This window comes from Melanerpes formicivorus, unplaced genomic scaffold (assembly GCF_026170545.1).
Source record: "Melanerpes formicivorus ecotype bairdi unplaced genomic scaffold, bMelFor1.0.p_v2 SCAF_370, whole genome shotgun sequence".
Taxonomy (NCBI): domain Eukaryota; kingdom Metazoa; phylum Chordata; class Aves; order Piciformes; family Picidae; genus Melanerpes; species Melanerpes formicivorus.
In genome coordinates this window covers 15,373-84,390 of record NW_027142722.1, presented here as the reverse complement: position 1 = coordinate 84,390, position 69,018 = coordinate 15,373, and the positions used below count along the sequence as shown (strand labels likewise).

General features: G+C 53.7%; 2 protein-coding genes across 8 annotated transcripts in view; one reads left to right on the top strand and one right to left on the bottom strand.

The window, feature by feature from the left end:
- Positions 1–6,512, top strand: part of RNF146 (ring finger protein 146) — a 20,695-nt gene extending 14,183 nt beyond the window's left edge. For 3 of the 5 annotated variants that reach the window (XM_068170392.1, XM_068170396.1, XM_068170395.1), the window contains exons 3-4: positions 1,763–1,828; positions 4,726–6,512. In XM_068170392.1, coding sequence (XP_068026493.1) covers positions 4,727–5,755 — 1,029 coding nt within the window. In that variant the 5' untranslated portion in view covers positions 1,763–1,828; position 4,726 and the 3' untranslated portion in view covers positions 5,756–6,512. The remainder of the gene's footprint in view (positions 1–1,762; positions 1,829–4,725) is intronic. The other 2 variants (XM_068170394.1, XM_068170393.1) reach the window with 2 other exon arrangements.
- Positions 6,513–9,848: 3,336 nt separating this feature from the next.
- Positions 9,849–52,144, bottom strand: ECHDC1 (ethylmalonyl-CoA decarboxylase 1). 3 transcript variants are annotated; one of them, XM_068170387.1, is made up of 6 exons: positions 52,063–52,144; positions 40,120–40,341; positions 32,899–33,041; positions 27,573–27,625; positions 22,865–22,945; positions 9,849–10,594 (listed from the first exon to the last, which is right to left on the bottom strand). In XM_068170387.1, exons 2-6 carry the CDS (start codon positions 40,337–40,339, stop codon positions 10,189–10,191), a joined length of 903 nt encoding a protein of 300 aa, XP_068026488.1. In that variant the 5' UTR covers positions 40,340–40,341; positions 52,063–52,144; the 3' UTR covers positions 9,849–10,188. The 3 variants fall into 3 exon arrangements, with proteins under 3 accessions (XP_068026488.1, XP_068026489.1, XP_068026491.1); XM_068170388.1 differs by lacking the exon at positions 52,063–52,144 and adding an exon at positions 41,812–41,876; XM_068170390.1 differs by lacking the exon at positions 52,063–52,144 and adding an exon at positions 41,783–41,787.
- Between the last annotated feature and the right edge of the window lie 16,874 nt (positions 52,145–69,018).

The following is a 69,018-nucleotide window of genomic DNA, read 5'->3' as shown; positions in this document are numbered from 1 at the left end:
GACTGACCTCTGGGGGCAAGGCTGAAGCAGTCAGCAGTGGTGGGAGTGTCTCAGTGATAGAATAGAATAGACCAGACCAGGTTGGAAGATAACATATTGAAGAGGGTTAAAACCTGCTGGACAACTTCTTTTGTCTTGGAGAGGTGGGGATGGGAGAGAAACCGCTCTGTGGACATCAGGGTCAGGTGAGGAGGGCGGGGGGAGGTTATGTTGCAGAGATTTCCTCCCCAGGAATGAGCAGGCTAAGGTCTTGCAGCCCATGGTGGTTAATGGTGGGGCACCTGCAGCCTGTGGAGGACCCAGGGCAGGTGGATGTGCCTAGAGAAGGCCCTGACGCCAAGGGAAGCCCAGGCTGGAGCAGGTTGTCACAGGGTAGACTACACCCTGGGGAAGGGACCCACACTTGGGTAGGGGAAGAGTGTGAGCAGTCCTCCCCCTGAGGAGGAAGGAGCAGAGCCAAGTGATGAACTTGACTGAAACCCCCATCCACATCTGCCTGTGCCTCTGGTGAGCAGGAAGGAGGGAACTGGAGAGCAGAGCTGAGCCCATGAAGGAGGGAGGGGTGAGAGGAAGGTGGGTGTAAGGTCTAGCTGTACCTCTCATTATTGTACTCTCTTCAATTGGGTAAGTTATTGTTGCTTTAAATTCAACTGAGCTTTGTTCTCTAAGTCAGGTCTGGCTTCTGCCCATGACCAAAAGGACCAAGAGGTCCTTTGGCTTCAGCTCTTCCATCCTTTTGCTGTGTATTTTCCTTCCCATTGCCAGCTGGGTTGGTCTGAACTGGGGCAGGAAAAAAGTATTCCCTTCCTGCCAGCAGGAGCAGGGAAGTCCTTGTGCCCTGTGCTCAGCACTGGTTAGGCCACACCTTGAGTCCTGTGTCCAGTTATGGGCTCCTCAGATTAAGAAAGATGTTGAGATGCTGGAAGGTGTCCAGAGAGGGGCAACAAAGCCTACCTGACCCTACCTTTTTCTCCCCTCTCTGTATGACAGTCAAGTGTACTATAGAATGGTCTGGGTTGGAAAAGACCTCCAGAGGTCATCTAATCCAAGCCCCTCTGCAGTCAGCAGGGGCATCCTCAACTAGATCAGGTTGCCCAGAGCCCTGTGGAGCCTCACCTTGAATATAGCTAAGGGCAAGGAGGCTGGGGAGGGGTCTGGAGCACAGCCCTGTGAGGAGAGGCTGAGGGAGCTGGGGTTGCTTAGCCTGGAGAAGAGGAGGCTCAGGGGAGACCTGAAGACTACCTGAAGGGAAGTTGTAGCCAGGAGGGGGTTGGTCTCTTCTCCCAGGCACCCAGCACCAGAACAAGAGGACACAGTCTCAAGCTGTGCCAAGGGGAGGTTTATGCTGGATGTTAGGAAGAAATTCTTCCCAGCAAGAGAGATTGGCCATTGGGATGTGCTGCCCAGGGAGGTGGTGGAGTCACCATCACTGGAGGTGTTTAGGAAGAGACTGGATGAGGCCCTTGGTGCCATGGTTTAGTTGATGAGATGATGCTGGGTGATAGGTTGGACTTGATGATCTGTGAGGTCTTTTCCAGCCTGGTCAGTTCTGTTCCCTTCTCTTTGAGCTGTAGAGCTTTCAAAAGAATCATGTGATAAAAAATGGATTAGAAAGGACCTTGGCCTTTGGAGAGGAAGTTGCAGCGGTGGAAGGGAACAGACAGCACCCAGAAATACATTTTGAAGTAAACAGCACTTGCTACATGATTGTGAAGAGAAATACAGACACTGAAGCACTAAATCTTTTTGGTTTTCATCCCAGCACGCCTTGATGTGATGTGTGAAGCAGCAGAGGCGTTGGCAGTAACACCAGGCATGTTCTCCTGAGGTAACACTTTCTGCTAGCAACGGGGGTGACACCACAGCAGGCTCCCCAGCCAGGCTGTGCTCCCTCCCTCCTTGTAGGCTTCATGGAACCACAGCATTGGGTTAGCTGGAATAGCTCTCTAAGGCCATCCAGTCCAACCAGGAACCCAACACCACCATGGTCACTAAACCATGTCCCCAAGTGCCATGGCCACAGGTTTCTTGAGGGCCTCCCAGGGCTGGTGCCCCCCAGGGCCTCCCGGGGCTGGGGACCCCACCACCTCCCTGGGCAACCTGTTCCAGTCCCTGACCACTCCTGCAGCAAAGGTGTTCAAGAGGGGATTGGATGTGGCCCTTGGTGCCATGGTTTAGTCATGAGGTCTGTGGTGACAGGTTGGACTCGATGATCTTTGAGGCCTCTCCCAACCTTGGTGATTCTGTGAAAGATGTTTTTCCTCATCTCCAACCTAACCCTCCCCTGGGCACCATTTCAGGCCATGGCCTCTTGTTCTATCACCTGATCCTAGGGCCAAGAGACCAACCCTTGCCTCACTCCAGCCTCCTTCCAAGGAGCTGTAGAGAGCAAAACAACTGAGCTGGACAAAGGCAGGGCTGATCTGATGGAGTATTGGTGGTAGTGCCCTGGAGCAGGTGGCTGGGCTTCCTGACATCTCAAGGTCCCTGTGATGGTTTTGCAGGGGCTGTTCCTAGCTGCTTGTACAACAAAGCCTAGCTCCACTGCAAGGCTGTTCTGCTGACTGGCAGCATCAGAGCTCCTTGGGGATAGAAATGGAGAAGAAGGCACTTTTTTAGGCCCCATCCCTCCAGGCTGGTTCTTCACCTCATTTGAGAGCTGCTCTTAGGCTTTGCTTGCTAACAAGTAAGAACAGAAAAGGAACACTAGCATGGAGCAGAGATGTGAGAGATTGCCATGGCACAAATGCAGTGGAGAAGGCATTTGCATATTTAGGGGAGGGTTTTGCAGCAGCTGACATCCTGCACAGTGCCCACGTGACACAGTTTTGTCTTTCTGCTTTCTTACCATGGGTTACAAACCCCCTTCCTGACAGAACCGAAGTACAGCCAGGGAAGACAGAGGCAATGAGTGCTGAAACCGTGGTTTGTGTGTCTTCTGTGGCACTCCTGCTGCTGAGCTGCAGGGGTTCCTCCTGAGGTGCACTCAGCACTAGCAGGGAGCTCTCTTGGTGTGTAGGAAAACAGGCAGCCAGGCTATCTTGTGCAAAAGCCACCTCAGCTTTCAGACCTGATGCTTCCTGCAGCATTGTGGCTGTTCCTGGGCTCAGCTGGAGGGATGGGGTGCCAGGGGGAGTGGGGACTGAAAAATGGATAGAATAGAATTAACCAGGTTGGAAAAGACCTTTGAGATCATCCAAGTCCAACCTATCACCCAGCACCATCTAATCAACTCAACCATGGCACCAAGGGCCTCATCCAGGCTCTTCTTAAACACTTCCAGGGATGGGGACTCCACCACCTCCCTGGGCAGCACATCCCAATGGCCAGTCTCTCTTGCTGGGAAGAACTTTCTCCTCACCTCCAGCCTAAACCTCCCCTGGCACAGCTTGAGACTGTGTCCTCTTGTTCTGCTGCTGGGTGCCTGGGAGAAGAGACCAACCCCCACCTGTCTGCAACCTCCCTTCAGGGAGTTGGAGAGAGCAAGAAGGTCTCCCCTGAGCCTCCTCTTCTCCAGGCTAAGCAACCCCAGCTCCCTCAGCCTCTCCTCACAGGGCTGTGCTCCAGACCCCTCCCCAGCCTCCTTGCCCTTCTCTGGACACCTTCAAGTCTCTCAATGTCCTTCTTGAACTGAGGAGCCCAGAACTGGACACAGGACTCAAGGTGTGGCCTAAGCAGTGCTGAGCACAGGGCACAATGACTTCCCTGCTCCTGCTGGCCACACTATTCCTGATGCAGACCAGGATGCCCTTGGCCTTCTTGGCCCCCTGGGCACACTGCTGGCTCATGCTCAGCTGCTGTCAACCACTACCCCCAGGTCCCTTCAGCCAGGTGCTGCTACCAGGCATCATTTCTGCTGTGGAAACCTAGTCTGAGGCCCTGTTCAGGCAGTCCCTTCAGCAGATGACCACCAGTGGTGTGAAGAGAGACTGTTCTCAGTTTAGTGTTTGCAGCTAGCTCAGCTCTTGAGGAGCCAAACTGTAGCTGCTTGAAATTTCCTGAGGAGGCTCCAGAGGGACTGGCTGGCTGAGGGTTCATTAATCAGCACTGCTTCAGGGAAGGAACAGAGGAGATGCCAACATTTGTTTTCTGACTTGGCCTGATGATGTGCTGAAAATTCAGCTGATAAAGATTGGTGATTAGCAAAAGCAATTCTCCCCTCAGTTGATTTACTTGATCCATCCCTGTGGGGACAGGCTGGGAGGGTGGGGGCTGTTCAGCCTGAAGAAGGCTCCAGGGAGGTCTTAGAGCAGCCTTCCAGTACCTGAAGGAGGACACAGGAGAGCTGGGGAGGGACTTCTGACAGGGGCTTGTAGTGACAGGATGAGGGGCAATGGCTTTGAGCTGGGAGTGGGGAGATTGAGAAACAGCTTTGAGCTGGGAGAGGGGAGATTGAGAGTGGAGATGAGGAAGACATTCTTTCCAGTGAGGGTGGGGAGACACTGGCACAGGCTGGGGATGTTCAGTGCCAGGCTGGATGAGGCCCTGAGCAACCTGGGCTGGTGGGAAGTATCCCTGCCCATGGCAGAGGGGCTGGAACTAGATGCCTTCAAGGTCCCTTCCAAGCCATTCTCTGGTTGTGTGAATCTCAGAGGACATTGTTCAGGTTAGGACTGCAGTGGTGACTTTAAGGAAAGCAGCTGCTCTGGACGCTGAGGTCAGAGGCGCTGCTAGGCGGCAGCTGAGCTTGCACAACACACTGATGTCAGTCTGTTCCCCCTGCAGGATGGCCGGCTGTGGAGAAATCGATCACTCCATCAACATGCTGCCCGCCAACAGGAAGGCCAACGAGCCGTGTGCCGGCGCGGCGCCGGCGCTGGCCGTGCCCGAGTGCGCCATCTGCCTGCAGACCTGCGTGCACCCCGTCAGCCTGCCCTGCCGCCACGTCTTCTGCTACCTGTGCGTGAAGGGAGCCTCCTGGCTGGGCAAGCGCTGCGCCCTCTGCAGGCAGGAGATCCCGGAGGACTTTCTGGACAAGCCGACCCTGCTGTCCCCGGAGGAGCTCAAGGCGGCCAGCAGAGGCAACGGAGAATACGCTTGGTACTACGAAGGGCGGAACGGCTGGTGGCAGTACGACGAGCGCACCAGCAGGGAGCTGGAGGACGCCTTCTCCAAGGGCAAGAAGAGCACCGAGATGCTGATCGCCGGCTTCCTCTACGTGGCGGACCTGGAGAACATGGTGCAGTACCGCAGGAACGAGCACGGCCGCCGGCGGAAGATCAAAAGGGACATCATAGACATACCAAAGAAGGGGGTGGCCGGGCTGAGGCTGGACTGCGACACCGTCAACCTGGCCCGAGAGAGCTCTGCCGACGGCGCCGACAGCACGGCCGCGCCGGGCGCCGCGGCTCTGCAGCCCCTGGCGGCCGTTCCCGCCCGGCCTCTGCCCTCGCTGGACGGGCAGCTGCTGAGCCCTGCCAGCCCCTCGCCGGACGCCAGCGACTCCCTGGAGAACTCTTTTGCCCACTTGCAACTCAATGGAGACAGCATGGCTGAAAGGAGTCACAGGGGAGAGGGAGAAGAAGACCACGAGTCCTCCTCTTCCGGCAGGGTGCCGGCCCCCGACACCTCGGTGGAGGAGACCGAGTCGGACGCCAGCAGTGACAGCGAGGACGCCTCTGCCCCGCTGCGGCAGCGCCTGCCCTCGGGCCAGCAGAGACACTCCAGCGCCAGCCAGCCGGTGGCGGCGGGGGGCGGGGTGGGCAGCACCAGGTCTAGGAGGCCGGATGGACAGTGCACAGTCACTGAGGTGTAAAGCCAGAGCCCTCCCAGCCCCCGGCCTCGCCCTGTAACTCCTCTGCCCGCGCCGGCAGCGCGCTCGAACCCAGCGCCGGGTCTGGTGGGAGGGGTGGGGTGAAGGGGAGAAGCAGATTTGGCTCTCTCTTCAACTTTAAAGTCTCTTAACATGTCTCAGCTGGAAGACTCTCTAACTGTAGGGAACTGGGTTGTGCTGTGAGTGGTTTGACAGCTGCTTAGCAATGCTCAGTTTCCTTGGCAATGTCTCGTGTTTCTTTTGTAGCATTTCCCTCCCCCCCCCCCCCCCCATCCCCAATCCCCCCCCAGGATACTCAGCCCCCTTTTGGCCAATGTATATCTACTGTACCACTTGGAATTGTCTCCATTACCTGACTGTTGCATTAAGTGTCTTAACTGCTTTCTGCATGGATTGGTGTCTGAAAAGAAGACTGAAGCAGCGTGGGAGAAGGCAGGAGGCTGGGTGTGAGCGGGATGCTTGACTGACATGTGAGGAAAACCCCCCCAATAGATGTAGAGTTTGGAGTTTAAAGCCAATGTGTTTCTACTAGACAAAGAGCAATCATTCTCCTTCCCTCAGTGGACATGAGGAAGAAATGCCGTTGAACTTGTGGTGCAGGTTCTTCCCTAGACACTCTTCGTGGCATCCTGGCTGGCTTTTGCCATCTAGTCCCCTGTAGGTTTGGGTTTGGAGCTCCCCCTGGGTCTGTCTCGGTTTTGTTACGGAGTTTATAATTTAATAAAACTACATTTTATCAGGAACTGCCTCAGCTCTGCCTCCGCCCTGCCTCCGCCCTGCCTCCGCCCTGCCTCCGCCCTGCCTCCGCCCTGCCTCCGCCCTGCCTCCGCCCTGCCTCCGCCCTGCCTCCGCCCTGCCTGCCCCTCGCGCCGCAGGGGCTGGAAGGAAAGCGCAGCGGGAGCTGGCAGGGCAGGAGAGGGCATTGTGCCTCCCCTCTGCTCTGCTCTGCAGAGGCCCCCCCGCCCTCCAAGCCCGTCCCCAGCAGAAGGAGGTCACAGAGCTGTTGGAGCAAGGCCAGAGGAGACCCACGAAGATGAGCCAAGGGTTGGAGCACCTCTGCTGTGAGGACAGTCCAACCTTAGTGATACTGTGACAGGCTGAGGGAGCTGGGGGTGTTCAGCCAGGGGAGATGACTCTGGGGGGACCTTAGAGCTGCCTTCCAACACCTGGAGGGATCACAGAATCACCAAGGTTGGAAGAGACCTCAAAGATCATCAAGTCCAACCTGTGACCACAGGCCTCATGACTAAACCATGGCACCAAGTGCCACATCCAATCCCCTCTTGAACACCTCCAGGGATGGGGACTCCACCACCTCCCTGGGCAGCACATTCCAATGGCTAACAACTCTCTCGGGGAAGAACTTTCTCCTCACCTCCAGCCTAAACCTCCCCTGGTGCAGCTTGAGACTGTGTCCTCTTGTCCTGGATCCTGCAGGAAGGCTGCAAAGGGACTTTTCATGAGGGTGTCTAGAGACAGGACAAGGAGGAATGGTTTGAAGCTGAGGGAGAGCAGGCTTAGACTGGAGCTGAGGAAGAAGTTCAGTATGAGGGGGGTGAGACTCTGCACTAGGTTGTCCCAGGAGGTTGTGGCTGCCTCCTCCCTGGAGGTGTTCAAGCTCAGGCTGGATGAGGCCTTGAGCAACTAAGTCTAGTTGAGAGGTGCTCCTGCCCACAGCAGGAGGGTTGGAGTAGGTGATCTACTAGGTGGTGGAGTCACCATCACTGGAGGCGTTCAGGAGGAGACTGGTTGGGGTGCCTGGTGCCATGGTTTAGTTGATCAGATGGTGTTGGATGGTAGGTTGGACTTGATGATCTTGAAGGTCTCTTCCAACCTGGTTTATTCTCTCTCTGAGGGCCCTTCCCACCTAAGCCATTCTCTTAAAACAGCTTCCTGTGCTTACCAAAAGAGAGGACTGGTCTCAGGGGTAGTTCTGGAAGTTGTTCCCCTGACTGCCTTGTCTCTCAAACACAGCACTGCTGGAGTGTGTCTTCGTGCTGCCAAATCATCAGGAGTAGGCTGAACACTCATCTTTAGGTAGCACTCACCAGGCCTTGCTCTCATCTGATCAACTCACCTCCCTCTTCCTTCTGGGCAGAAGAATCCTGCAGCCTGATTTCTGCAGCAGAAATGTTGCAAGAAGAGAGTGTAAATGATGTGTAAGCTCTCTTCAATAGCTGCATCAGTGGTCTGAGTGAAAGTAAGTCTGCAGGTGACAGCAAGCTGGGAGGGAGGATTGATCTGCTGGGGGGTAGGGAGGCTCTGCAGAGGGACCTGGCACTTGGGTCACAACAACCCCATGGAGGCTCCAGGCTTGGGGCACAGTGGCTGGAAATTGCCCTGCAGAAAAGGACCTGGATCAGCAGTGGTGTGGCCAGCAGGAGCAGGGCAGGATCTTGCCCCTCCACTCAGCACTGGTGAGGCCACACCTTGAGTCCTGGGTGCAGGTTTGGGCATTGAGCTGATGGGGCAGGTCCAGAGAAGGGCAACCAAGCTGGGGAAGGGTCTGGAGAACAGGGCTGGGGAGGAGCAGCTGAGGGAGCTGGGGTTGGTTTAGTCTGGGAGACTGGGGGGGGATACTATTACAGCTCCCTGAAAGGAGGCTGGGGTTTGTCTCTTCTCCCTTGTAACAAGTGATAAGAAAGGGCCTCCAGCTGCCCCAGGAGAGGTTTAAGCTGGGCATTAGAAGAAAAGTCTTCCTTGAAAGGGTTCTCCAAGACTGGACCAGACTCTCCAGGGAGGTGGTGGAATCCCATCTCTGGAGGTGTTCCAGAGAGGCAGAGGTGTGGTGCTGAGGGCCATGGTTTAGCACCAGCCTTGGGAGAAGTAGAGAATGGTTGCACTGAGTGATCTTACAGGTCTTTCCAACCAGCTCTCTGATGCCATATTGCTGTTGATCTGTTCCTCACAGCACAGCTAGTGGCAGCACACAGGAGCTGGCTCCGTGCCTGCATTAGCAGCTTAGCACACAGTGACTCCAGTCCAAGTCTGCCTTGGTGCTCCCAACCCCTTCAGTCAGAACACCTCCATGTGCCCACATTTTGCTTCATGGGAGGGGAGCTACTGCTGAAGCCAGCCAGGAGCAAACCACAACTTCTCATTCTAGACTTAATTCAGGACCTTCAGCCCAAACCAGTCTACAAACCATTCCATCAGTGACTATCCATCCTTGGGGGGGTTCTTGCCCAAAGTGGAGAAGCAGATCTCTCTTCAGGCACCCCCCTCCCCAGGGTGCTGCTTGTGGCCCCTGGCTGGCTGCAGCTGTGAAGCACTGGAAGCAGTGAGGCTGGTGAGAGCTCAGGAAGCAGTCAGCAAGTTGTGAACACAAACACACTCTTGAGATGAAGCTAGGAGCAAGCAGTAAGTGGCAATTCCCTTCTCTGCTTTAAGCCATTACCTGCAGCAGGAGATGTGACCTAAGCCACACTGCATGAGGTGGTTTGCTCTCTGCAGTGAGTGAGTTGCAATTTGCACAGCACAGGCAGAGAGAGGCCCCGGGGGCAGAAGGAAATCACACTGCTACAAAACCTGCAGCATGGCTTCGTTTCCACAACTGATAACCAAAGACACACTGCCAGAGCACACCTAGCCTGCAGGGCAGGGAAGTGCATTTCTCTCAGCAGCAAAGCTCACCAGGGCAACCTGGAGAGGAAAAGGCTCTGGGGAGACATCAGAGTAGCTTTCCAGTAGCTGAAGGGGGCTATAGGAGAGCTGGAGAGAGACCTTTCTATGAGGGTTTGTTGTGACAGGCCAAGGGGCAATGGCTTTGAGCTGGCAGAGGGGATTGAGACTGGAGATATAAGAAATCCTTGACAGTGAGGCTGGGGAGACAGTGGAAGAGTTTGCCCAGAGAGGTTGTGGATGTCCCCTCCCAGGAGGTGTTCAAGGCCAGGCTGGATGAGGACTTGAGCAGCCTGGGCTGAGGGGAAGTCCTGCCCATGGCAGGGGGTTGGACCTGGATGATGTTCAGGGTCCTTCCACCACAAACCCCTCTGTGATTAGGACTGTTAGAGATACTGTGCTGTATGCAAGGGTTTGTAATGAGCCCCAAACTGCTTCAGTGACTGCATGACTCTGAGTCTTTAAACAATTCATTGCTCTTCAAGTTAGAAAACCAAACATTAACTGCAGACAACATCACCTTCAGCCTTGTTGCAGAAGAGTTCTGCTCTCAGCACCTTCCCAGGCTGCTTTCACGGCTGTCCCCTCAGCGGGTGGTGAGGACAGGGAGGAAGCTGGTGGTGAGGACAGGGAGGAAGCTGCTGGGGCTGCCCCTGTGGCTGCAGCAGGGCAGGGCAGGGACCTTGCTGCCGATGGGAATTAACAAGCCCCGAAGTGATTCCCTTCAAGGCCTGGGTTAGCGAAAGCTTTGTCTGCCAAAGGCTGGAGGCAAGCACATGTCCTGGCCTCCACCGTCATTTGTGCTTTGGTCTTCTAAGCAGCGCCTCCAGATTGGCAGGGCCGCCCCACAGCGTCCCGAAAACCTCCTTCTCTGTCCTGAGGGCAGCCTGCAGGGGCAGCTCTCCGCCTGCCGTCACCACCCTTTTGGCCGCCCGAACGACGCTGGCCGGCCCCGCTGTGTACTGCCTCAGCCAGGCTTGGGCTTCCTCTAAGGCTTGGGTTCCTTCTGACGAGGCCAGGGTCTGCTCTGAGAGCCCCAGGCGCAGGGCCGTCGGGGGGTCCACCGTGGTGGCTCCGCTGAGGAGGCGCAGGGCAGCCCCCGGGCCGACGATGCGCACCAGCCGGGCGCCCCCGCCCCAGCCCGGCGCCAGCCCCATCAGCCTGTGCACGAAGCGAATCTCGCTCCCCGGGCTCATCAACCTGCGTGCCAAAAACAAACAGGCAGAGGTCAAGCTGTGCACCCATGGCTGCTGCCAGCTCACCCCCACACGCTCCCCGGGGCTGGGGAGGAGGAGGAGGAGGAGCAGCAGCTGAGGGAGGTCAGGCTGGAGAAGAGGAGGCTGAGAGGAGACCTCATTGCTCTCTGCAGCTCCCTAAAGGAGGCTGCAGTGAGGCTGATCCCTAGGATCAGGTGATGATAGAATGAGAGGAAATGGCCTGAAATTGTGCCAGGGGAGGGTTAGGTTGGAGAGGAGGAAAAATGTCTTTGCTGCAGGAGTGGTCAGGGATTGGCAAAGGCTGCCCAGGGAGGTGGTGGAGTCCCCAGCCCTAGAGGTGTTCAAGAAAGCTGTGGCCATGGCACTTGGGGTCATGGTTTAGTGGCCATGGTGGTGGTGGGTTGCACTGGATGATCTTACAGGGCTTTTCCAACCAAAATGATTCTGATTGTTTGAGTCTCTATTTTCTCTTTCTCTCTGCCTCCAGAGACTGATCCAAGCTGACAGCCAGAGCTTAACTGTTCCCTCACTGCTTTAGCTGCAGCTTTGGAACCTTCTGGAACTGAGAGAGGTAGCCTGGCAGAAGGAAAGGTGTTTGGTGCCCACCCTGATAGCTGCAGCTGGTTCTGAAGGGCACTACAGATGGAGGGCAGGTGGCACTCATTCACAGTCATGCCTGAAGCCACTGTATGGCAGATCATCTGCTGAGAAGGCCAAGGGCATCCTGGCCTGTATCAGGAAGAGTGTGGCCAGCAGGAGCAGGGAAGTCATTCTGCCCTGTGCTCAGCACTGCTTAGGCCACACCTTGAGTCCTGTGTCCAGTTCTGGGCTCCTCAGGTTAGGAAGGATGTTGAGATGCTGGAAGGTGTCCAGAGAGGGGCAACAAAGCCTACCTGACCCCACCTTTTTCTCCCCTCTCTGTATGACAGTCAAGTGTATTATAGAATGGTCTGGGTTGGAAAGGACCTCCAGAGGTCATCTAATCCAAGCCCCTCTGCAGTCAGCAGGGGCATCCTCAACTAGATCAGGTTGCCCAGAGCCCTGTGGAGCCTCACCTTGAATATAGCTAAGGGCAAGGAGGCTGGGGAGGGGCTTTCAGCACAAGCCCTATGAGGGGAGGGAGCTGGGGTTGCTTAGCCTGGAGAAGGGGAGGCTCAGGGGAGACCTCATTGCTCTCTCCAACTCCCTGAAGGGAGGTTGTAGCCAGGTGGGGGTTGGTCTCTTCTCCCAGGCAACCAGCACCAGAACAAGAGGACACAGTCTCAAGCTGTGCCAGGGGAGGTTTAGGCTGGAGGTGAGGAGAAAGTTCTTCCCAGACAGAGGAATTGGTCACTGGAATGTGCTGCCCAGGGAGTTGGTGGAGTCCCCATCCCTGGAGGTGTTCAAGAGGGGATTGGATGTGGCACTTGGAGCCATGGTTTAGTAGTCATGAGGTGTTGGGTGGCAGGTTGGACTTGATGATCCTTGAGGTCTTTTCCAACCTCATTGATTCTATGATTCTCTGATTGTGGTGGTCTTACCATTGACCTGGAGAGGGGAGGTTCTGCCTGCAGCTTGCTGCTTGGTTAGAGCAGAGTTGGGCTGCTTTCTGTTCCATGCTCCAGAAGGTCTCCATAGGAGCTGGATTTGTAACTGCTCACTACAGCAAGGGATGTCAGGCTGGACATTCACTCCTGGCTCACAACAGAGCTGCCTCCTGTTGATGCTCAGGGTGCAACAGAACTGCTCCTCTGCAGAAGGCAGAGTTCATATTGCTCCTTGCAAAGACTTCACATCTCTGCAGCTTTTCTGGAGCCTCTCACCTCCCCTGCTGGAGAGCTCACCCTGGGGCTGACAAAGCCATCTCCCTGGAGCAGCTCTGCCCCAGCAGACTCTGCTATCTCCACACAGTGCTCACCCTGACACACATCAGAGCAGGGGGAAAGCCTCTAGGCACAGAAACATGCAGGAGAGGTCATAAAATCATGGAATGGTTTGGAAGGGACCTTAAAGATCATCTGGTTCCAACCTCCCACCATGGGCAGGGACACCTCCCACCAGCCCAGGCTGCTCAAGGCCTCATCCAGCCAGGGAGGGAACATCCCCAGGCTCCCTGGGCAGCCTGCTCCAGTGTCAGCTGCAGAGGAACAGAACAGTCCTTGCTTGCTCTTCAGAGGATGCTGTGCAGCCTGGGTGCTTACTGCAGTTCAGAAGACAAGGGATGGAAATGACACTTGGGAAGCAGATCAGCTTCTGCCTCAAGCACTAATTGGCTTTCTGAAGGTCAATCTTGGAACACCAAGAGCTGCACACAAGCCTGCTCCCTAGCCATGAAAACACAGAGGTGAACAGCTTCCAAAAGGGGCAAGGAAAGGACAGCCCTCCAAAAGCCACCAACCAAACAACAATGCAGCTGCTTGCAGGGCCTCCCAGCTCCCAGCTCTGCTGCTCTTCACTGTCAGCCTGCTTGGTTGCTTTGTTCTCAAGCAGGGCACCATCAGCATTCATGCCATGCTGCAAAACACCAGGGCTGAAGAGCTTAGGCTTTATCCCAGCCCCAACACAAAGCACAAAGGCAACAGCTGACACACCAGATTGCATGAAAGCCTTTCTGCAGAGACAGTGCAGGGAGGTGGGCTGACAAAAGCAAGACAGAGGAGTGGTGCAGGGGAGGAAAGGCTTGTGGCTAACATTAGCCAGTGCCTGCCAAACCCAGCAGATCCCAGGGAGCTCAGGTCTCCTTTCCAAAGGAAATCACAGAGTCACAGAACGTTAGGGGTTGGAAGGGACCCCTGGAGATCAAATCCACCCCCACTGCCACAGCAGCACCACCCAGGGCAGCTCACACAGGAACACATCCAGGCTGGTTGTGCAAGTCTGCAGAGCAGGAGACTCCACAGCCTCTCTGGGCAGCCTGCTCCAGGGCTCAGCACCCTCACTGTAAAGTCTTTCCTCAGGTTGAGGTGGAACTTTCTGGCTTCCAGCTTATCCCCCTTGTTCCCTGCCCTGTTACTGGGCACCACTAAAAGGAAGCTGTGCCCTTCCTCTTGACACCCACCCCTCAGATATTTATGGCCATGGATCAGATCCCCTCTCAGCCTTCCCTTCTCCAGGCCAAGCAGCCCCAGGGCTCTCTCTCAGCCTCTCCTCATCACACAGATGTTCCAGTCCTCAGCATCCTCATGGCCTCTGTTAGACTCTCTCCAGTAATTCTCTGTCCCTCTTGACCTGGGGAGCCCAGAACTGGACACACCAGAACTGGTCTCACCAGGGCAGAGCAGAGGGGGAAGAGAACCTCCCTTGACCTGCTGGCCACACTCTTAATGCACCCCAGGATGCCACTGGCCCTCTGGGCCCCAAGGGCCTAGGTGAACTCATTGTCCACCAGCACTTGCAGGTGGCTAAGTCTACTCTTTTCCATGCTAAACAGCCCCAGGGCTCTCTGCCTGTCTTTGTAAGGTAGGTTCCCCAGCTCCCTCAGCATCTTTGTGGTTCCCCTTCAGGAGCTCCCTGTCCCTCTTGCCCTGGGGAGCCCAGAACTGGACACAATACTGCAGGTGAGGTCTCACCAGGGCAGAGTGGAGGGGGAGAGAACCTTGCTTGACCTGCTGGCCACGCTCTTCTTAATGCACCCCAGGATGCCAGTGGGCTTCTTGGCCACCAGGGCTGATTGCTCTCTCATGGTCAGCTTACTGCCCACCAGCACTCCCAGGTCCTTCTCTGTGGAGCTGCTTTGCAGAGGACAGCCACTAACCTGTGCTGGTGGGTCCAGAGGAGGCCACAAAGATGATCAGAGGGCTGAAGGACCTCCCACATGGGGACAAGAAGGGAGAGTTGGGGCTGTTCAGCCTGGAGAAGAGAAGGCTGCAGGGAGACCTTAGAGCAGCCGGCTGAGTTTACACAGCAATGTGCTGACAGCCAGTGTCCCCTGGGAAAGCAGCAGTGAAAACATTGCCAAGGGCTTCACTCCAGCTGTGCTCAGCCATGTGGAGCTCCAAACCCACAAGTGGTCACACAGAGAGGAGGTCTCACAAGAGAGGTCAGTAAGACAGTGCTGGGTTTGTTGAATCTGAGACTGTCCCAAGCTCCACACAAAACACTGAGACAAGTAGGAGCAGGGCACAAAGCTGGGGAGGGGTCTGGAGGAGAGGGCTGGGGAGGAGCAGCTGAGGGACTTGGGGTTGTTTAGTGTGGAGAAGAGGAGGCTGAGGGGAGACCTCACTGCCCACTGCAACTCCCTGAAAGGAGGCTGGAGCCAGGTGGGAGTTGGTCTCTTCTTCCTAGCAGCAACTGCCAAGATGTGAGGAAATGGCCTCGAGTTGCACCAGGGGAGGCTGAGCTTGGATGTTAGGGAAATTTTCCTACCCAAAAGCATTTCAAAAGCTTCCAGCACCATCCCTGCCCTAGGTGATCCTGCTTTGGCAGGGGGTTGCACTTGATGATCTCTGGAGCTGCCTTCCAAGCCTGCTGTGATTCTGTGCTTGTGCTTCTGGAAGCCAGGATGTCACAAAAAGGTTGCCCAACACCCTGACCGTGCTGCCAGTGCCCTGGATTTTGTCCCCAGCCCTGCCTGACTCCAGGTGTCACATGAGGACACAGCTCCTGCCTTCCAGCCTTCTCCTCAGAGCTGGCACAGTGTGGAGGGAGGCAGCACCTGCTCCTCGGCTGTGGGTGCAGTGCGAGGGCAGCCAGGACTGCAGGACATGACTCTGACCTCACAGGATGACAGAGCCCTGAGTGCCCTGCATACAACAGAGGGTGGTGTTTGTCCAGCCCCAGCACATTTCCTCAGTGCCTTTGCCTTGACAGGATGCTGAGCATCAGCCACACCCCAGAGTCCAGGAGATGATGAGGATGCAAGGAACAGGTTCTGCACCATGAGGGTGGTGGAACACTGGCACAGGCTGCTCAGGGAGGTGGTTGAGGCCCCATCCCTGGAGATATTCAAGGTGAGGCTCAACAAGACTCTGAGCAACCTGATCTAAGTGGGGATGTCCCTGCTGAGTGCAGGGGGGGTTGGACTGGGTGATCTCTGGAGGTCCCTCCCAACCCAGACCGTTCTAGGATTACTCTGTGAACCTCATGAACCTCACCTCCCTGACATCCTCACAAAGGCAAGGCATTGGCCACTGGAGTCAGGATCAATAAGGTTGGAAGAGACCTCAGAGATCATCAAGTCCAACCTGTCACCCAACACCTCATGACAACTAAACCATGGCACCAAGTGCCACATCCAATCCCCTCTTGAACACCTCCAGGGATGGGGACTCCACCACCTCCCTGGGCAGCACATTCCAATGGCTAACAACTCTCTCTGGGAAGAACTTTCTCCTCACCTCCAGCCTAAACCTCCCTTGGCACAGCTTGAGACTGTGTCCTCTTGTTCTGGTGCTGCTTGTCTGGGAGGAGAGACCAACCCCCACCTGGCTACAACCTCCCTTCAGGGAGTTGGAGAGAGCAAGAAGGTCTCCCCTGAGCCTCCTCTTCTCCAGGCTAAGCAACCCCAGCTCCCTCAGCCTCTCCTCACAGGGCTGTGCTCCAGACCCCTCCCCAGCTTTGTTGCCCTTCTCTGGACACCTTCAAGTCTCTCAATGTCCTTCTTAAACTGAGGGGCCCAGAACTGGACACAGGACTCAAAGTGTGGCCTAACCAGTGCTGAGCACAGGGCACAAGGACCTCCCTGTGGCTGCTGGCCACACTCTTCCTGATGCAGGCCAGGATGCCCTTGGCCTTCTTGGCCACCTGGGCACACTGCTGGCTCATGTTCAGCCAGCTCTCAACCAGTACCCCCCAGGTCCCTTTCTGCCTGGCTGCTCTCAGCCACTCTGACCCCAGCCTGGGAATGTGCTGCCCCTGGAGATGTTCCACAAAGGCTTGGATGTGGCACTTGGAGCCATGGTTTAGTTGTCAGGAGGTGTTAGTTTGGACTTGATGATCTCTGAGCTCTTTTCCAACCTGCTTGATTCTGTGATTCTATAAGTCAAGAGACTTAAGCACAGGCTGCAGTTCCTGCCTGTGGAGACTTAACCTGGAAACCTACATACTGGCAGTTAATTACATGCCAAGGCTGTGACCTAATAATGGCAGCTCAGGAGCCTCAACCCTCCTAGGAAAGAAAAGGCAGGAACACTTTCATCAGTGTTCAGGGGCAGAGGGTACAGGGGTTTATTTGTAATTAAAGAGACCTCCTTCCAGGCTTGTTCACTGTTCCCACACACAACAGCAGGGCTGGGACAGAATCTCACCTGAAAGCAACTGCATGAGCCAGGCCCTTGGGCTGTTGCTGCTGTGTTTTGCAATAAGAATCACAGAACTGTCAGGGCTGGAAGGGACCTCAAGGATCAGCCAGTTCCAAGCCCCCTGCCATGGGCAGGGACACCTCACACTACAGCAGGTTGCTCACAGCCACCTCCAGCCTGGCTGCAAACACCTCCAGGCAGGAGGCTTCCACCACCTCCCTGGGCAACCTGTGCCAGGCTCTCACCACCCTCATGGGGAACAACTTCTTCCTCACAGCCAATCTCAATCTACCCATTTCTAGTTCTGCTCCATCCCCCCCAGTCCTATCACTCCCTGACACCCTCAAAAGTCCCTCCCCAGCTTTCTTGGAGCCCCCTTCCGATCTCGGAAGGCCACAATGAGGTCTCCTTGGAGCCTTCTCTTCTCCAGCCTGCACAACCCCAACTCCCTCAGTCTGTCCTCACAGCAGAGCAGCTCCAGCCCTCTGCTCATCCTCGTGGCCCTTCTCTGGACACCTTCCAGCACCTCCAGATCCTTCCTGGCACAGAGGCTCCAGCACTGGCCCCAGAGCTCCAGCTGTGGTCTCAGCAGAGTGGAGCAGAGGGGCAGAATCCCCTCCCTTGCCCTGCTGGCTGTGCTTCTCTTGCTGCAGCCCAGGCTCTGCTTGGCTCTCTGGGCTGCAAGTGCTCACTGCTGGCTCCTGTTGAGCTTCTCCTCCCTCAGCACCCCCAAGGCCTTCTCTTCAGGGCTGCTCTCTAGCCAGTCCCTGCCCAGCCACCTACTCATGTTTTGGACACCTCCAGGAACAGCAACTCCACTCTGGGCAGCCTGTTCCTGTGCCACTTACTGTTCAATTAATTGGGTTAATTGGATAGGTTTTGGAGGCTCAAAAAGCCCCAATTAAAGTTGTAACCAATAACTCCTTGCTAATTATACTCAGAGCTTCTTGAACTGCAGCAATGCAGTGAGTATCAGCCAGCCACAGCTGCTCCATGCTTGCCCACACAGCTTGCTAGCACTTCATCCCTCCTGCTCCCCCTCTCATATCTGCTCTCTCATGGAGAGCTTCTCAGGTTTCTGTCCCAAAGAATAAAGTCATCAGGCACTGCAGCAGTTGCTGCTTCAGAGCTGGGGCAGCAAGAAGTGAGGCTTCCAAAGTGAAACTTCTGCAAGCCTGCTTAAGCTAAGAATTGGTCCTGCTCTGGGGGGTTGGTCTGGTGCCAGCCTGGGATCAGACAGACAGCCCAGCACAAATCTGCTCTCTCTGCAAACCCTTTGGTCACTGATCCTCACCTGACACCTGCCTGAATGGCAACCACTGAGGGCTATAAAAATGAAGGCAAAGTGATAGAGGCACAGAATGGTTTGGGGCAACCTGTTCCTGTGTCTCACCATCCTCACAGTAAAGAGTTTCTCCTCATATCTATCTTACCCTACCCTCTCCCTTGCTAAGGGCTATAAAAGTGAAGGCAAAGTGATAGAGGCACAGAATGGTTTGGGGCAACCTGTTCCTGTGTCTCACCATCCTCACAGTAAAGAGTTTCTCCTCATATCTATCTTACCCTACCCTCTCTGTTGCTAATAGAGGCACAGAATGGTTAGAAGAGACCTCAAAGACTAGCCCATGGGCTGGGACACCTCCCACTACACCAAGCCACTCAAAGCCCCTTCCAGCCTGACCTTGAATGCTTCCAGGGAAGGGGCACTCAAAACCTCCCTGGGCAACCTGTTCCTGTGTCTCACCACCCTCAGAGTAAAGAGTTTCTCCTTCTATCTATCTTACCCTACCCTCTCTGTTGCTAAGGGATATAAAAGTGAAGGCAAAGTGATAGACTCATGGAATGGTTTGGGTCAAGAGAGACCTCAAAGACTAGCCCATGGGCTGGGACACCTGCCTCTACACCAAGCCACTCAAAGCCCCAGCCAGCCTGACCTTGAATGCTTCCAGGGAAGGAGCACCCAAAACCTCCCTGGGCAACTTGTTCCTGTGTCTCACCACCCTCACAGGAAAGAGTTTCTCCTTCTATCTATCTTACCCTACCCTCTCCCTTGCTAAAGGATATAAAAGTGAAGGCAAAGTGATAGAGGCACAGAATGGTTTGGGTCAGAAGAGACCTCAAAGACTAGCCCATGGGCTGGGCCACCTGCCTCTACACCAAGCCACTCAAAGCCCCAGCCAGCCTGACCTTGAATGCTTCCAGGGAAGGGGCACCCAAAACCTCCCTGGGCAACCTGTTCCTGTGTCTCACCACCCTCACTGGAAAGAGTTTCTCCTTCTATCTATCTTACCCTACCCTCTCCCTTGCTAAGGGCTATAAAAGTGAAGGCAAAGTGATAGAGACACAGAATGGTTTGGGGCAACCTGTTCCTGTGTCTCACCACCCTCACAGGAAAGAGTTTCTCCTCATATCTATCTTACCCTACCCTCTCCCTTGCTAAGGGATATAAAAGTGAAGGCAAAGTGATAGACTCATGGAATGGTTTGGGTCAAGAGAGACCTCAAAGACTAGCCCATGGGCTGGGCCACCTGCCTCTACACCAAGCCACTCAAAGCCCCAACCAGCCTGACCTTGAATGCTTCCAGGGAAGGAGCACTCAAAACCTCCCTGAGCAACCTGTTGTTGTGTCTCACCACCCTCACACCCTCCTTCCTCTGGCTGAGAGGGGACCTGATCAATGCCTATCAATACCTGAGGGGTGGGGGGCAAGTGGAGGGGGCCAAGCTCTTTTTGGTGGGGCCCAGCAGTAAGACAAGAAACACCAGGTACAAACTTGAACACAGAAGGTTTCACCTCGACATGAGGAGAAACTTCTTTCCAGTGAGGGTGACAGAGGCCTGGAGCAGGCTGCCCAGGGGGGTTGTGGAATCTCCTTCTCTGGACACATCCAAACCCCAGCTGGATGCATTCCTGTGCAGACTGCCCTGGGTGATCCTGCTCTGGGAGGGAGGCTGGACCTGATGATCTCTGGAGGTCTCTTCCAGCCTCTAATGTGCTGTGATGCTTGAGGTTTGAAGCAAATCCATGATACCCAAAATTAAACCCACCAACCCCCCTGCTGAGCCTCCCAGGCACAGAGTGTTCCAGGCACAGGCTGAAACTTGGTGTCACACAGGAGCAGGCTTGATGCCAGCCTGAGAAAGCTCCCCCCCCACACCCCCCCTTCTCTCCCAGCTCTTTGCAGATGACACAGGACTTTATTTAGAGCCACTGAATCATTTTGTACCACTCTCAGTGCATCCACTCCCCATCCCCCAACAAGAGCAGCCAAGTGTCAGGCTTCACAGAAAGCAGCCTAGCAAAGCAGCTCAGCTCTTCCCAGCACACACTGCCTCCTCCAAGGCACTCTTTAATTGGATTTATTTAGAATAAACCAAACCAGGTTGGAAGAGACCTTCAGGATCATCGTGTCCAACCCATCAACCAATCCAACACCACCTAAACAACTAACCCATGGCACCAAGCACCCCATCAAGTCTCCTCCTGAACACCTCCCACCAGCCCAGGTTGCTCAAGGCCTCATCCAACCTACTCTTGAACACCTTCAGGGAGGGCCCAGCCACAGCCTCCCTGGGCAACCTGTGCCAGTGTCTCACCACCCTCACTGGAAAGAACTTCTTCATTTCCAGTCCCAATCTCCCCTTTTCCAGCTCAAAGCCATTGTCTCCCATCCTGTCACTGCAGGCCCTTGTCAAAAGTCACAGAATCAGAGAATCAGTAAGGTTGGAAAAGACCTCAGAGATCATCAAGTCCAACCTGGCACCCAACAACCTCCTGACAACTAAACCATGGCACCAAGTGCCACATCCAATCCCTTTTTTGACCCCCTCCAGGGATGGAGACTCCACCACCTCCTTGGGCAGCACATTCCAGTGGCCAATTCCTCTTTCTGGGAAGAACTTTCTCCTCACCTCCAGCCTAGACCTCCCCTGGCACAGCCTGAGACTTCTTCCTCTTGTTCTGGTGCTGCTTGCTTGGGAGAAGAGACCAACCCCCACCTGGCTACAACCTCCCTTCAGGGAGTTGGAGAGAGCACTAAGCTCTCCCCTGAGCCTCCTCTTCTCCAGGCTAAGCAACCCCAGCTCCCTCAGCCTTTTGAACACCTCCAGGGATGGGGACTCCACCACCTCCTTGGGCAGCACATTCCAATGGCAAATCTCTCTCTCTATGAAGAACTTCTTCCTAACATCCAGCCTGAACCTCCCCTGGCACAGCTTGAGACTGTGTCCTCTTGTTCTGCTGCTGGGTGCCTGGGAGAAGAGCCCAACCCCCACCTGGCTACAACTTCCCTTCAGGGAGTTGGAGAGAGCACTAAGCTCTCCCCTGAGCCTCCTCTTCTCCAGGCTAAACACCCCCAGCTCCCTCAGCCTTTTGAACCCCTCCAGGGATGGGGACTCCACCACCTCCCTGGGCAGCACATTCCAGTGGCCAATTCCTCTTGCTGGGAGGAACTTTTCCCCTCAAACCCAGCCAACCTAGTGACTCAGGACAGAATCTGTTCCACTCTGAGGATCTGCTCCTGGTTCTCAAAGGCAAAACCAAACCCCCCCATCCAGACTGTGTCCCCCAGCATTATCAAATTGAGGAGCAATAGCAGCCCAGAGTGTGTTTCCCTCTCTTGTTGGTGTTATTAATTAAGTCCCATTTGGAGCTCCTGAATGGCTGTAATTGAGCTGCACTGGATGGGTGTGTTAGCAAGTAATGGAAGATGGATCAACAGCTGCAGTTATGATGAAAAGGATGGCAGCACATCAGAGGGATTGCAGCTGCTCTCAGTCCATGCAAATGAGAGTTGCTCCACAAGGACTGTAATTACACAGCATGTCACACAGCAGAGCTGGAGTGGAAGGAGAGAGCATGGGTTTCCAGCCAGCCAAAAGCCTGCCAGCTTTGTGCTCTTCACAGTCCCTGAACTCCTGGTCAGGGATAGGAGACATGGAAGGACAGGGACCTGTTGGAGTGGCAGCAGAGGAGGGCCACCAAACTGATCAAGGGGCTGGAACACCTCTGCTCTGAGGTCAGGCTGAGGGAGCTGGGGGTGTTCAGCCTGGAGAAGAGAAGGCTCTGGGGAGAGCTTAAAGCAACCTTCCAGTACCTGAAGGGGAGGGGGGGGGAATGGAATGGAATGGAATGGAATGGAATGGAATGGAATGGAATGGAATGGAATGGAATGGAATGGAATGGAATGGAATAGAATAGAATAGAATAGAATAGAATAGAATAGAATAGAATAGAATAGAATAGAATAGAATAGAATAGAATAGAATAGAACAGAACAGAACAGAACAGAACAGAACAGAACAAGACCAGACCAGACCAGGCTGGAAGAGAACTTCAAGATCATCAAGTCCAACCTATCACCCAGCACCATCTGATCAACTAAACCATGGCACCAAGGGCCTCATCCAGTCTCTTCCTAAACACCTCCAGTGATGGGGACTCCACCACCTCCCTGGGCAGCACATTCCAGTGGCCAATCTCTCTCTCTGGGAAGAACTTTCTCCTCACCTCCAGCCTAAACCTCCCCTGGCACAGCTTGAGACTGTGTCCTCTTGTTCTGGTGCTGGCTGCCTGGGAGAAGAGACCAACCCCCACCTGGCTGCAACCTCCCTTCAGAGAGTTGTAGAGAAGAGCTTACAAGGGCCTGTAGTGACAGGATGAGAGGTAATGGCTGGATCTGGAAGAGGAGAGATGGAAACTGGAGATGAGGAAGAAATTCTTTCCAGTGAGGGTGGTGAGACACTGGCACAGATTGCCCAGGGAGGCTGTGGATGTCCCCTCCCTGAAGGTGTCCAGGGGCAGGCTAGAGGAGGCCTTGAGCAACCTGGGCTGGTGGGAGGTGTCCCTGCCCATAGTGGGGTGTGGAACTGGATGATCTTTAAGGCCCCTTCCAAGCCAAACCATTTGATGAATCCATGAGTTGAGAGCCATGACTCCTGGCAGAAATAGCACCTCAAAAGCTTCCCACATCTCTCAGGTGCAATCATTAGAAGTCACTGACCCAGCATAGCAGCTCCTCAAAGTGCTGATCTTACCTGAAATCACAGGCTGTAGCAAGTTCTGCTCCTCCTCCAAAAGCTTTTCCTTGGACTAGGGCAACACTGATCAAAGGCAATCTAGACAAGAGAGTTTGGGGAGAAAAATGCATGCTTTTAGTGCTCTTTTTTTCCTCTCCCCATAGGAATGAGAAAAGAATTCAATCAAAGCATCTCCAACAGTAAAACTTGAGAAAAAGGCTCTGTTCCACTTCATGAGAATAGAATAGAATAGAATAGAATAGAATAGAATAGAATAGAATAGAATAGAATAGAATAGAATAGAACAGAACAGAACAGAATCAACCAGGTTGGAAGAGACCTTTGAGATCATCAAGTCCAACCTATCACCCAGCACCATCTGATCAACTAAACCATGGCACCAAGGGCCTCATCCAGGCTCTTCCTAAACACCTCCAGGGATGGGGACTCCACCACCTCCCTGGGCAGCACATTCCAATGGCCAATCACTCTCTCTGTGTAGAACTTCCTCCTCACCTCCAGCCTAAACCTCTCCTGGCACAGCTTGAGACTGTGTCCTCTTGTTCTGGTGCTGCTTGCCTGGGAGAAGAGACCAACCCCCACCTGGCTACAACCTCCCTTCAGGGAGTTGGAGAGAGCAAGAAGCTCTCCCCTGAGCCTCTTCCTCTCCAGGCTAAGCAACCCCAGCTCCCTCCCCTCATAGAGCTTGTACTGAAAGCCCCTCCCCAGCTTTGTTGCCCTTCTCTGGACACCTTCAAGTCTCTCAATGTCCTTCATATATTGAGGAGCCCAGAACTGGACACAGGACTCAAGGTGTGGCCTAACCAGTGCTGAGCACAGGGCAGAATGACCTCCCTGCTCCTGCTGGCCACACTCTTCCTGATGCAGGCCAGGATGCCATTGGCCCTCCTGGCTGCCTGGGCACACTGCAGGCTCATGTTCAGACAGCTCACAACCAGCACCCCCAGGTCCCTCTCTGCCTGGCTGCTCTCAGCCACTCTGACCCCAGCCTGTAGCACTGCATGGGGTTGTTGTGGCCAATGTGCAGCACCTGGCACTTGGATGTGTTCAATCTCCTGCCCTTGGACTCTGCCCATCTGTCCAGCCTGTCCAGGTCCCTCTGCAGAGCCTCTCTACCCTCCAGCAGATCAACTCCTGCCCCCAGCTTGCTGTCATCTGCAAATTTACTGCTGATGGACTCAATGCCCTCATCCAGATCATCAATAAAGATGTTAAAGAGCACAGGGCCCAGCACTGATCCCTGGGGCACACCACTGGTGCCTGGCTGCCAGCTTGGTGAGGAAGGAGCACTAAAGCAATTCCCCTTCTCATGTAACTGAGTCCCCAAATGAAACAGCAAGAACAGATATTAAATGGAAGCACAGCAAAGAAGGAGTACAGAATCACAGCATGTTAAGGGCTGGAAGGGACCTCCAAAGCTCATCCAGTCCAACCCCACAGCCAGAACAGGAGCACCTAGAGCAGGTCACACAGGGACACATCCAGGTGGGTTTTGAATATCCCCAGAGTGGGAGACTTCACAACCCCCCTGGGCAGCCTGCTCCAGGGCTCTGTCACCCTCACAGGGAAAAAATCCTTCCTCCTGTTTCCATGGAACTTCCTCTGCCTCAACTTCCACCACTGCCCCTCGTGCTGGCATTGGCCATGGCACTCTGGGACATGGTTTGATGGCCATGGTGGGGTTGGGTTGATGGTTGGATTTGATGAGCTCAGAGATCTTCTCCAACTGAAACAATTCTGTGATCAATTTGACTATGCAGAGATCAACTTATACAAATGGATCCTAAAGCTGAGCCTGAGGGCTCCTTGCAGAACTCCCAGGCAACCAGCACCAGAACAAGAGGACACAGTCTCAAGCTGTGCCAGGGGAGGTTTAGGCTGGATGGTAGGAAGAAGTTCTTCATGGAGAGAGAGATTGGCCATTGGAATGTGCTGCCCAGGGAGGTGGTGGAGTCACCATCACTGGAGGTGTTTAGGAAGAGACTGGATGGGGTGCTTGGTGCCATGGTTTAGTTGATTAGATGGTGCTGGGTGATAGGTTGGACTTGATGACCTCAAAGGTCTTTTCCAACCTGGTTAATTCTGCATTCTGTAACCATCACTGGAAGAGTTTAAGAAGAGCCTGGATGAGGCCCTTGGTGCCATGGTTTAGTTGATTAGAAGGTGCTGGTGATAGGTTGGACTTGATGATCTCAAAGGTCTTTTTGCAACCTGGTTTATTCTGTTTTCTGTAACTATTCTGTAGCCACCACTGGAAGTATCATAGTATCATTCAGGGTTGGAAGGGACCACAAGGATCATCTAGTTCCAAGCCCCCTGCCATGGGCAGGGACACCCCACACTACATCAGCCTGGCCAGAGCCTCATCCAGCCTGGGCTTAAACACCTCCAGGGACAGGGCCCCAACCACCTCCCTGGACAACCCATTCCAGGGCTTCACCACTCTCATGGGGAAGAACTTCCTCCTCCCCTCCAGCCTCAATCTCCCCACCTCCAGCTTCATTCCATTCCCCCTAGTCCTATCACTTCCTGAGATCCTGAGCAGCCCCTCCCCAGCCTTCCTGTAGCCCCCTTCAGATACTGGAAGGCCACAATGAGGTCACCTGGGAGCCTTCTCTTCTGCAGAGTGAACAGCCCCAACTCCTTCAGTCTGTCCTCATAGGAGAGGTGCTCCAGCCCTCTGATCAGCCTTGTGGCCCTATAAGAAGAGCCTGGATGAGGCCCTTGGTGCCATGGTTTAGTTGATTAGATGGTGCTGGGTGATAGGTTGGACTTGATGATCTCAAAGGTCTTTCCCAACCTGCTCAATTCTGTATTCTGTACTGCTCCTAGCAGTAGGTCTCCAACCTCCTGGGCAGCTTCACAGAACAAAGCTAACTCCCTAAGACTTTGTCTCAAAGATGATTTGGGGGAAAAAAAAGGAATCAAATGACAAGAGAATATTTATCTTCAAAGAGCTGTGAGCAGCAAAGAAGGATCCTATCACACAGGGATTTAAACAAATGGGATTACTTAAGGGAAGCTAAATCTAAAGGGAAGGGGGGACAAAAAGCTGTTTTTCAGCAGTACCAGATGGCAGAACTGAATGAAGTCCTCTTAACAAGTGGGAAGATGAAATAAATATATGAAATAACTGTTACCTGTGTGGGCTGCAGAAGCTGCTCCTGCTCGCTTCTCAAGAGCTACCAATTCCCACTGAGTCACAGAAGTTGGCCATGGAAATGCTCAGGGGCTTGGAGCACCTCTGCTAGGAGGCCAGGCTGAGGGAGCTGGGGTTGGCTCAGCCTGCAGAAGAGAAGGCTCTGGGGAGAACTAATAGCAGCCTGCCAGTACCTGAAGGGGGCTACAAGAGGGATGGAGAGAGACTGTTTGCAAAGGCCTGCAGGGACAGGCTGGGGACAGAGTGGCTGGAGGGCAGCCAGGCAGAAAGAGACCTGGGGGGTACTAGCTGACAGCAGCTGAACATGAGCCTGCAGTGTGCCCAGGGGGCCAAGAAGGCCAAGGGCATCCTGGCCTGCATCAGGAACAGTGTGGCCAGCAGGAGCAGGGAAGTCATTGTGCCCTGTGCTCAGCACTGCTTAGGCCACACCTTGAGTCCTGTGTCCAGTTCTGGGCTCCTCAGTTTAGGAAGGACATTGAGAGACTTGAAGGTGTCCAGAGAAGGGCAAGGAGGCTGGGGAGGGGTCTGGAGCACAGCCCTGTGAGGAGAGGCTGAGGGAGCTGGGGTTGCTTAGCCTAGAGAAGAGGAGGCTCAAGGGAGACCTCATTGCCCACTACAACTCCCTGAAGTTGGTCTCTTCTCCCAGGCACCCAGCACCAGAACAAGAGGACACAGTCTCAAGTTGTGCCAAGGGAGGTTTAGGCTGGAGGTGAGGAGAAAGTTCTTCCCAGCAAGAGAGATTGGCCCCTGGAATATGCTGCCCAAGGAGGTGGTGGAGTCCCCATCCCTGGAGGTGTTCAAGAGGGGACTGGATGTGGCACTTGGTGCCATGGTCTAGTGACATGGTCGAGTGCCATGACTCGCTCGGTGAAGAACTTTCTCCTCACCTCCAGCCTAAACTTCCCCTGGCACAGCTTGAGACTGTGTCCTCTTGTTCTGGTGCTGGTTGCCTGGGAGAAGAGACCAACCCCTTCCTGGCTACAACCTCCCTTCAGGTAGTTGTAGAGGGCAATGAGGTCACCCCTGAGCCTCCTCTGTACACCCCAAGGAGGAGGCTTCCACAACCACTCTGGGCAACCTGTTGCAGAGTCCCAGCACCCTGCTACTGCAGAACTTCTTCCTCAGCCCCAGTCTAACCCTGCTCTCCCTCAGCTTCCAACCAGTCCCCCTGGTCCTGTCTCTAGACACCCTCATGAAAAGTCCCTCTGCAGCCTTCCTGTAGGATCCCTTTCAGGTGTTGAAAGGCAGCTCTAAGGTCCCCCCAGAGCCTTCTCTTCTCCAGGCTGCACAACCCCAGCTCCCTCAGCCTGTCCTCCTAGCAGCCCTTGCATCACCTTTATGGCCCTTAATCTACCAGTTGCACAATGCCAAGCTCTAATTTAAGTCCATGAATACTCAGCTAACACATGTTGAGCACAAGGGCCAGGATGAAACATGCCTCCTTCAAAGTGTGCCTTTCACTCCAAAGAGGCTGTTGCAGAGTGAGCCAAAGCAGGTTGCAATCCTAATCACTGCTTCAAAAAGAAAGGCAAATAGAATTGTTACCTCATCAGCCTGGTTAAGGTGTTCTGCATAAACATGCACATATTCATCCCATCCTGCAGCAAAGAGGAAATGAAAACCTTAAGTCAGCCTCAAGGGAAGCAATTAAAGGCACAGGTGAAGCAGACAGAAGGATTCATGGCATGGACTCTAGCTGGGGTTTGACTCTCTCCCTCAGCCTCCTCTCCTCCAGACTAACCACCCCCAGCTCCCTCAGCTGCTCCTCACCAGCCCTGCTCTCCAGACCCTTCCATCAGCTTTGTTGCCCTTCCCTGGATCCTCTTCAGCCCCTCAATGTCCTTCCCAAAACTGAGCCCAGTGCTCTAGGTGCAGCCTCACCAGTGCCAAGCACAATGGGACAAGCACTGTCAGGCCACCATCAAGCCATGTCCTTCAGCACCACATCTCCACAGGGTTTTAAACCTCCCCTATGGGGACAGGCTGAGAGAGTTGGGGCTGTTCAGCCTGGAGAAGAGAAGGCTGCAGGGAGACCTTAGAGCAGCCTTCCAGTACCTGAAGGGGCTCCAGGAGAGCTGGGAAAGGGACTGTCTACAAGGGCTTGTAGCACAAGGACAAGAGACAATGCTTTGAAGCTAGAGCAGGGGAGATTTGGATTGGACAATAGGAAGAAGTTCTTGACTAGGAGGGTGGTGGAAGACTGGAACAGGTGGTGGAGGCCTCATCCCTGGAGACATTCAAGGTCAGGCTTGATGGGGCTCTGAACAATTTGCTCTACAGTGCTACAGCCTGGGCTCAGAGCGACTGGAGAGCAGCCAGGCAGAGGGGGACCTGGGGGTGCTGGTTGAGAGTAGGCTGAACATGAGCCAGCAGTGTGCCCAGGAGGCCGAGAAGGCCAATGGCATCCTGGCCTGCATCAGCAACAGTGTGGCCAGCAGGAGCAGGGAGGTCATTGTGCCCCTGTACACTTGAGGCACTGGTTAGGCCACACCTTGAGTCCTGTGTCCAGTTCTGGGCTCCTCAGTTTAAGAAGGACATTGAGAGACTTGAAGGTGTCCAGAGAAGGGCAAGGAGGCTGGGGAGGGGTCTGGAGCACAGCCCTGTGAGGAGAGGCTGAGGGAGCTGGGGTTGCTTAGCCTGGAGAAGAGGAGGCTCAGGGGAGACCTTCTTGCTCTCTCCAACTCCCTGAAGGGAGGTTGTAGCCAGGTGGGGGTTGGTCTCTTCTCCCAGGCAATCAGCACCAGAACAAGAGGACACAGTCTCAAGCTGTGCCAGGGGAGGGTTAGGCTGGAGGTGAGGAAGAAATTGTACACAGAGAGAGTGATTGCCCATTGGAATGTGCTGCCCAGGGAGGTGGTGGAGTCACCACCACTGGAGGTGTTCAGGAGGAGACTTAATAGAGTGCTTGGTGCCATGGGTTAGTTGATTAGGTGGTGCTGGGTGATAGGTTGGACTTGATGATCTTGAAGGTCTATTCTATTCTATTCTAAAGGTTTATTCTACTCTATTCTAAAACATCAGCACATGTGATTTACTAAGAGGCTGTTACTGATCAGCCACCTCCTATAACCCATGAAGACCAGCAGCAGTATTCCCACTCCAAACTGAAGACAGTCAAACCCTCCATGCTGTCTGTCTTAATGCTAAGCCCAAAGGCCACACAAACATCCAAGGTATCACTTCACAGACATGGACAGAATGGTTTGGGTTGGAAGGGACCCTAAAGATCATCCAGTTCCAAGCCTCTGCCATGGGCAGGGACACCTCCCACCAGCCCTGGTTGCTCAAGGCCTCCTCCAACCTAGCCCTGAACACCTCCACGGAGGAGACATCCACAGCCTCCCTGGGCAACCTGTTCCAAGATCTCCCCACCCTCACTGAAAAGAATTCCTTCCTCATCTCCACTCTCAATCTCCCCTCCCAGCTCAAAGCCATTGCCTCTCATCCTGTCACTCCCAGCCCTTGTCCAAAGTCCCTCCCCAGCTCTCCTGGAGCCCCTTCAGGTCCTGGAAGACTGCTCTAAGGTCTCCCTGGAGCCTTCTTTTCTCCAGCTTGAACCAGCTCAGCTCCCACACTGCAACCATCAGGATGAAGCTGCAAAATAGCTGTTCAGGGACAGTCATTTTTCACCTCACCACAGCAGAGTTCCTGCAGTCAAAGTCATTGCCTCACTTCACACCAAAATGGTAATTAAAGATTAATGCCAGCACAGCCCAGCTTGATAACTGCAGTTAGAGCTGAGCATAGCAGAAGTGTTCTCCACTTTCTGAGGGGGCAGAGAGATTACTGTGGCTCACATGATAAAAATGCCTGCACAGAGAACAGCCTGGACTAAAAGATGCACAGGCACTTGAGCCCTGCCTAACACACCCTCCAAACCTCCCTGATAAGGAGAAGCAGGCTGCCAGTGAGAGGCTTTTATCTGAATCAGAAAGGTGTTCTCCAGAGGCTGGTGGAATAATCAAATTTTCAGCTCCAGCACTGCCCTTAGAGGGGAAAGAAATCTCCCAAGCAGGAAGCCAGCTCACATACACCATGCACTGGAGAGGGAAGGAAAGGATTCAGGGTTTGCAGCCAGGCTAGGAGAGGTAGGGAAGAAGAAAGTCACCTTCATAAAGGAGAAAGCTGTAGCACTGCCTCTTTTTGCTGCAAGAGCACAGAGTCCACTTCCAATCCAGACAGAACATTTCCAGACCATCCCCAATTGCTTGGAGGTCCTCCCCATGCAGCTTACTGATTAATGCCTGTCTGATCTGGTGAGCTGGCTGGAATGGAATGGAGTGGAATGGAATGGAATGGAATGGAATGGAATGGAATGGAATGGAATGGAATGGAATGGAATGGAATGGAATGGAATGGAATGGAATGGAATGGAATGGAATGGAATGGAATTAACCAGGTTGGAAAAGGCTTTTGAGATCATCAAGTCCAACCGATCACCCAGCACCATCTAATCAACTAAACCATGGCACCAAGCACCCCAGCCAGTCTCTTCCTAAACACCTCCAGTGACAGGGACTCCACCACCTCCCTGGGCAGCACATTCCAATGGCAAATCTCTCTCTCTGTGAAGAATTTTATCCTCACCTCCAGCCTAACCCTCCCCTGGCACAGCTTGAGACTGTGTCCTCTTGTTCTGGTGCTGCTTGCCTGGGAGAAGAGACCAACCCCCACCTGGCTACAACCTCCCTTCAGGGAGTTGGAGAGAGCAAGAAGGTCTCCCCTGAGCCTCCTCTTCTCCAGGCTAAGCAACCCCAGCTCCCTCAGCCTCTCCTCACAGGGCTGTGCTCCAGACCCCTCCCCAGCTTTGTTGCCCTGTTTGGGTGGTCAAATCCTGAAACATGGAGTTGCCACACACATAAAAAAAAGAAGCACCAGGCTGTAGTTACTACAGATGTAACCCAAGGTGTAAGAGCAGCACAAAAAGACCACCCTCAACTGCAGCTAACAATGTCCTGTTTCACAGATTGCTAGGAAGCACACACAGAACTGCACCCACAGACAGACACAGCTGCCAGGAGGGCTCTGCAGAGGGACCTTGCCAAGCTGGACAGATGGGCAGAGGCCAACAGGATGGCATTCAACAAGTCCAAGTGCCAGGTGCTGCACTTTGGCCACAGCAACCCTAGGCAGAGCTACAGGCTGGGGTCAGAGTGGCTGACAGCTGCCAAACAGAGAGGGACCTGGGGGTACTGGTTGAGAGTAGGCTGAACATGAGCCTGCAGTGTGCCCAGGTGGCCAAGAAAGCCAAGGGCATCCTGGCCTGCATCAGGAACAGTGTGGCCAGCAGGAGCAGGGAAGTCCTTGTGCCCTGTGCTCAGCACTGCTTAGGCCACACCTTGAGTCCTGTGCCCAGTTCTGGGCTCCTCAGTTTAAGAAGGACATTGAGAGACTTGAAGGTGTCCAGAGAAGGGCAAGGAGGCTGGGGAGGGGTCTGGAGCACAGCCCTGTGAGGAGAGGCTGAGGGAGCTGGGGTTGCTTAGCCTGGAGAAGAGGAGGCTCAGGGGAGACCTTCTTGCTCTCTCCAACTCCCTGAAGGGAGGTTGTAGCCAGGTGGGGGTTGGGCTCTTCTCCCAGGCAGCCAGCAGCAGAACAAGAGGACACAGTCTCAAGCTGTGCCAGGGGAGGTTTAGGCTGGGTGTTAGTAATCTTTCTCTAACAGCAGCCAGGCTGCTTACAGTTGGGTTTGACTTCAGAATGCATGAGAATTGACTTCTTGACTCACAGAATGGTTTGGGTTGAGGAGACCTCCAAAGCTCATCCAGTCCAACCCCTTCTCTGCAGTCAGCAGGGACATCCTCCACCAGATCAGGTTGCTCAGATCCCTGTCCAGCCTCACCTTGAGTATCTCCAGGGATGGAGCCTCAACCACCTCCCTGGGCAATCTGTTCCAGTCTTCCACCACCCTCATGCTGCAGAACTTGTTCCTAACATCCAAGCTAAATCTGCTCTGCTCTAGTTTGAAGCCAGTGCCTCTCATCCTGTCACTGTAAGCCTTTACAAACAGTCTCTCTCCACCCTTCCTGTAGCCTCCTTCAGGTACTGGAATGCTGCTCCAAGGTCTCCCTGGAGCCTTTTCCTCTCCAGGCTGAACACCCCCAGCTCCCTCAGCCTGGCTTTGTAGCAGAGCTGCTCCAACCCCCTGAGCATTCTCCTGCCCCTCCTCTGGACCCTCTCCATCAGGTCCATGTCCTTCCTACACTGAGGGCTCCAGACCTGCACACAGCACTCCAGTCATCCTGTCCCTGCAGGCTTCTGCAAACACTCCCTCTGCAGCCTTCTTGGAGCCCCCTTCAGGTGCTGGCAGGCTGCTATTAGCCTTTTGCAATCTGTTTGTCTGAGTTGTTATTTCTGCCCCAACCGATTACAGTCTCCCCAGAGCCTTCTCTTCCCCTCAGATCTGCTTCTAAAGGTCAAAGTAGTGAAGCAGAGTTTATGTGGTGTGTAAATCCACCAGCCCCTGCTCTGAGAGACTGAACTGGCATTTGTAAAAGCCAAGGCTGAAGAGCCTAAGCAATGTAGGAGTTCAGAGTTAGGAGCCAGTTCCCACAACACTTCAGCCATGCCTCCAAGTGGCTGCCTGCAGGGGTTTCATTCCCCCATTCCCAGCTCCACTCTGTGACTTGCATGTGCAATTGTAACAGAAGCAAACTGCACCCTCTCTGGCTGAAGGATCACAGGCTCACCAAAGGTTGGAAGAGACCTCAAAGATCATCACCACAGACCTCATGACTAAACCATGGCTCCAAGTGCCACCTCCCATCCCCTCTTGAACCCCTCCAGGGATGGGGACTCCACCACCTCCCTGGGCAGCCCATTCCACTGGCTAACAAGATCTCAGGGAGCTCATTTCTCTCCCCAAACTACTTGCCTGGGGGTTGGATATTGCTTTGACAGCATTCAGATCAGAGCCTGAGCAAAAGGTGTTTCCTGCACCATGGATGATAAGGCCTTTGCCATCCTTCCAGCTCTCCAGCTCAGTTACCTTCTCCTGGAGCTCCAGCATCATAGTGCCTGTCACAAGAGAGGAGAAGCAATGTTTTTCCACAGGAAATCATCATCACTGTCATATTTTTCACCACCAGAAGTAAGTTATCACTGGTCAGTGGTCAGCCTGCTGGAAAGCAGCTCCCCAGAGCAGGACCCTGGAGTCCTGGTGGGCAGTGAGCTCCCCATGGGACAGCACTGTGCTCCTGTGGCCAAAGAGGCAAGTGATATCCTGCAGTGCATCAAGAGCAGTGTGTCCAGCAGGGCTAGGGAGGTTCTGCTCCCCTCTGCTGAGACCACACCTGGAATATTATACCCAGTTTGGGGCTCCCCAGTTCAGGAGAGACAGAGACCTGCTGAAGAGAGTGCAATGGAGGCTACAAGGATGATGAAAGGACTGGAGCATCCCTCCTGTGAAGGAAGGCCTGTGGATGGAGTCTGCCTGGACCTCAGCAAGGCCTTTGACACCGTCCCCCACAGCAAACTGCTGGCCAAGCTGTCAGCCCCTGGCTTGGATGGGAGCACTCTGTGCTGGGTTAGGAACTGGCTGGAGGCTGAGCCCAGAGAGTGGTGGTGAATGGTGCCACAGCCAGCTGGCAGCCAGGCACCAGTGGTGTGCCCCAGGGATCAGTGCTGGGCCCTGTGCTCTGTAACATCTTTATTGATGATCTGGATGAGGGCATTGAGTCCATCAGCAGTAAATGTGCAGATGACAGCAAGCTGGGGGCAGGAGTTGATCTGCTGGAGGGTGGAGAGGCTCTGCAGAGGGACCTGGACAGGCTGGACAGATGGGCAGAGCCCAAGGGCAGGAGATTTAACACCCCCAGCTCCCTCAGCCTGTCCTCATAGCAGAGCTGCTCCAGCCCTTAGATCATCTTTGTGGACTCACTCCAACAGTTGTGGGTCCTTCTTATGCTGAGGACACAAGTTTGCCCTCTTCACACACTCACTCTACTTGGGCTAATAAGCTCTTTCAATCTTAAGTACAGCCTGAGACTACCTACTTCAAAACCCAACTGTAGGAAATAACATGATCACCATTATAACCTAATCCCTGCAGGCTGGCTTCCTTCTCTGCTGTATGAAGCTCAGCTGCAGGCCAGCAAGAGCTGAAACTGGCTCCACCAGGCTTAAACTGCCACCATCAGCATTTTGCTTCCAAAGAGACCATGGCCAACAGGTGGCTAGCAGATTCCAGTCAAGAAAAGGGGGGGAAAAAGGCCCTAACAGCCTCCACACTGCCCCTCAGCAATGTGCCAGGCACCACTGGTGTCCCCCAGGGATCAGTGCTGGGCCCCATCCTCTTTAATGCCTTCACTGATGATCTGGATGAGGGGACTGAGTCAGTCATCAGCAAATTTGAAGATGACACCAAGCTGGGGGCAGGAGTTGATCTGTTAGAGGGTAGAGAGCCTCTGCAGAGGGACCTTGCCAGGCTGGACAGATGGGCAGAGGCCAACAGGATGGTATTCAACAAGTCCAAGTGCCAGGTGCTGCACTTTGGCCACAACAACCCCAGGCAGAGCTACAGGCTGGGGTCAGAGTGGCTGAGAGCAGGCAGGCAGAAAGGGACCTGGGGGTGCTGGTTGATAGTAGGCTGAACATGAGCCAGCAGTGTGCCCAGGGGGCCAAGAAGGCCAAGGGCATCCTGGCCTGCATCAGGAACAGTGTGGCCAGCAGGAGCAGGGAGGTCATTCTGCCCTGTGCTCAGCACTGGTTAGGCCACACCTTGAGTCCTGTGCCCAGTTCTGGGCTCCTCAGTTTAAGAAGGACATTGAGAGACTTGAAGGTGTCCAGAGAAGGGCAAGGAGGCTGGGGAGGGGTCTGGAGCACAGCCCTGTGAGGAGAGGCTGAGGGAGCTGGGGTTGCTTAGCCTGGAGAAGAGAAGGCTCAGGGGAGACCTCATTGCTGTCTACAACTCCCTGAAGGGAGGTTGTAGCCAGGTGGGGGTTGGTCTCTTCTCCCAGGCAGCCAGCACCAGAACAAGAGGACACAGTCTCAAGCTGTGCCAGGGGAGGTTTAGGCTGGAGGTGAGGAGAAAGTTCTTGCCAGAAAGAGGAATTGGCCACTGGAATGTGCTGCCCAGGGAGGTGGTGGAGTCCCCATCCCTGGAGGTGTTCAAGAGAGGATTGGATGTGGCACTTGGAGCCATGGTTTAGTTAGTCATGAGGTGTTGGGTGCCAGGTTGGACTTGATGATCTCTGAGGTCTCTTCCAACCTTATTGATTCTATGATTCTATTCTGCTTTTGGTTCCCTGAGTTTGCTCAAGCTCAGAATAAACATCATTCCTTTGAGATAAAGACAAAAGCTGCTGTGCAAAGCAAATGCCTGGCAAATAGGCTTTCTCTCAACACTGTAATGATGTTTTGCAGCTCTCTAAAGGAAGAGAACATGTATATATAGATTCCCATCTGCCACCAGCCAGAAGCTGTGAGGCACAGGAGCAACACAATTTCATTTTGAGGGGGCTCTCCACAGCTTTGGGCTGATAAAACAAAAGCAACCAGGTTCTCCTGGGGCAGTTGAGGGACTGGGCATCTCCATCCCTCTCAGTGTTTCTCCTGAGGGGTAAGAATTGACCCACAACACAAGGAAAAGGATCACAGAGAGAGAGTTGTTGGCCTTTGGAATGTGCTGCCCAGGGAGGTGGTGGAGCCCTCATCCATGGAGGAGTCCCCATCCCTGGAGGTGTTCAAGAGGGGACTGGATGTGGCACTTGGTGCCATGGCTTAGTTAGTCATGAGGTGCTGGGTGCCAGGTTGGACTTGATGATCTCTGAGGTCTTTTCCAACCTTATTGATTCTCTGATTCTATGTGCCTGTTAGTCCCTCAGCAGCTGCAGTTTACAGCATGAAGAGTTCCCTGAATTCCTGGGCCACCCCCTCCTCTGCAGCAACCATGGGGTCACCATGGGTTTGTTTCCACTCTCCCTACTCTCAGACTTTCACTCCTCTTAAGAAGGGAGATTCAGACTGGAGATTAGGGAGAAATTCTTTCCAGTGAGGGTTGGGGAGACACTGGAACAGGTGGCCCAGGGAGGTTGTGGATGTCTCCTCCCTGAGGGTATCATAGTATCAGTCAGGGTTGGAAGTGACCACAAGGATCATCCAGTTCCAAGCCCCCTGCCATGGGCAGGGACACCCCACACTAGATCAGCCTGGCCAGAGCCTCATCCAGCCTGGGCTTAAACACCTCCAGGGACAGGGCCTCAACCACCTCCCTGGACAACCCATTCCAGGGCTTCACCACTCTCATGGGGAAGAACTTCCTCCTCCCCTCCAGCCTCAATCTCCCCACCTCCAGCTTCATTCCATTCCCCCTAGTCCTATCACTCCCTGAGATCCTGAGCAGTCCCTCCCCAGCCTTCCTGTAGCCCCCTTCAGATCCTGGAAGGCCACAATGAGGTCACCTCAGAGCCTTCTCTTCTCCAGACTGAACAGCCCCAACTCCTTCAGTCTGTCCTCACAGCAGAGCAGCTCCAGCCTCCTGGCCCTTCTCTGGACACCTTCCAGCACCTCCACATCCCTCTTGCAATAGGGGCTCCAGAACTGGAGACAGGACTCCAGGTGGGGTCTCAGCAGAGCTGAGGAGAGGGGGAGAATCACCTCCCTTGCCCTGCTGGCCACACTTCTCCTGATGCAGCCCAGGAGCTGATTGGCTTTGCGGGCTGCAAGTGCACACTGAGAGCTCCTGGTGAGCTTCTCCTCCCCCAGCACCCCCAAGTCTCTCTCCTCAGGGCTGCTTTCCAGCCAGTCCCTGCCCAGCCTGCCTTTGTGCCTGGGATTGCCTCCACCCAGCTGCAGGACCCTGCCCTTGCTCTTGTTGAACCTCCTGAGGTTGGCTTGTGCCCACCTCTCCAGCCTGTCCAGCTCCCTCTGGATGGATCCCTTCCCTCCAGCTGTCTGCTGCACCACACAGCTTGGTGTCATCAGCAACCCTGCTGAGGGTGCACTCAGTGCCACTGTCCATGGCACCCACAGAGATGTTGAACAAGCCTGGTCCCAGGACTGATCCCTGAGGGACTCTGCTTGTCCCTGGCCTCCACTGGGACATGGACCCATGGACAGCCACTCTTTGGGTGCAGCCATCAAGCCAGTTCTGTATCCATCTAGTGGTCACCCATCACACCCATGTGTCACCAGCCTGGAGCCCAGGATGTGGTGTGGGACAGTGTCGAAGGCTTTGCTCAGGGCCAGGCAAATGACATCAGCTGCTCTCCCCTCAGCTGTTGATGTTGTCACCGGGTTGTTGTTCAAGGCAAGGTTGGATGAGGCTGGTGGGAGGTGTCCCAGCCCATGGCAGGGAGTTGGATCACCTTGAAGGTCCCTTCCAACCCAACCCATTCTATGCTTTTGTGGGTATCAGAACCCTCTGGTAAAAAGGACACGAGCTCATTTCAAATGTGGCAGCAGTGGAGAAGCAGTGATCTCAGGACCTGCCAGAGTAAGACCTCCCACAGCACCTTCCTGTGGCTGTCAGACAGCACAACAGAGCAGTGCTCCTCCCAGGGCTCCACACACTCCCCTGAACCAGCCCTGCCTGATCCCAGGGCTCATGTACTAAACACCAACCAGAGCCTGCAGCAAAGACACAGCTCCTCACTTCCTCACAGGCTGTTTAGCTGCTGCTCTTTGCTCCTACAGCATCTGATTCCCACAGCCCAACACTTGAATTTCACAGCAGCTCTCTCAGGAGAGAGAATTTTACAGATCACTAGCTGGGGGAGAGAAAATATCTGCTAAATTTGGGTGCCCAGCTTGAGATGTGAGATAGGATTTCAGCACATGAACATTAGGCAGCACTTTGCAGAGTCAAAGCACAGCCACCAGGAGCTTAAATAGCTGCTGCAACTGCTCAGCACTTGCAGCAGCTGAGTTCTGAGCCCCTTCTGTCAAGCAGGTTGCTATGAAAGCTCAAGTTGTGACTTGTGATACATCTGAGCCCCACAGCAGACTGGGCTTGCTTTGTCCTTTCTCCTCTTGCCATTGCATCTCATTTCCCATCCCCCTTTGAACTTGCACAGCTCTATTGTGAGTCAGCAATGAAAAGCAATCTGTAGGGAAAGAGGAAACAATGCAACTAGGCCCAGATAATCACAGCCTCACAGTATCACCAAGGTTGGAAGAGACCTCAAAGAACATCAAGTCCAACCTGGCACCACAGACCTCATGATTAAACCATGGCACCAAGTGCCACATCCAATCCCCTCCTGAACACCTCCAGGGATGGGGACTCCACCACCTCCCTGGGCAGCACATTCCAATGGCTAACAACTCTGGAAAGAACTTTCTCCTCACCTCCAGCCTAAACTTCCCCTGGCACAGCTTGAGACTGTGTCCTCTTGTTCTGCTGCTGGGTGCCTGGGAGAAGAGACCAACCCCCACCTGGCTACAACCTCCCTTCAGGGAGTTGGAGAGAGCAAGAAGGTCTCCCCTGAGCCTCCTCTTCTCCAGGCTAAGCAACCCCAGCTCCCTCAGCCTCTCCTCACAGGGCTGTGCTCCAGACCCCTCCCCAGCCTCCTTGCCCTTCTCTGGACACCTTCAAGTCTCTCAATGTCCTTCTTGAACTGAGGAGCCCAGAACTGGACACAGGACTCAAGGTGTGGCCTAACCAATGCAGAGTACAGGGCACAATGACCTCCCTGCTCCTGCTGGCCACACTGTTCCTGATGCAGGCCAGGATGCCATTGGCATTCTTGGCCACCTGGGCACACTGCAGGCTCATGTTCAGCCTACCATCAACCAGCACCCCCAGGTTCCTCTCTGCCTGGCTGCTCTCAGCCACTCTGCCCCCAGCCTGTAGCTCTGCCTGGGGTTGTTGTGGCCAAAGTGCAGCCCCTGGCACTTGGACTTGTTGAATGCCATCCTGTTGGACTCTGTCCATCTGCCCAGCCTGGCAAGGTCCCTCTGCAGAGCCTTTCTACCCTCTAACTGACCAACATCTGCTCCTAACTTGGTGTCATCTGCTGATGACTTACAGCAAATGCTTATGCACAGCTCCAGCCCTGCAGATGCAGAGCCTGAACCTGTGCTACCTATGCAGGAAGAGAATCACACACACTGGTGTATTCTAGAAAGTTAAGGAGAGACAGCAAACACACCTCTCTTGGGGAGCTAAAGCCTCTCAGAATACAAGATTAATAAAGCAGGGCACTTGCTTTTCACAGCTGAGTGTTATCCAGCACGTTCAACAGACCCCTGAGCTGCAGCAGCAGAGAATGCCCTGCTCATGGGGTATTCAATTCACCAGCCACTGGCACTGAAGACATAAAGCAAGTGAAGAAGGAGAAATGGAGGCCTATTTGTGTGACTGGAAGAGAGCAACTTACAGAAGCTCAAGTTACAGGGGTGGCTTTAGATAAAGAACAAAGAAAGTCTCCCACTGGCTGCACAAAGCTGGCATCTTCCCACTCCCCTCACAATAGCCTTTATGGTTGCAGAGCAAAATGAAAGGAGGCACATGAGAGAGCTCAGGAGCAGGACTGTGCTCAGCAGGGCAAGGGAGGGGATTCTGCCCCTCTGCTCCACTCTGCTGAGACCACAGCTGGAGCTCTGGGGCCAGCTCTGGAGCCTCTGTGCCAGGAAGGATCTGGAGGTGCTGGAAGGTGTCCAGAAAAGGATGAGCAGAGGGCTGGAGCTGCTCTGCTGTGAGGACAGACTGAGGGAGTTGGGGTTGTTCAGTCTGGAGAAGGCTCCAAGGAGACCTAATTGTGGCCTTCCAGGATCTGCAGGGGGCTCCAAGAAAGCTGGGGAGGGACTTTTGAGGGTGTCAGGGAGGGATAGGACTGGGGGGAATGGAGGAGAACTAGAAATGGGGAGATTGAGATTGGCTGTGAGGAAGAAGTTGTTCCCCATGAGGGTGGTGAGAGCCTGGCACCGGTTGCCCAGGGAGGTGGTGGAAGCCTCCTGCCTGGAGGTGTTTGCAGCCAGGCTGGATGTGGCTGTGAGCAACCTGCTGTGGTGTGAGGTGTCCCTGGCCATGGCAGGGGGCTGGAACTGGCTGAGCCTTGAGGTCCCTTCCAGCCCTGACAGTTCTGTGTAAGATAGGTAACTTAAGAAATACAAACCCCACAAGGAATCAGCAATCCCATCAAGCAAATAATACCTGTAAAGGCATTCATCAGCTTGGGGTTGTTCAAAGTCAGGATTCCAATGCCATTGTCTTCCTTAGAAAGGTTGATGGAGCCACCAGCCAGCTGCTGAAGTTTCTTCTGTATTGATCCCTCCTCATAGCCATCAGCACTGCTGTACAGGGACAGCCTTCTCTGCTGCAGAACCCTTTTCTTTGTAGCCTGAAGCAAGTTCTTCCAGAGTGAAATGGCCATTTCTGAAAAGAAATGGGGGGGGGGGGGGGGAAGGGATAACAAATAAAGAAAAGATGAGGAAATGTCCTTCGAAATGCACCTCAGTCCTCTGAGAGTGAGAGAAGCAGGGCAGCAGAACCTGACACAAAGGGGATGCAACCACAACATTCTGGAGAAATCACTGCAGAGAGTGTTTACAAAACTATGGCCTTGAATCTGCTCCTGGGAGGGGAAGGGGAAGAGGATAGAAGAGAATAAGAGAGAGGAGAAGAGAGGAGAAGAGAGGAGAAGAGAGGAGAAGAGAGGAGAAGAGAGGAGAAGAGAGGAGAAGAGAGGAGAAGAGAGGAGAAGAGAGGAGAAGAGAGGAGAAGAGAGGAGAAGAGAGGAGAAGAGAGGAGAAGAGAGGAGAAGAGAGGAGAAGAGAGGAGAAGAGAGGAGAAGAGAGGAGAAGAGAGGAGAAGAGAGGAGAAGAGAGGAGAAGAGAGGAGAAGAGAGGAGAAGAGAGGAGAAGAGAGGAGAAGAGAGGAGAAGAGAGGAGAAGAGAGGAGAAGAGAGGAGAAGAGAGGAGAAGAGAGGAGAAGAGAGGAGAAGAGAGGAGAAGAGAGGAGAAGAGAGGAGAAGAGAGGAGAAGAGAGGAGAAGAGAGGAGAAGAGAGGAGAAGAGAGGAGAAGAGAGGAGAAGAGAGGAGAAGAGAGGAGAAGAGAGGAGAAGAGAGGAGAAGAGAGGAGAAGAGAGGAGAAGAGAGGAGAAGAGAGGAGAAGAGAGGAGAAGAGAGGAGAAGAGAGGAGAAGAGAGGAGAAGAGAAGAGAAGAGAGGAGAAGGGAATAAACAAGGTTAGAAGAGGCCTTTGAGATCATCAAGTCCAACCTATCACCCCACACCACGTAATCAACTCAACCATAGCACCAAGCACCCCATCCAGTCTCCTCCTAAACACCTCCAGTGATGGTGACTCCACCACCTCCCTGGGCAGCACATCCCAATGGTTAATAACTCCTTCTATGAAGAACTTCTTCCTAACACCCAGCCTGATCTCAGTAGCTGAGCCTGAACATGAACATCTCACCATCTTTTCTTGTCAGAAATACCCCAAAGTATTTCTATGCAGAACATGAAAGAGACTCAAGAAATGCATTCAGCATCTCCTGTATTCATAGATTCATAGAATGGGTTGGGTTGGAAGGGACCTTAAAGACCATCTAGTTCCAACCCTCCTTCCAGGAACCTCCCACCAGCCCAGGCTGCTCAAGGCCTCCTCCAACCTGGCCTTGAACACCTCCAGGGAGGGGACATCCATAACCTCCCTGAGCAACCTGTCCCAGTGCCTCCCCACCCTCTCTGGAAAGAATTTCTTCCTCATGTCCAGTCTCACTCTCCCCTCTCCCAGCTCAAAGCCATTGCCCCTCACCCTATCACAACAAGCCCCTGTAAAAGAATCATAGAAATGTTGAGGTTGGAAGAGACCTTTGGGATCATCAAGTCCAAGCACTCACCCAGAGCTCACAACCCCAGCACTGCTGCTCAGCCACTGCCACTAAACCACATCCACCTGGCTTTTAAACCCCTCCTGGGATGGTGACTTCACCACCTCCCTGGGCAGCCTGTGCCAGTGCTTGAGAAACCTTGCTGGGAAGAGATTTTTGCCAATACCCAACCTGAACCTGCCTTGGCACAGCTTGAGGCTGTTTGCTCTTGCCCTGTCACTGGTTGCATGTGAGAAGAGCCCAACCTTGCCCTCACTGCAACCTCCTTTCAGGCAGCTGTAGAGAGCAATGAGGTCTCCTCTCAGCTTCCTTTTCTCCAGACTAACCAACCCCAGCTCCCTCAGCTGCTCCTCCTAAGACCTGTGATCATAGAATCATAGAATCAATAAGGTTGGGAGAGACCTTGATGGCTGCACCCAAAGAGTGGCTGTCCATGGGTCCAGGTCCCAGTGGAGGCCAGGGACAAGCAGAGTCCCTCAGGGATCAGTCCTGGGACCAGGCTTGTTCAACATCTTTGTGGGTGCCATGGACAGTGGCACTGAGTGCACCCTCAGCAGGGTTGCTGATGACACCAAACTGTGTGGTGCAGCAGACAGCTGGAGGGAAGGGATCCATCCAGAGGGAGCTGGACAGGCTGGAGAGGTGGGCACAAGCCAACCTCAGGAGGTTCAACAAGAGCAAGGGCAGGGTCCTGCAGCTGGGTGGAGGCAATCCCAGGCACAAATGCAGGCTGGGCAGTGACTGGCTGGAAAGCAGCCCTGAGGAGAGAGCCTTGGGGGTGCTGGGGGAGGAGAAGCTCAGCAGGAGCTCTCAGTGTGCACTTGCAGCCCAGAAAGCCAATCAGCTCCTGGGCTGCAGCAGGAGAAGTGTGGCCAGCAGGGCAAGGGAGGTGATTCTCCCCCTCTGCTCAGCTCTGCTCAGACCCCACCTGGAGTCCTGCCTCCAGTTCTGGAGCCCCTATTGCAAGAGGGATGTGGAGGTGCTGGAAGGTGTCCAGAGAAGGGCCACAAGGATGAGCAGAGGGCTGGAGCTGCTCTGCTGTGAGGACAGACTGAAGGAGTTGGGGCTGTTCAGTCTGCAGAAGAGAAGGCTCCGAGGTGACCTCATTGTGGCCTTCCAGTATCTGAAGGGGGCTCCAGGAAGGCTGGGGAGGGACTGCTCAGGATCTCAGGGAGTGATAGGACTAGGGGGAATGGAATGAAGCTGGAGGTGGGGAGATTCAGGCTGGAGGGGAGGAGATTGAGGCTGGAGGTGAGGAGGAAGTTCTTCCCCATGAGAGTGGTGAAGCCCTGGAATGGGTTGTCCAGGGAGGTGGCTGGGGCCCTGTCCCTGGAGGTGTTTAAGCCCAGGCTGGATGAGGCTCTGGCCAGCCTGATGTAGTGTGGGGTGTCCCTGCCCATGGCAGGGGGGTTGGAACTAGATGATCCTTGTGGTCCCTTCCACCCCTGACTGATTCTATGATACTATGACCTCAAAGCCCTTCAGCAGCTTAGCTGCTCTTCTTGTTTCATCACTCTCCTACCACCTACATGTCTCTTGTCAAGGAAAAAAAATCATGGACAGAGCAAACCAGATTTAAAATATGGAAATCTTATTCCACACCCCCCCCAAACAATACCATCCAAGGCTGTCATGTTCAGCTGTGTGGTTCCCTGCATTAAGAGCTCTTTAGTATTATCACTATGGTAATAAAGAGCATCAGCAAGTGCAGGAGCAGGAAACAAATTGGCCAGCGCTGCCTGCTGATCATGACTCATGATTAATGACTCATGCAAGGGTATTAGCATCGAATTATCTGCTTCAAAACCAGCTCCTGCAGTACTGGGCAGTGCTCAGGGATGGATTGATTGATTGATTTCACTTTTAGAATAGAATTAACCAGGTTGGAAAAGACCTTCGAGATCATCGAGTCCAACCTATCACCCAGCACCATCTGATCAACTCAACCATGGCACCAAGCACCCCATCCAGTCTCTTCCTAAACACCTCCAGTGATGGGGACTCCACCACCTCCCTGGGCAGCACATTGCAGTGGCAAATTAGTTTTTCTGGGAAGAATTTCTTCCTAACCTCCAGCCTAAACCTCCCCTGGCAGAGCTTGAGACTGTGTCCTCTTGTTCTGCTGCTGGGTGCCTAGGAGAAGAGACCAACCCCCACCTGGCTGCAACCTCCCTTCAGGGAGTTGGAGAGAGCAATGAGGTCTCCTCTGAGCCTCCTCTTCTCCAGGCTAAGCAACCCCAGCTCCCTCAGCCTCTCCTCACAGGGCTGTGCTCCAGACCCCTCCCCAGCCTCCTTGCCCTTCTCTGGACACCTTCAAGTCTCTCAATGTCCTTCTTATATTGAGGATCCCAGAACTGGACACAGGACTCAAGGTGTGGCCTAACCAGTGCTGAGCACAGGGCACAAGGACTTCCCTGCTCCTGCTGGCCACACTGTTCCTGATGCAGGCCAGGATGCCCTTGGCTTTCTTGGCCACCTGGGCAAACTGATGGGCCCCTCAGTTTAGGAAAGATGTTGAGGTGCTGGAAGGTGTCCAGAGAAGGGCAACAAAGCTGGGGAGGGGTCTGGAGCACAGCCCTGTGAGGAGAGGCTGAGGGAGCTGGGGTTGCTTAGCCTGGAGAAGAGGAGGCTCAGAGGAGACCTTCTTGCTCTCTACAACTACCTGAAGGGAGGTTGAAGCAACAAGATCATTTGAGCAGCTCAGCCTCAGCTAACCACTCAGGAAAAGCAGAGGAGATTTGAGCTGCAGCTCTCTCACACCAAAAGGATTTTTTGCTGATCTCTGACAAACCACCTCCAAAATTGCAATCAGTATGCAGCACTCTCAATCCATAGCATGACTGTGATTGATTTTTTTATCCCCTCCTACTGTCAGTGAAAGCAGGGCACAGAAAATAAAAGACCTTGCAGTAACCTACAAAATGATGTAGGCCAAGCCAAGCCATGCTTGTTACAGCAAAGTGTTCAGCCTGTCAGTTTAATACCATTACATACATTTAGATAGAGAATCATAGGGATTGGAAAGGACCTCTGGAGATCATTGAGTCCAACCCCCCTGCCAAAGCAGGCTCACCCAGGGCAGGTCACCCAGGAACACATCCAGATGGGTCTTGAAAGTCTCCACAGAAGGAGACTCCACAACCTCTCTGGGCAGCCTGCCCCAGGGCTCTGTCACCCTCACAGCAAAGAAGTTTTTTCCTCCTGGTGAGGTGGAACTTCCTGGGTTCCAGTTTGTGCCCACTGCCCCTGGACCTACCACAGGACACCAGTGAAAAGAGCCTGGTCCTTTCTTCTTGACACCCACCCATCAGATATTTATAGACAAGAAGATCCCCTCTCAGCCTTCTCCAGGCTAAGCAGCCCCAGCTCTCAGCCTCTCCTCAGCAGAGGGATGTTCCAGTTCCTTTACCACCCTTGTAGCCTCTCCTGGACTCTCTCCAGTAGTTCCTTGTCCCTCCTGAACTGTGGAATGCAGAAGTGGACACAAAACTCCAGATGTGGTCTCACCAGGGCAGAGCAAGGGAGGAAGAGAAGCTCCCTCAACCTGCTGGATATACTCTTCTTAAGGCACCTCAGGAGACCACTGGCCCCCCTGGCTAGGAGGGCACACTGCTGCAATGCAATCCTAGTCTGATTTGATCATCTCAGACATGCTGCACCCACTAACATCTGCAGCACAGTTTAGGCACAGTGAAAAAAACCCCAAGCTGTCAGGATAGATACAACAAAAGCTGCAGGCAATTAGAGTCTCCCAAATGCTTTAAGTGCTCCAGCTTCACTTACCACTGGTGACAAATGAGAGCTAAGCCTCTAGCAGGGACATCAACAGGAGTTCATTCCACAGTTATTGCACCCCTTACATAAACCACCAGCTGAGAGCTCATTTGGTTGGTTGTGTAACTCTGGGGGCTAGCAGAGTGTGGGTTAAAACGAGCACCACTTGAGCAACAAAGGAATGACAGCCGGCAGGCAGGAGCAATCCATGTGCCTGCTTGCAGACACTTCAGACACAACAGATGCATTCCTCTGCAGGCATCAGGCCCCTTGGCAGAATACAGAATAGAATTAACCAGGTTGGAAGAGACCTTTGAGATCATGAACTCCAACCTATCACCCAACACCATCTCATCAACTAAACCATGGCACCAAGAGAATCACAGAATCACCAAGGTTGGATGAGACCTCGAGGATCATCGAGTCCAACCTGTCTCCACAGACCTCATGGCTAAACCATGGCACCAAGTGCCACATTCATTCCTCTCTTGAACCCCTCCAGGGCTGGGGACTCCACCACCTCCCTGGGCAGCCCATTCCAAAGGGTCATTTGACACTGGAACAGGCGGGCCAGGGAGGTGGGGGAGTCACCATCTCTAGAGGTGTTTAAAAGACACATGGATGAGGAGCTCAGGGACATGGTCTAAGAGTTGTGCACAGGCAGATGTTAGGTTATGGTTGGACTTGGTGTCCTTGAGGGCTTTTCCAGCCAGGTGGTTCTAGGACTCTAGGCTGCTATTTGGTGTGGAGTGCTTTAAGAGCAAAACTGGGGTTGCAAAAGTAGTAGTGTAAATTAGAATGGCAAATATGAGCTGGGGCTTATTAGCTGCCCAAAGAGTCTTTACAGTTAGGCAGTCCTGCTGCTGGTGTTAGCCTTATTGTAATCTATTTCTTTTTGTTATTAACATTTTGGACAGTTGCATTTTAACCAGGCAGTAACCAGAGGCTTTGGGCAGGAGGAGAGGAGGCATCCTGGCCTGCATCAGGAAGAGTGTGGCCAGCAGGAGCAGGGAAGTCCTTGTGCCCTGTGCTCAGCACTGCTTAGGCCACACCTTGAGTCCTGTGTCCAGTCCTGGGCTCCTCAGTTTAAGAAGGACATTGAGAGACTTGAAGGTGTCCAGAGAAGGGCAAGGAGGCTGGGGAGGGGTCTGGAGCACAGCCCTGTGAGGAGAGGCTGAGGGAGCTGGGGTTGCTTAGCCTGGAGAAGAGGAGGCTCAGGGGAGACCTTCTTGCTCTCTCCAACTCCCTGCAGGGAGGTTGTAGCCAGGTGGGGGTTGGTCTCTTCTCCCAGGCACCCAGCACCAGAACAAGAAGACACAATCTCCAGCTGTGCCAGGAGATGTTTAGGCTGGAGGTGAAGAGAAAGTTCTTCACTGAGAGAGTTGTTAGCCACTGGAATGTGCTGCCCAGGGAGGTGGTGGAGTCCCCATCCCTGGAGGTGTTCAAGAAAGGATTGGATGTGGCACTTGGAGCCATGGTTTAGTTAGTCATGAGGTGTTGGGTGCCAGGTTGGACTTGATGATCTCTGAGGTCTTTTCCAGCCTCATTGATTCTGTGATTCTATGAAGTTTCCCCCTCAGCCTCCTCTGCTGCAAACTTAACCCCAGGTCCCTCAGCTGTTCCTGACAGGACTTGTGTTTGAGACCCTTCCCCAGCTTTGCTGCCATTCTCTGGACACATTCCAGCACCTCAATGTCCTTCTTGGAGTGAGGGTCCCAAAACTGTACCCATTACTCGAGGTGTGGCTTCACCAGAGCCCAGCACAGGGGCACAGTCACTTCCCTGCTCCTGCTGGCCATGGTATTACTGATCCAGGCCAGGATGGTGGTGGCCTTCTTGTCCACCCAGCCAGCTCAAGCCCAGCCAGTTGTTGATCAGCACCCCCAGATGCCTCTCTGCCCAGCAACTCTCCAGCCACTCTGCCCCATGACTGTGGCACTGAATGGGGTTGTTGTGACCCAGGTGCAGGAGCCAGCACCCAGCCTGCAGCAGTGTTGCCAGCTGCAGTATAAAGACAGCTGCCCAGAGCAATGGTTGGGTAGTACCTACCTGCAAAGGTGGAATAACTAAGGCAAACCAGGGAAGTGGGCACTGGGAGCCCAGAGAAGCATCTGAGCTGCAGGCACAAACCAGAAACACTGCACTACAGAGCTGGGTGTGGCTGTGAGCAACCTGCTGTAGTGTGAGGAGTCCCTGCCCATGGCAGGGGGGTTGGAACTGGAAGATCCTTGAGGTCCCTTCTGCCTCCTAACAATTCCATGATTCTAAATAACCAGCAAGGCAAAAGACCCAAGCAGAGAAAACTGTGACTCAAAAGACAGCACCTGAATAATGGACACAAGCCAGGGAAGAAAGAAAATGGGTAGAAAAGGCTGGAGTGGTGTGCTTTTGGTACATCCCATGGGGCAGGAAGCAGCAGGTGTGATGTGCAGGGACAGACTTGTGAGTCACCGGCACAAAAACAAACCAGCTGAAAGGGTATCACAGTATCACAGTATAACTAAGGTTGGAAATGACCTCGAGGATCATCGAGTCCAACCTATCAACACAGACCCCATGGCTAAACCATGGCACCAAGTGCCACGTCCAATCTCCCCTTGAACACCTCCAGGGATGGGGACTCCACCACCTCCCTGGGCAGCACATTCCAATGGCTAACAACTCTCTCTGGGAAGAACTTTCTCCTCACCTCCAGACTAAACATCTCCTGGCACAGCTTGAGACTGTGTCCTCTTGTTCTGCTGCTGGGTGCCTGGGAGAAGAGACCAACCCCCACCTGGCTACAACCTCCCTGCAGGGAGTTGGAGACAGCAATGAGCTCACCCCTGAGCCTCCTCTTCTCCAGGCTAAGCAACCCCAGCTCCCTCAGCCTCTCCTCACAGGGCTGTGCTCCAGACCCCTCCCCAGCCTCCTTGCCCTTCTCTGGACACCTTCAAGTCTCTCAATGTCCTTCTTGAACTGAGGAGCCCAGAACTGGACGCAGGACTCAAGGTGTGGCCTAACCAGTGCTGAGCACAGGGCACAAGGACTTCCCTGCTCCTGCTGGCCACACTCTTCCTGATGCAGGCCAGGATGCCATTGGCCTTCTTGGCCACCTGGGCACACTGCTGGCTCATATTCAGGTGGCTGTCGATCAGCACCCCCAGGTCCCTCTCTGTTTGGCAGCTCTCAGCCACTCTGACCCCAGCGTGTAGCTCTGCATGGGATTGCTGTGGCCAAAGTGCAGCCCCTGGCACTTGGACTTGTTGAATGCCATCCTGTTGGACTCTGCCCATCTGTCCAGTTGGTCGAGGTCCCTCTGCAGAGCCTTTCTGCCCTCTCACTGACCAACATCTGCTCCCAACTTGGTGTCATCTTCAAACTTGCTGATGACTGACTCGACCCCGTCATCCAGATCATCAATGAAGATGTTAAAGAGGATGGGGCCCAGCACTGATCCCTGGGGGACACCACTGGTGCCTGGCTGCCAGCTGGCTGTGGCACCATTCACCACCACTCTCTGGGCTCAGCCTCCAGCCAGTTCCTAACCCAGCACAGAGTGTAGTGGTCCAAGCCACGAGCTGACAGCTTAGACAGCAGGGTTTGGGTGAAGGTAGCCTGAGATAAAGCACAGCAGATATAAAGGGACCCAACACACAAAATCCACAGAGAAGGATCAGGGAGGAGAGAACATTCAAATGAGGTGACAAGAAGACAACTAGAAAAGCATTCTGTGACACTGCCAAAGGCATCAAGTGCAAGCTGATGGGTCAAGGAGCACAGAAGGTCTTGACTAGATGAAGACCTCCTGCAGCTGTCATTTCAGTGACAAGCACTAAAGTGCAAAGGAAAAGCATGGAGAAAGGCACTGAAGATGTGAACTGAACTGCAGAATGGTTTAGGTTGGAGAGGACCTTAAAGATCATCTAGGCCCAAGCTCCAAGCAGGAGCACCTCCCACCAGCCCAGGTTGCTCAAGGTCTCATTCAGCCTGGCTTTGAACACCTCCAGAGAGGAGGTATCCACAACCTCCCTGGGCAACCTGTTCCAGTGTCTCACCACCCTTACTGGAAAGAACTTCTTCCTAATCTCCAGTCTCAATCTCCCCTTTTCCAGCTCAAAGCCATTGTCCCTCATCTACAGGCCCTTGTCAAAAGTTCCTTCCCCTGTAGCCCCCTTCAGGTACTGGGAGGCTGCTCTAAGGTCTCCCTGAAGCCTTCTCTTCTCCAGGCTGAACAGCCCCATCTCTCCCAGTCTGTCCCCATAGGGGAGGCTCTCCAGCTCTCTGATCATCTTGGTGGCCTCCTCTGGACCTGCTCTAGCAGTTGCATGTCCTTCAAGATGATGATGATGACATGATTCACTGTTGAACCTTGTGTGTGCCTTACTGTACTCGAGAGCAGTGACTGTAGCTGTTGGATGCTTCACTGAGCACTCCCAGTGACTCATGAATGGAAAGTGAGTGGTAACCCAACACTGAGGGCTGGCAGAAGTGACCCTGCAATGTAAAAGCAGATGAAAGAGCAGAGAGTGAAGGAGAAACATAACCAAAGCATGAAAATAGTCCATCTGTACACACACACACACACACACAAATAAGGAAGGTTGAAAAGGACTGAAAATCCTTAGCACCAACTGACTGGAACCTGAGACAGTGGGGAAAGGAAAAAGGCAAGAAAATAAATCCCAGTGTTGGACTGAGGAGGACTTCACAAGCAGTGAGATCAAAGGGGGGCAACCAGGATGCAAATCAAGACAGCAGCACGGGTCTCAGAGTAAAGAGGAGTCGCTGGACCCTGTCTTCAGACAGAATAGATGCAGGAGGCAGGTCTGAGCTGCAGGGTTCCACCCCAGCAGTGTGAACAGGTCACTGCTGCCAGCTGCTTGTCACCACCCTCCACCTGAAGGCTACAGAGCCCTCATCGACCTCATCCACTTATGCACTCCTCTTTCCTGCAGCAATGCGTGGGTTGGGTTGACTTAAGCAGCTCACCTGACAGGTTCTTCCCACTCTAACCATCACCAGCTGAAGCAAGCTGAGGGCAGGCCCCCCTCCAGCTTGCTTGCCTGCAGCCAGGAGAAAGCAGCAGGCTGATCTTGAGCATGCCAAGGGAAAGGCAGCAGAAAACACTCTGACAAAACATGATTCACCCAGAGAGAAACTAAACAAAGCCTGTGAAATTCTGCCTCCCCAAGAAGGAAAAGATCCCTCCTCTCAGGACATCTCCACACGAGGCAGGGAACTCCTGCCATGTGCTTCAGCAGCCTGCCCCCAGCTCAGGCTTGTGAGCTGTGGCTCTCAAACTTAGAATCATAGAATCACCAAGGTTGGAAAAGACCTCAGAGATCATCAAGTCCAACCTGTCACCCAACACCTTGTGACTAAACCATGGCTCCAAGTGCCACATCCAATCCCCTCTTGAACACCTCCAGGGATGGGGACCCCACGACTTCCCTGGGCAGCATTTCCCAACGGCCAATTACTCTCTCTGGGAAGAACTTTCTCACCTCCCCTGGCACAGCTTGAGACTGTGTCCTCTTGTTCTGCTGCTGGGTGCCTGGGAGAAGAGCCCAACCCCCACCTGGCTACAACCTCCCTTCAGGGAGCTGCAGAGAGCAAGAAGGTCTCCCCTGAGCCTCCTCTTCTCCAGGCTAAGCAACCCCAGCTCCCTCAGCCTCTCCTCACAGGGCTGTGCTCCAGACCCCTCCCCAGCCTCCTTGCCCTTCTCTGGACACCTTCAAGTCTCTCAATGTCCTTCTTGAACTGAAGGAGCCCAGAACTGGACACAGGACTCAAGGTGTGGCCTAACCAGTGCCTCAAGTGGCCTCAAGCCATGCAAATGTGAAATAAATTGGGGGGGAGAGGGGGAGCAAAACCTCTTTGAGTATCGTAAGCAAAACCTCCTCTTGTCTGTGGCTGCAGCTGAAGCTGGCTTAGCCTTGACACCTCTTCTTTCCTTCCCCTTCCTTCTCCTTCCCCTCAACTCTGGGGATAGCAAGCTGTGTGTTTTCCACATCCCTTGCCCTTTGTTCAGTTTAATATATATTTTTAATGGTCCCTGCAGGCTTAAGGTTCAGATGTGAATTGCCTCTGTTGCTAATGAACTCTATCTGGCCCCTCAGTTTAAGAAGGACACTGAGCCGTGGGGCTGGCAGGGGGCAGTACCCAGCTGCACCCGGAGTACGACCCAAGGTGTCCGGGCTGGGGCTGAGCCAGCAAAGGGAGCGCTCAGCGCAGGACGTCTCCAGGCACAAGCACCGCCGGCCGCTCCGGCACGGCCTCGGCTCAGCCGCAGGCACCCCCGCGGCGCATCCCTCCCGCTCCGCGGCACCGGCTGCCCCCGCGCCCCGCCTCGGCGCGAGGCTCCGACCAGACCCCGCTCTGGGCCACCGACAGCCGCAGGGCTCGGCAGCAGCCCCGAGCCCCTCCGCAGCCCCGGACCTCGCCGTCCCGGCAGCCGCCAGGCTTGCCGAGGAGGGCAGCGGAGGCCCGCGGCCGGGAACTGACCTGGCCCCGCCGCTCCCCTTCCCGGCGCCGGTTGGTGCTGCGGGGGAAAGCGGCCCCGCCGGGAACCGGCGCCGCGCCGGGACGGGCCGGCCTGAGAGCCCTGCTCCGCGCCGCGCCTGCCCTGCCCTGCCCTGTCCTGCCCTGCCCTGCCGCGGGGAGCAGCGGGTGCTGAGCCTGTCCTGCTCTGCCCGGCTGTGGGGAGCAGCGGGTGCTGAGTCTGCCCTGCTCTGCCCGGGCCGCGGGGAGCAGCGGGTGCTGAGCCTGTCCTGCTCTGCCCGGCTGTGGGGAGCAGCGGGTGCTGAGCCTGCCCTGCTCTGTCCGGGCAGCGGGGAGCAGCGGGTGCTGAGCCTGTCCTGCTCTGCCCGGGCAGCGGGGAGCAGCGGGTGCTGGGGCAGCGGGTGCTGAGCCTGTCCTGCTCTGCCCTGCCCAGGCAGCGGGGAGCAGCAGACGCACGGGCACCGGGCGCTGAGCCTGTCCTGCTCAGCCCTGTCCGGGCAATGGGGAGCAGCGGGTGCTGGGGCAGCGGGTGCTGAATCTGTCTTGCTGTGCCCGGCCACGGGGAGCAGTGGGCGCTGGGGCAGCGGGTGCTGAGCCTGTCCTGCTCAGCCCTGCCCGGGCAATGGGGAGCAGCGGGTGCTGGGGCAGCGGGTGCTGAATCTGTCTTGCTGTGCCCGGCCGCGGGGAGCAGTGGGCGCTGGGGCAGCGGGTGCTGAGCCTGTCCTGCTCTGCTGTGCCCGGCCGCGGGGAGCAGTGGCTGGTGAGCCTGTCATGCCCTGCTCAGCTGCAGGGAGCAGTGGGTGCTGAGCCTGTCGTGCCCTGCTCAGCTGCAGGGAGCAGTGGGTGCTGAGCCTGTCGTGCCCTGCTCAGCTACAGGGAGCAGTGGGTGCTGAGCTTGTCGTGCCCTGCTCAGCTGCAGGGAGCAGTGGGTGCTGAGCCTGTCGTGCCCTGCTCAGCTACAGGGAGCAGTGGGTGCTGAGCTTGTCGTGCCCTGCCTGGCTGTGGGGAGCAGCGGGTGCTGAGCCTGTCGTGCCCTGCTCAGCTGCAGGGAGCAGCAGGTGCTGGGCAGTCCCTCGGGCGAGCCCTGGAGACCTGGGGCAGACTTGTCTGCCTGCAATTGTTGGTAGACAACGAGTTCCCTAGGCCTTTGTGGCCAAGAGGGCCAGTGGCTTCCTGGGGTGCATTAAGAACAGCGTGATCAGCAGGTCAAGGGAGGTTCTCTTCCCCTTCTGCTCTGCCCTGGTGAGGCAATATTGTAGTATTGTATCACAGCTGCAGTATTGTATCACAGTCTCACAGAATCACCAATGTTGGAAGAGACCTCAATCATCAAGTCCAACTTGTCACCACAGACCTCATGACTAAACCATGGCACCAAGTGCCACATCCAATCCCCTCTTGAACACCTCCAGGGATGGGGACTCCATCACCTCCCTGGGCAGCACATCCCAATGGCCAGTAACTCTTTCTGGGAAGAACCTTCTCCTCACCTCCAGCCTAAACTTCCCCTGGCACAGCTTGAGACTGTGTCCTCTTGTTCTGGTGCTGATTGCCTGGGAGAAGAGACCAACCTCCACCTGACTACAACCTCCCTTCAGGTAGCTGTAGAGAGCAAGGTCTCCCCTGAGCCTCCTCCAGGCTAAGCAACCCCAGCTCCCTCAGCCTCTCCTCACAGGGCTGTGCTCCAGACCCCTCCCCAGCCTCCTTGCCCTTCTCTGGACACCTTCAAGTCTCTCAATGTCCTTCTTGAACTGAGGAGCCCAGAACTGGACACAGGACTCAAAGTGTGGCCTAATCAATGCTGAGCACAGGGCACAATGACCTCCCTGCTCCTGCTGGCCACACTGTTCCTGATGTAGGCCAGGATGCCATTGGCCTTCTTGGCCCCCTGGGCACACTGCTGGCTCATGTTTAGGCAGCTGTCAATCAGCACCCCCAGCCTGGCTGCCTGGCTGCTCCCCAGCCACTCTGACCCCAGCCTGTAGCTCTGCATGGGGTTGCTGTGGCCAAAGTGCAGCACCCAGCACTTGGACTTGTTGAATGCCATCCTGTTGGCCTCTGCCCATCTGCCCAGCATGGCAAGGTCCCTCTGCAGAGCCCTGCAACTCTCCAACTGACCAACATCTGCTCCTAACTTGGTGTCATCTGCAAATTTGCTGATGACTGACTCAATGCCCTCATCCAGATCATCAATGAAGATATGAAAGAGGATGGGGCCCTGCACTGATCCCAGCACTGATCCCTGGGGGGCACTACTAGTCCCTGGCTGCCAGCTGGAAGTTCTTCCACTTTTGTTGTTGTTTTCCAACCCACATGTCGACACAAATGGCCTGAAGTTGGGCCTGGCTGGTTTAAATGTTATGGTTGGACGTGCAGAGGATTTCAATTTCAACATACATTTGGGAACAAACAAACAAGCAAACAAAATCCTTGCACTCTGAACAGATTCTTTTCATTTTGCCATTGTGAAGAGAATCCTCTGAGAACAGAAAATGCTCTGCTCCCAGGTGGCAGAAAGAAGGATTCATTCCCAGATGAAAATGCTCCCAGTAGCAGCAGGAACACAGCAACAGAGGGGCTGCCTCTTGGTTTTCCTCTTAGGTTTCCAGAGGAGAGATTTCTCTGGTAGGATTCCATCTTGCATGTGTTTCTGGACAACCTCAGTGACTGAAGGTCCTGCCCGAAGATCTTGTCCCCTTTTGACAATGCTCAGCAGGTCCCAGCTAGGTCTGAAGCATTAGAGAGTGTGATGGTGGTGTGAGGATGGTGGTTTTCTAGGTAGCACATTGCCACCTAGCAGCACGGAGCGAAAGGAGCACAAACCTGACCTCCAGCTCCGTGAAAAGCAGTTTGCCTCACTTCTGCTTTTGCTGGGTTGTGTCCTACAGGACACGATTAGAACAGGAAACACAGAATCACAGAATCAATAAGGCTGGAAAAGACCTCAAGGATCATCAAGTCCACCCTATCACCCAACACCTCAGGACTAAGCCGTGGCACCAAGTGCCACATCCAATCCCCTCTTGAACACCTCCAGGGACAGGGATTCCACCACCTCCCTGGGCAGCACATTCCAGTGGCCAATTCCTCTTGCTGGGAAGAACTTTCTCCTCACCTCCAGCCTAAACCTCCCCTGGCACAGCTTGAGACTGTGTCCTCTTGTTCTGGTGTTGCTTGCCTGGGAGAAGAGACCAACCCCCACCTGGCTACAACCTCCTTTCAGGTAGTTGTAGAGAGCAAGAAGGTCTCCCCTGAGCCTCCTCTTCTCCAGGCTAAGCACCCCCAGCTCCTTCAGTCTCTCCTCATAGGGCTTGTGCTCCAATATAGTGTTGGAAGATAGGTTGGACTCTATCTCTGAGGTCTTTTCCAACCTGGTTAATTCTATTCTATTCTATTCTATTCTATTCTATTCTATTCTATTCTATTCTATTCTATTCTATTCTATTCTATTCTATTCTATTCTATTCCATTCCATTCCATTCCATTCCATTCCATTCCATCCCATCCCATCCCATCCCATCCCATCCCAAACAGCAGGTTGCACTTAACCATAACGAAAAACTACTCTGAGGGTGCTGGAGCCCTGGAGCAGGCAGCTCAGAGAGCTTGTGGAGTCTGCTTCTCTGGAGAGAGGTCTGCTTCTCTGGAGAGATTCAAAGCCCACCTGGATGTGTTCCTGTGCAGCCTGACCTAGGAAACCTTGCTTCAGCAGGGGGCCTGGGCTAGATGATCTGCAGAGGTTCCTTCTGTCCCCTACCATTCTGTGATGGTGGGCTGTAACTTCAAGCAGGATGTCCCTGCGTGTTTTAGTGTAGAGTAAGAGTTAAAAAAGAATAAGCAAAAGAAAAATAAGTGGGGGAGGTTAAAAAAAAAAGAAGACTTGATGATCTTTGAGTTTCTTTTTCCTGCAAAGAATTCCACTGCTGTCAAGAACATCCTCTGCTCGCAGCGCTGCCCTAGGGCTGTCAGGTCGCCCAGTGAATTATTGAGCGCCTTCCCGTTCCCTCTCGCTGACCCAGGAGCTGGTGGTGGTGCTCTGGCTAACAGAGCAGTGCTTCACCCTGGGCTCCAGGGCTGCCAGACTGAACTATTGAATTCCAATAGATGCAGAGTTCCCTGCTGCTATTTTTACAAACTCTTTCCAGAGCCCTGGAACAAAGCAATGTCAAATCCAGGCTTAGGGCTCAGGAATTATTGGACACCAACCAACACATAACCCCACAGCCAGTTCACACAGGGTCCCTGAAGTGCAGTTTTAGGAGGCAGATGTCATCAGCTCTGTGTGGAAGTGTGAGAGGCTGCAAGATTCATAGAATGCTTTGGGTTGAAAGGGATCTTAAAGATCATCTCATTCCAAGCCCCCTGCCATGGTGGGGAGGGGGGGCTATAACCTCATACTGTATCAGGTTGCTCACAGCCACATCCAGCCTGGCTGCAAACACCTCCAGGCAGGAGGCTTCCACCACCTCCCTGGGCAACCTGTGCCAGGCTCTCACCACCCTCATGGGGAACAACTTCTTCCTAACATCCAATCTCAATCTATCCATTTCTAGTTTTGTTCCATCCCCCCCAGTCCTATCACTCCCTGACACCCTCAAAAGTCCCTCCCCAGCTTTCTTGTAGCCCCCTTCAGATACTGCAAGGCCACAAGAAGGTTTCCTCAGAGCCTTCTCTTCTCCAGACTGAACAGCAAATAACATCCTGGGCTGCATCAAGGGAAACACAGCCAGCAGTTCAAGGGAGGCTATTCTCCCCCTCTGTGCCTCTCTGGGCTCAGGCCAGCCCAAAGAGCCTGCAAGTCCCTGCCATGTGCTGCTGCCTTTCACTTTACTGGCACTGCCATTTGAGCAGGCATTGATTTTCTGGTGGGGAATGTACACAGTACCAAAATATGTCATGTGTACTTTGCTTTCCTACACAAGATAAGATCTGCTCAGTTTCCAGGACAGCTTAAAATGCCAGCTCATCTCCCCTGAGGAGGGGCTGGACCCCCATTTGCTGCTCCTTCCTGGGGCTGAGCTCCCTGACTTGGTAGGAAACTGGTTTAGCACAACTGTTAGCTTGAATTTTGATCCTAGGGCTAAGGAACTGAGGCAGCCTGGCTTTGTTACCAGGTGAGCCTTGGGGACATAAAACAGGGGAAAAGAAGATGGAGAAATCCTTCAGAAGAAGCCCATCCTGGTTTAGTGGCACTGAGCTGTCGACTGGGCTTGGTTGTATTGCCCTTACTGAGTCTCCTATTGGAATCATAGAATAGAATCATGGGGTGGTTTGGGGTGGAAGGGACCCTCAAAGGTTGCCTTGCCCAACTCCTCTTCAGTCAGCAGAGACAGCTCCAAATGGATCAGGCTGCACAGGGCCACATCAGGTCTGATCTTGAGTATCTGCAGGGATGGGGCCTCAACCACCACCATGGGCAACCTGTTTCAGTGTTCCACCACCTTCCTAGTAAAGAGCTTCCTCCTAATGTCCAACCTAAATCTCCCCTGTTCCAGTTTCAAACCATTGCCCCTTGTCCTGTCACTGCAGGCCCTTCTAAACAGTCCCTCCCCAGCTCTCCTGTAGGTCCAAGAATGCAGACAGAATCACAGAATTAATCAGGTGGGAAAAGACCTCAAAGATCACCAAATCCAACCTATCACCCAACACCATCTAATCAACTAACCCATGGCACCAAGGGCCTCATCCAGTCTCTTCTTAAACACCTCCAGGGATGGGGACTCCACCACCTCCCTAGGCAGCACATCCAGTGGCCAATCTCTCTTTCTGGGAAGAATTTCTTCCTAGCATCTAGCCTAAACCTGTGTTGTGGGCCCCAGGGCTGGACACAGTACTCCAGGTGAGGCCTCCCCAGAGGAGAGCAGACTGGCAGAATCACCCCCCTCCATCTGCTGGCCACTCTTCTTTTGATGCAGAGGGAGTAGGTTAGAAATGTGTGGCCTAGGGCAAAGCTAAGTGATTCATGAACATCTTTTGAGGGGGCAGCTTGTCCCAGGGTCAGGTTACTTGGACTGGAAATTTGCAGATGACACCAAGTTGGGAGCAGGAGTTGATCTGTTACAGGGCAGAAGAGCTCTGCAGAGGGTCCTCGACAGGCTGAAGAGATGAGCAGCGTCCAACAGGATGGCATTCAACAAGTCCAAGTGCCAGGTGCTGCACTTTGGCTACGGCAATCCCATGCAGGCTACAGGCTGGGGTCAGAGTGGCTGAGAGCAGCCAGGCAGAGAGGGACCTGGGGTGACTGGTTGGCAGCAGCTGAACATGAGCCAGCGGTGTGCCCAGGTGGCCAAGAAGGCCAATGGCATCCTGGCCTGCATCAGGAACAGTGTGGCCAGCAGGAGCAGGGAAGTCCTTGTGCCCTGTGCTCAGCATTATTTAGGCCACACCTTGAGTCCTGTGTCCAGTTCTGGGCTCCTCAATTTAAGAAGGACATTGAGAGACTTGAAGGGGTCCAGAGAAGGGCAAGGAGGCTGGGGAGGGGTCTGGAGCACAGCCCTGTGAGGAGAGGCTGAGGGAGCTGGGGTTGCTTAGCCTGGAGAAGAGGAGGCTCAGGGGAGACCTTCTTGCTCTCTACAGCTCCCTGAAGGGAGGTTGTAGCCAGGTGGGGGTTGGTCTCTTCTGCCAGGCACCCAGCAGCAGAACAAGAGGACACAGTCTCAAGCTGTGCCAGGGGAGGTTTAGGCTGGAGGTGAGGAGAAAGTTCTTCCCAGAAAGAGTAACTGGCCATTGGAATGTGCTGCCCAGGCAGGTGGTGGAGTCCCCATCCCTGGAGGTGTTCAAGAGGGGATTGGATGTGGCACTTGGTGCCATGGTTTAGTAGTCATGAGGTGTTGGGTGACAGGTTGGACTTGATGATCTGTGAGGTCTTTTCCAGCCCTATTGATTCTATGACTCTATGAAAACTCCACTCTAAAATCCCTTTGAAGTCCTGGCCCTCTTTCCTCTCTCTCCCTCAGTTCTCTGCCACCACTCTGTTCCGTTAAACTTGCAGGCAAAAAAGGCCTCATGCCTTGTTCTCCAAGAGCATTTGAATCACACAGAAGTAGGCCAGGTGATAATTGTGCTGCACAGTGTAGTGCTGCTTAAATGCCAGCTGTTAATTAAAGCCTTTCCTGGAAAAATAGGCCACTAATTAGGGCAGAGGCAGCCGTTCTCTGTGGGCTCTGATGAAGCAGTGAGTTAGAAACATTGCTTCAGCGTGCTCCACTTGGATTTGTCTGAGGTGTGTTTTGCTAGTGAGAGAGAAACAACTGCAAAAAATTAGAAGTCCCTGAACTTATTGTTCTTTCCTTCAAAGAGAGGTTGAGGCAAAGGCTCTGGCAGAGGAATGTTCACACGCACACAGATTGCAGCAGGGAACATTGCAGTATTAGGTCCAGATGTCTCCTAGCAGTTGTATAACCTTGCTAGGAATGCTTCAGTGCTCAGAGAATCACCAAGGTTGGGAGAGACCTCAGAGATCATCAGGTCCAACCTCTCACCACAGACCTCATGGTCTTGAACACCTCCAGGGATGGTGACTCCATCACCTCCCTGGGCAGCCCATTCCAAAGCCAAACGACTCTCTCAGTGAAGAACTTTCTCCTCACCTCCAGCCTAAACTTCCTCTGGCACAGCTTGAGACTGTGTCCTCTTGTTCTGGTGCTGGTTGTAGATATTTGAAATACAAAACACCAAGAAACCCACCAAAAACTACAACAAACAAATAAAACCCAACTGCAAAAATGGCACTCCACTCCTCTTCCTGCCCTCAAGAAAAAGATTCCACCAGGGAGGTGCTGGAGTCACCATCACTGGAAGTGTTTAAGAAGAGACCTTATTGCACAGAATCACCAAGGTTGGAAGAGACCTCAAACATCATCAAGTCCAACCTGGCACCACAGACCTCATGACTAAACCATGGAAGGGACCTCTGAAGATCCTTGAGTCCAACCCCCCTGCCCTGGAGAACACTGGTGTGATGTGAGGGCTGTTGGCAAATCAGCAGCACCTCTTAGGTTGCTGGTTGATGGTAGGCTGAACATGAGTGTGCCCAGGCAGCCAGGAGGGCCAATGGCATCCTGGCCTGCATCAGGAACAGTGTGGCCAGCAGGAGCAGGGAGGTCATTCTGCCCCTGTACACTGCACTGGTTAGGCCACACCTCGAGTCCTGTGTCCAGTTCTGGGCCCCTCAGTTTCAGAAGGACATTGAGAGACTTGAAGGTGTCCAGAGAAGGGCAAGGAGGCTGGGGAGGGGTCTGGAGCACAGCCCTGTGAGGAGAGGCTGAGGGAGCTGGGGTTGCTTAGCCTGGAGAAGAGGGGGCTCAGGGGAAACCTTCTTGCTGTCTCCAACTCCCTGAAGGGAGGTTGTAGCCAGGTGGGGGTTGGTCTCTTCTCCCAGGCACCCAGCAGCAGAACAAGAGGACACAGTCTCAAGCTGTGCCAGGGGAGGTTCAGGCTGGAGGTTAGGAAGAAGTTCTGCACAGAGAGAGTTGTTTGCCCATTGGAATGTGCTGCCTGGGGAGGTGGTGGAGTAACCATCACTGGAGGTGTTCAGGAGGAGACTTGATAGGGTGCTTGGTTGCATGGTTTAGTTGATTAGGTGGTGTTGGATGATAGGTTGGACTCAATGATCTTGAAGGTCTCTTCCAACCTGGTCTATTCTATTCTATTCTATTCTATTCTATTCTATTCTATTCTATTCTATTCTATTCTATTCTATTCTATTCTATTCTATTCTATTGTTTTTGAGACAGTGTTATTCCCTCCTTCCTTTCATCTGCCTTCTCAGCCCTTCTCTTCCACCTTTGCTGGTCATCACTGGGTTTTGCTCATCACAGTTTTCTGGTTCACACTTGACAGAAAAAGGGGAAATAAGTGGTGGCAGGAGCTGCAGAGTATTCCCCCCTAAAAGCAGGGCTGGTTTTATTTGTCTGAAGTACATTGTGGAAGTGAATCACTTCCACAGCTGAGTGATTCCAAAAGATGGATAATTGAGGTTCTCAGCTGGGCCAAGGCAGAGCAGCCTGCTGAATCTTATCACCCAGGGCAACCTGTGCCAGTGTCTCACCACCCTCACTGGAAAGAATTTCTTCCTCATCTCCAGTCTCAGTCTCCCCTCTTCCAGCTCAAAGCCATTGCCCTTCATCCTGTCACTCCCAGCCCTTGTCTAAAATCCTTTCCCAGCTCTCCTGTAGTCCCTTCAGGTACTGGAAGGCTGCTCTAAAGTCTCCCTGGAGCCTTCTCTTCTCCAGGCTGAACAGCCCCCAACTCTCCCAGCCTGTCCCCATAGAGGAGGTTCTCCACCCCTCTGATCATCTTGGTGACCTCCTCTGGACCCTTTCTAACAGTTCCATGTCCTGGTGCTGGGGGGCAGCAGAACTGGAGGCAGTACTCCAGGTGGGGGTCTCAGCAGAGCTGAGTGAAGGGGCAGAATCACCTCTCCTGACCTGCTTTTGAAGCATCCCAGGATGTGGTTGGCCTGCAAGAAGAACAACACAGGAATATGCAGATCTGTGAGGCAGCTTCTCCTTCTTGCTGTGTTTTCCCTAGCAGTGCAGTCAACCCTTATTTTACTTAAGTTGGTGCATGTTGCCAGCTGGCCTAAAGTAATAAGGGTGGGGGTGAAAAAAATCCCTGGACTGTCAAAAGCAGCCAGGGGACGGCAGGCTGGAGTCAGCCTGAGCCTAAATTGCTAAGGTCTGTGTCCCTGAGGCAGGGCTGCTGCTGTTTGTCTGGGTTGTGCCTAATCTGGGTGTACATTCAGACAGCTTCATTTCAGGGTGCTAAGTCCCTCTGACAATATGAGCAGCTTAGCCCTGGCAAGAAACAGCAGAGGGAAATGAATGTTTCATCGGTGTTATCATCTCCCTTTATGGCCTTTCAGGTGCATGGGAATAAAGCAGGATTTGAAATGTGAAACAAGCCCCTGGAATTTCACAGAATGCCTTTCTGCCTGTCTGGTGCCTGAACAATGTGCTAATCTTTCCTCCTTGCACCTTGCCAGAGCCTGGTCCACCCCAGGCTGTGGGTCTCCTGCCGCTGTGACCAGCAGGGTCGGATCGAGCCCAAATCTCCAATAGAGGTTTCTCTCCCAGGGGCAGGGAACTTCCCAGCTGCCCCAGCAGCCAGCCTGTGATGAGTGGAGCAGGCAGCACATCCAGAAGGACTGCTGGTTGCAAGGGAACCATGACACATCCCATCAGGGGGCCTGAGCATCAGCCCTCTCTTTGAGGCCACCAGCTGACCTTATTGCCATCTCCAACTCCCTGAAGGGAGGTTGTAGCCAGGTAGGGGTTGGTCTCTTCTCCCAGACAACCAGCACCAGAACAAGAGGACACACAAGCTGCACCATGGGAGGTTTAGGCTGGATGTTAGGAAGAAGTTCTTCCCAGCAAGAGAGATTGGCCACTGGAATGTGCTGCCCAGGGAGGTGGTGGACTCCCCATCCCTGGATGTGTTTAAGTGGAGACTGGTTGAGGCACTTGGTGCCATGGTTTAATTGATGAGATAGTGCTGGGTGACAGGTTGGGCTTGATGATCTCAAAGGTCTCTTCCAATCTGGTTAATTGTGTGCATTCTCACCTGGCTGTGGTACTCAGTGAGATACACATTCTTAATTTGACAAGACTGCAGGACTGGTCTTCAGGTGACATTGAGACTCTCAAGAAAGAGGTGACAAAGGAAAAGCCAATTTGTCAGGATCCAGCATTTGATATGCACTAAGGACATGAGTGCATTAAGGACTTGAGCTGCCTCTCTGCCTCTCCCAGGAAGACAATGGCAGGGTGGGAGCCTGCAGCCTGGGAGCAGTGGAGTTTTCATGCTCTCATAGCAATAACATTTAGTTTTCCCAAAGGGGCTGCTCCTCTCTTCTTGCCTTATAAAGTCAAGGCAGGAAGGAACAAGGAGCAAGGCATTAATAACAATGGCAAGTTTATACAGTGAAGGCAGGAGGCAATTGTCAGGAGAGGAACAAAAACGAAGAAGAGGGGAGGAAGATGGGTGAGGTGTCGCTCACAGGGAGCTTACTTGGCTACACCAAGACAGGAGACAATCAAAGCTGTTTGCAAGGACAGTATTGGCAGGTCAACACTTCTGACATGGCACAGAAGGATCCCTTGCTGTGGCCTTGCTTTGGAGCTTTGCAGCTGCAGGGCTTGTGCTGCTGTGTGACACTGTGTGACAGAGCAACCCCCAGGTGTCATCCTCTCTGGGTGGCTGCATGACACAGGTCATAATCTACTTACTGAGGTCTGAGTGAGAAGACTCCTGGTGAATTCCTCTAGTAGGTACCCTGGCGTAGTGACACAACTGGAGAAGAAACTAGGAAGAAATCTTTGTGATTGACAGGCAGGCAGGCAGATTAGAGAGATAGAGAGGTAGGTAGGTAGATAGACAAAATGAAGAGAAAGGAAAGGAAAGGAAAGGAAAGGAAAAGGAAAGGAAAGGAAAGGAAAGGAAAGGAAAGGAAAGGAAAGGAAAGGAAAGGAAAGGAAAGGAAAGGAAAGGAAAGGAAAGGAAAGGAAAGGAAAGGAAAGGAAAAGGAAAGGAAAGGAAAGGAAAGGAAAGGAAAGGAAAAGGAAAGGAAAGGAAAGGAAAGGAGAAAGGAAAGGAAAGGAAAGGAAAGGAAAGGAAAGGAAAGGAAGGAAAGGAAAGGAAAGGAAAGGAAAGAAAGGAAAGGAAAGGAAGAAGGAAAGGAAAGGAAAGGAAAGGAAAGGAAGAAAGGGAAAGAGAGAGAGAGAAAGAAAGAGAGAGAGAGAGAAAGAAAGAGAGAAAGAGAGAAGGAAGGAAGGAAGGAAGGAAGGAAGGAAGGAAGGAAGGAAGGAAGGAAGGAAGGAAGGAAGGAAGGAAGGAAGGAAGGAAGGAAGGAAGGAAGGAAGGAAGGAAGGAAGGAAGGAAGGAAGGAAGGAAGGAAGGAAGGAGAAAATAAATAGATGATAGAGAGACAGGTGTGTGCATATACACCTCCTCTCCTCCTATCACTTGATAGTATGGAGAGGAGACCAAGCCCTACCTCACTCCAAACTCCTTTCAGGGAGCTGTTTCTTCGTGCTTCAGTAATTTCACCTCACAGCCTTCAGCTGGCCTGGCCTCACCCCTGCCCTCACAGGTAGGCAGCAGCACCTCTACCCCTGTCCCTACAGAACAGCCTGGACACACTCACCAGGCAGGGGCAGATGAGTGCCCATCTCTGTGATACCAACCAACACCTGCTCCATGAAATGTGTTTTCAGCTGTCTTGCAGGAAACTGTTTCCCAGCCCCTGTGGTGGGAAGGAAGCAGCTGCCTGCTGCAGGAGCTGCTTTTCAAGATACAAAGGTGACCAGCCCTGATCAATCAAGGGGAAAGGGTGCTGTGTAACCCTGCCTGAGTTGGCTCTGCATGGTCATGCATGACCCTGGATTAAGCAGCTGTCTTAACCCTTTCCTTCTGGGCTGCATCAAGAGAAGCACAGCCAGCAGGGCCAGGGAGGTGATTCTCCCCCTCTGCTCTGCTCTGGTGAGATCCCACCTGGAGCTCTGTGTCCAGTTCTGGAGCCTCTGTTACAAGAAAGATCTGGAGGTGCTGGAAGGTGTTCAGAGAAGGGCCACAGGGATGAGCAGAGGGCTGGAGCTGCTCTACTATAGAGACAGACTGAGAGAGTTGGGGTTGTTCAGTCTGGAGAAGAGAAGGCTCTGAGGAGACCCTCTTGTGGGCTTGCAGTATCTGAAGGGGGCTACAGGAAATCTGGGGAGGGACTTTTCAGGTGTCAGGGAGTGATAGGACTGGGGGGGATGGAGCAAAACTAGGAATGGGTAGATTGAGATTGGATGTGAGCAAGAAGTTGTTCCCCATGAGGGTAGTGAGAGACTGGCAACCTGCCCAGGGAGGTGGTGGAAGCCTCCTGGCTGGAGGTGTTTGCAGCCAGGCTGGATGTGGCTGTGAGCAACCTGCTGTGGTGTGAGGTGTCCCTGGCCATGGCAGGGGGTTGGAACTGGATGCTCCTTGAGGTCCCATTCACCATGGGGTTAAATGGTGCCACTGGAAGAGGCCAAGAGCCCAGAAAACAGAGCAGCCTTTCGGCAGAGGCAGCCAATGTCACAGACACAGCTGGAGGTGCAGCCCTGCTGTACCCTGAGCTTATGTCAAAAGTGACACAAGTCCTCTCCCAATGCTGCTTCAGACCTCTGCTCTCCTCCTGCATCTCCCTGCCCGTAGCTACAAACGCAACACAAAGGTTTGTGCCTGTCAGCTCTGCAAAACGCTGGCTGTAAGCATCACAGATTGTGGCTTGAGCCAGAAATGCCACCAGGGGGAACAAAAGTGTTATGTACAGGGCAGCGCCGGCTTTGGCCAGGCGAGCTGGGACCGAGATTCTCCTGCAGACCCTTTGATGACAAGAGGAGAAACAATAGGGTCAAAGAAATGCCTAAGATCAGGGAAAACTCTCCAGACAAATCTGATTTTGCATCCAGGTTGTTGCAGTTTGAAGGGGGAACTTCAGCCTAGTCCCTGACTGCAAAGACTGAAAGGAAAGTAAATTCCAGCTGGATGCTAAAGGAAAACAATGCTGAGGTCTATGGAATTCATTGGATCGCTAATGGGATATAGAGAAGAGGCACAAAGAGTTCTGGCTCTCTCTTCTTCTTCTGTTGTTTCTGCTTGCGACTTTCCTCTGTCTCTCCTGTGACCTTGCCAGGGGGATATCTGTTTCGACTCCTGTGTGAGAGAGGGAGAAGGGGAGGAGATGAACAGGTCCCTGGATCCATCCAGGGGGTGCTGAGGAGTTGCTGTGTTGTTTATAAATTAGAAATCACAGAATCACCAAGGCTGGAAGAGACCTCAAAGATCATCAAGTCCAACCTGTCACCACAGACCTCAGGACTAAACCATGGCACCGAGTGCCACATCCAATCCCCTCTTGAACACCTCCAGGGATGGGGACTCCACCACCTCCCCGGGCAGCACTTCCCAATGGCTAACAACTCTGTGAAGAACTTTCTCTTCACCTCCAGCCTAAACCTCCCTTGGCACAGCTTGAGACTGTGTCCTCTTGTTCTGCTGCTGGGTGCCTGGGAGAAGAGACCAACCCCCACCTGGCTACAACCTCCCTTCAGGGAGTTGTAGAGAGCAAGAAGGTCTCCCCTGAGCCTCCTCTTCTCCAGGCTAAGCAACCCCAGCTTCCTCAGCCTCTCCTCACAGGGCTGTGCTCCAGACCCCTCCCCAGCTTTGTTGCCCTTCTCTGGACACCTTCAAGTCTCTCAATGTCCTTCTTAAACTGAGGGGCCCAGAACTGGACACAGGACTCATAAATATATAATATAATATTTATAATAATAATTTATAATAGATAGCTATTAAAAATATATGATTATATATATTATATTGTATAAATATATATAATTATATAAACATATATATTAAGTGGTGGAGTCCCCATCCCTGGAGGTGTTCAAGAGAGGATTGGATGTGGCACTTGGAGCCATGGTTTAGTTAGTCATGAGGTGCTGGGTGACAGGTTGGGCTTGATGATCTCTGAGGTTTCTTCCAACCTTATTGATTCTATGGTTCTATGATACATAGTACACAAGTTGTACATGTGTTGCATTTCATATTGCTGGACTGTAGCTTGCTTGTACATAGAGCTTCATTTTGCTTGTAAATAGAGTTCCATTTTGCTTGTAAATACAGCTTCATTTTGCTTGTAAATAGAGCTTCATTTTGCTTCCAAAGCCTTCTGAGCTAGTCTGGAAGGGTTGTTTTTTTTTGAAGGGTAATTCCACAAATTAATGGGGGGCTTGGGGGGGTAATTTCAACCCAGGCAAACTGAAGGTTTACATTTACTGCTCCTGGAAGGTGTCCCTGCCCATGGCAAGGGGCTGGAACTAGATGATCTTTAAGGTCCCTTCCATCCCAAACCATTCAATGATTCTATGACAGCACCATCAGGAAGCTCTTAGATAGATGAGCAGTTCAGTGAGGCAGCATAACAAAATACAGGTTGGGAATTGCTCTAAACTCATCTTAAATCTTGGGGGTGCTGGGGGAGGAGAAGCTCAACAGGAGCCAGCAGTGTGCACTTGCAGCCCAGAGAGCCAAGCAGAGCCTGGGCTGCAGCAAAAGAAGCATAGCCACCAGGGCGAGGTCTCACCACTCTCACTTCAACTGTGCCCAGTTCTGGAGCCCCTGTTACAAGAATGATGTGGAGGTGGCCCCAGAGAAGGGCCATGAGGATGAACAGAGGGCTGGAGCTGCTCTGCTATGAGGACAGACTGAGGGAGTTGGGGCTGTTCAGTCTGGAGAAGAGAAGGCTCCAAGGAGACCTAATTGTGGTCTTCCAAGATCTGAAGTGGGCTACAAGAAAGCTGGGGAGGGACTTTTGAGGGTGTCAGGGAGGGATAGGACGGGGGGGGATGGAGCAAAACTAGAAATGGGGAGATGGAGATTGTGATTGGATGTTAGGAAGAAGTTCTTCCCAATGAGGGTGGTGAGAGCCTGGCACAGGCTGCCCAGGGAGGTGGTGGAAGCCACCTGCCTGGAGGTGTTTGCAGCCAGGCTGGATGTGGCTGTGAGCAACCTGCTGTGGTGTGTAGTGTAGTGGCAGGGGGCTTGGAACTGGCTGAGCCTTGAGGTCTCTTCCAGCCCTAACAAGTCTGTGATCCTATGATTCAAAATTCTTTTAAAATCATCTTAGATGTTCTCAACCCTTTTCCTGAGTGGTTTGAAGAGGAGAGCATTCCTGGGAGATGAATAAACTGCTGCAGCCAGCTCAGGAAGGGAGTCAGGGCCTGTTCTCTCCTCAGGAAGCGAAGGAAGCTGAGCTCATACTGCAAACCATAACGGAGGCTGTTTGTCACCGGGTAAAACCCAATGAAATGAGCCCCAGCTGTTCCCAGAGCTCTGGAAGGTTCATTCTTCAAGGAAGAAACATTTATTCTTGCAAGAGCATTCCAGAAACCAGCCCTCACCCTCAGTGACAGTGTGGAAAACCACCCTGGATGGCACACAGCTTTCTCTGGACACCTTCCAGCACCTCAACATCTTTCCTAACCTGAGGAGCCCAGAACTGGACACAGGACTCAAGGTGTGGCCTAACCACTGCTGAGCACAGGGCAGAATGACTTATCATAGTATCATCATAGTATCAGTCAGGGTTGGAAGGGACCACAAGGATCATCCAGTTCCAACCCCCCTGCCATGGGCAGGGACACCCCACACTAGATCAGGCTGCCCAGAGCCTCATCCAGCCTGGGCTTAAACACCTCCAGGGACAGGACCCCCAACCACCTCCCTGGACAACCCATTCCAGGGCTTCACCACTCTCATGGGGAAGAACTTCCTCCTCCCCTCCAGCCTGAATCTCCCCACCTCCAGCTTCATTCCATTCCCCCTAGTCCTATCACTCCCTGAGAGCCTGAGCAGTCCCTCCCCAGCCTTCCTGGAGCCCCCTTCAGATACTGGAAGGCCACAATTAGGTCACCTCAGAGCCTTCTCTTCTGCAGACTGAACAGCCCCAACTCCTTCAGTCTGTCCTCATAGGAGAGGTGCTCCAGCCCTCTGCTCATCCTCCTGGCCCTTCTCTGGACACCTTCCAGCACCTCCAGATCCCTCTTGCAATAGGGGCTCCAGAACTGGAGGCAGGACTCCAGGTGGGGTCTCCCCAGAGCTGAGCAGAGGGGGAGAATCACCTCCCTTGCCCTGCTGGCCACACTTCTCTTGCTGCAGCCCAGGAGCTGATTGGCTTTCTGGGCTGCAAGTGCACACTGAGAGCTCCTGGTGAGCTTCTCCTCCCCCAGCACCCCCAAGTCTCTCTCCTCAGGGCTGCTTTCCAGCCAGTCCCTGCCCAGCCTGCATTTGGGCCTGGGATTGCCTCAACCCAGATGCAGGACCCTGCCCTTGCTCTTGTTGAACCTCCTGAGGTTGGCTTGTGCCCACCTCTCCAGCCTGTCCAGCTCCCTCTGGATGGATCCCTTCCCTCCAGCCTGTCTGCTGCACCAC

Excerpts from the sequence above, each read along its gene's own strand:
- ECHDC1 (XM_068170387.1), bottom strand. The coding sequence starts at position 40,339 with ATGGCCATTTCACTCTGGAAGAACTTGCTTCAGGCTACAAAGAAAAGG. Across the intron at positions 27,626-32,898 it reads AAGCAATATCCAACCCCCAG|GATGGGATGAATATGTGCAT; the intron begins GCAAGTAGTTTG and ends TCTTTGCTGCAG. Across the intron at positions 22,946-27,572 it reads ACCTTAACCAGGCTGATGAG|ATTGCCTTTGATCAGTGTTG; the intron begins GTAACAATTCTA and ends TCTCTTGTCTAG.